The sequence below is a fragment of the Indicator indicator genome, chromosome 11 (genome assembly GCF_027791375.1).
Source record: "Indicator indicator isolate 239-I01 chromosome 11, UM_Iind_1.1, whole genome shotgun sequence".
Taxonomy (NCBI): domain Eukaryota; kingdom Metazoa; phylum Chordata; class Aves; order Piciformes; family Indicatoridae; genus Indicator; species Indicator indicator.
Genome location: NC_072020.1, coordinates 17,963,311 through 18,034,964, shown reverse-complemented (window position 1 = coordinate 18,034,964; position 71,654 = coordinate 17,963,311). Strand labels below are relative to the sequence as shown.

At 44.6% G+C, this 71,654-nt stretch overlaps 1 protein-coding gene across 1 annotated transcript; it reads left to right on the top strand.

Annotated features, from left to right (window-relative positions):
- Positions 1–27,468: 27,468 nt before the first annotated feature.
- CALCR (calcitonin receptor) lies at positions 27,469–71,454 on the top strand. The gene is made up of 12 exons (XM_054385029.1): positions 27,469–27,516; positions 36,401–36,554; positions 39,803–39,913; positions 45,750–45,862; positions 48,008–48,099; positions 51,529–51,655; positions 56,840–56,993; positions 60,365–60,425; positions 60,528–60,594; positions 63,556–63,774; positions 66,982–67,023; positions 71,233–71,454. Exons 1-12 carry the CDS (start codon positions 27,469–27,471, stop codon positions 71,452–71,454), a joined length of 1,410 nt encoding a protein of 469 aa, XP_054241004.1.
- Positions 71,455–71,654: the final 200 nt, after the last annotated feature.

Here is a 71,654-nt window from a genome sequence, read left to right as displayed (position 1 = left end):
GCTTTTTTTGTAGGGAAATAATAGCATCACAGTTAAGAAAGTGATAACCTTGGACACGGAATCACTGTGGTTGGACAAGACCTTTAAGATATCAGTTCTAACCAATTCAACAGAAACAACAGCACATTGAACATTTGGAGCAGGTCCAGAAGAGGGCTGGCCCTGAAGGTGATCAGAGGGCTGGAGCACCTCCCCTATGGGGACAGGCAGAGAGAGATGGGGCTGTTCAGCCCGGAGAAGAGAAGGCTCTGGAGAGACCTTAGAGCAGCTTCCCAGTACCATGAAGGGGGCTACAAGAAGGCTGCAGAGGGACTTTTTACAAGAGCTTGTTGTGATAGGATGAGGAAGAACGCTTTAAGCTGGAGGAGAGGAGACGTATACTGGATATTGGGAAGAAACTCTTTACAATGATGGTGGTGAGACACTGGAACAGGTTGCCCAGGGAGGTTGTGGATGCCCCCTGCCTAAAGGTGTGGAAGGCCAGGCTGGACAAGGCCTTGAGCAAACTGGTCTAGTGGAAGGTGTCCCTGTCCATGGCAGGGGAGTTGGAAGGTTCCTTTAAGGTTCCTTTAAGGTCCCTTCCAACCGAAACCATTCTATAATTCTTTGATTCTATGAATTCTGTTCATGTGCCCAGCAGTGGATGTTTTCGTGTTGAATCCAATAACAAAAAGCATAAACCCAAATCTTTTTAGATGTCATGATGTCTGTCAGCTTTGCACTGGGATAAGACTCGTCTTTTTCTTCCCTAGATGCTGATTTTTTAGGTAGATACTGATTTTAGACATAAATTGTCTACATCACCACATTTGCTAATATTAGTAGATTTTACTGTCTTAAAACTTCTAAGGACACATTCCTATGCTCTTTCAAACTACCCTCTTAAGTATTTAAGTTGGATGAATTGGGTTAGTGGTTTAAAATTCATGTTTTGTGGTATGGGAATACAGCTCCTTTTCTTCAGGTGAATGAGAAAATGAAATTTTCTCTTTGGAGACTTCCTGAGTTATAACACATGTATGATGATATTCACCCTTTAATAATGCATATAATTTATTTCAATGACTGTGACAGTTGAGACATCCAAAATAACAATTCATAATGCATCAACTTAATTAGCACTTCCAGTCCCCTTTGTGAAAAGAACAATTCAACTGAGCTTGGAACAATAAGGTAATTCTAATTCCAGCAGCATGACCTGAAAGAAACCTGAAGAATGTTGAATTATGTCAGTAACACCCACAAAATTATGTTGTAAAACTTCAGCTTCAAAGCAATCAAGAGTCACACAACCACAGAATCACAGCTTAGTTGAGGATGGAGATGTCAGGAGGTGTCCTGTCCAACATCTTACTTAAATTAGTGACAGCTAGGAGATCAAGCCAGGTTGCTCGGGGCTTTCTTCAGCTGAGTCTTGAAAATCACAGAATATGTCTGGTTGGAAGAGACTTCAAAGATCATCCAGTCTGCAAGGATGGAGACTACAAATCTTTACAGGAGACCAGTAAAAAGCCTGGATCCTTTACAGTCACAGAATCATGGAAATGGTTTGGTTTGGAAGGGACATTTAAGATCATTTAGTTCCAACCCCCTGCCATGTGCAGGAAGACCTCCTACTCGATCAGTTTGCTCAAGGCCTCGTCCAGCCTGGCCTTGAACGCCTCCATGTGTGGAGCCTCCACAACTTCTCTGGGCAACCTGTTCCAACGTTTAACTGTCCTCATGGTGAAAAAGTTTGTCTTCTGTCCTGTCAGAAACTCTCTTGTTTCAGTTTATATGAACATAGTCTCTTCTCCTATCATCGTGGTGGCTCTCTGCTGAACTCCCTTCAGCTCATGAAGACCTATTTCTTTGGAAGAAACCTGAAACCATGCAATATTCCAGGTGTGATCTAGCAAGTGCCGAGTAGAAAAGCATTTTATTCAGCAGAGAACAAACTTCTTACCATTTGCCCCTCTTCTGGCATTTCTGTTTAATCTCATTCCTTGTCTGTACTCTTGCTTTCCACAATGATTGTGACAGCCATGAAAGGAAAATCATAGAATCACAGAATGGTCTGGGTTGGAAGGGACCTCCAAATGTCATCTACTCCAGCCCCCTCTGCAGTAAGCAGGGACATCCTGAACTAGATCAGGTTGCTCAGAGCCCCCTTGAGCCTGACCTTGAATATCTCTGGGGATGGGGCCTCAACTACCTTGGTGGGCAACCTGTTCCATTTGTAAACACTCCTTCCAAAATCTATCAATCACTCTAAACATTTTTTTCCTGTTTTTATAGCACTTCCACTGCTATGGACTCAAAATTTCCCAGCCTGGCATAAAACTACTGTGCTCCACCATTCTAAGGAAAATAGTTTGGAATCTTCCAGAGATGGAGAATCCACCAGTTCTCTGGGCAGCCTGCTACAGTGCTCTGTCACCCTCAAACTAAAGAAGTTCCTCTAAAAGTAAAGAATTTCTTTAAAGAATAAAACCCTTTCAGTCAGTAGTTAGGAAACACAAAAGGAAAGCAATAGGATGTGAAAACCAGCAAGTTCACCAGGAGGGGTTTGAAAGTCTCCAGAGATGGAGACTCCACAGCCTCCCTGGACAGCCTGTTCCAGTGCTCTGACACTCTTAAAGAAATTCCCCCCTCATGTTCAGATGAAGCTCCTCATGGTCAAGTTTGTGCCTGTTACCCCTTGTGCTGTTACTGGGCACCACTGAAAAAAGACTGGTCTCATCTTCCTGAACCCCTCCTTTTAAGTATTAATTAACATTGATGAGATCCCCCCTCAGTCTTCTCCAGACTAAAAAGCCCCAAGCCCCTCAATCTTTCCTCATCAGAGAGATGTTCCAGTCCCCTCAGAATCCTTGTAGCCTTTTGCTGTCCCTTCTCAAGCTGTTCCCTGTCCATCATGAACTGGGGAACTGTAGAATGTCAGTCAGTCAGCTATAGGCTGAAGTTTCAATTATTTACTGTTGGAGCTTACTCTAAACTAATTTCTTTTGAGTTAGAAGGACAGCAAAGAACTGGAACTATGATAGTAGCTTAAACAATTTCTGCTCAGCTGTGGAGCATTTTTTTACTTCTTCATTGTCTTCTGTTTTTCAAATCTAATCTTCTGTTAAAAAAACAAAGCTCCAGGTTTATTCCTCATGATTTTTTTTTTTTTAATTTCCTAATAATCACAGAATCACAGAATATTAGAGATTGGAAGGGACCTCCAGAGATCTGCCAAAAGCAGAATCACCCAGAATAGTCTGCACAAGAATGCATCCAGGCAGGTTTTGAAAGCCTTCAGTGAAGGAGACTCCACAGCCTCACTGGGCAGCCTGTTCCAGTGCTCTGTCACTTCACTGTAAAAAAGTTTCTTCTCATATTGAGGTGAAACCTTCTATGTTCAAGTTTATATCCATTGTTCCTTGTCTTATTACTGCACACCACTGAAAAGAGATTGGCCCCCTCCACTTCACACCCACCCCTCATGTATCTATAGACATTGATCAGATCACCTCTCAGCCTTCTTTCCTCCAGACTAAACAGCCCCAGGTGTCTCAGTCTCTCTTCGTAGGGGAGATTCTCAAGTCCCCTAATCATCCTCATCGCCCTCTGCTGGACTCTCTCCAGCAGATCCCTGTCTTTCTTGAACTGGACACACTATTCCAGGTGTGGTCTCTCCAGACAAAGTAGAGGGGGAGAAGAACCTCCATAGAGCTGCTGGACACACTTTTTTGTGATGCACCCCAGGATACCATTGGCCCTCTTGGCCACAAGGGCACATTGCTGTCTCATGGAGAACTTGCTGTCCACTAGGACTCCAAAGTGTTTCTCCATAGAGCTACTTTTCAGCAGGGCAACCCTTAACCTGTACTGGTTCTTTTAAAGATTTTAAAGCTTATAATCAAAGTGTTTAGGTTAGGTTTAGAAAAGATTATGAATCGTGTGCTTTTAAGTAATGGTTGGATAAAATGTCTCAAACAGTTTTTGATGGAACACTTCTCTGCTAAAAACATTTCACTTCCTTAGGATCAAAATCTTGAAGAAATGGTATTCTTTTGATAGAGTTAATTGGGAATTGCCAAACATCCTCAAAGTTTCAATCACTCTCATCCTCTAAATTTGTGTGGGTATGTGGACAGTGACTAATTTGGACTGGCCAATCCACAACCAATTTCTTGTGAAACTTGACCTCTCTCTTTATGGAAACTCTGCAGAGTGTTCTTCATGTAATTAAAAAATACTCAGCTGGAAATTATCTGTCAACACTTGAATTTACTACCTGGCTCAGGGATTTGCTTTTCAAACCCCAATATGTTCCAGAAGTTGTTTGGTTGGTTGGTTTTTAGCTTTGCTTGTTTTGTTTTGATCTGAGAAATATGTTCTTCTCTTCCTGGGAATAGAAAAACATGGATTAGAGTCTTCAAATTGCAGTGTGTGGAGCAACTCCAAATAACATGCAAATTTGCTTCCGAATGAAAGTGGCCTTGTTGACAACTGATTCGAATGCACTGGCATGGCAGTGCTCCACAACAAATTAAAGAGGAAAAAAAATAGAGTGTCTGTGACTCAGTGGGGGGATGGGGAGGAGTTTTTCAAATCACTGAAGGCTCTTCATTGCAGGTTTCAGGACAGTGCTTTAGGCAGGATTTCCATTTTCAATTGAGTGTGTGTTCCTGAGCTCTGCATCCGTGGCTGACATTAGTCAGCTGCCTACGTTTGTTGTCTAGAGACTGAGTCACTCCAAATCAGAAGTAATATCCTAAAACCCATGTTAAAAGTTTTAATTCTTTGCATGGAAAAACTCTGGGATTTTCACTTTTGCTTCCCCAGGGGCTGCCTGCCAGGAAGTAGCACTTCTCGTTCAGGTCAGTGCTCCATGGAAGGCATCAAGAATGGCTGAGATGAGTCATTCATCATTTTGTCCCTGTATTTGGCATTGGTGAGGCTTCACCTTGAATATTGTGTTTTGGGCCCTTCACCATAAGGAGGATGTTGAGGTGCTGGAGCGTGTCCAGAGAAAGGCAATGAAGCTGGTGAAGGGTCTGAAGGGCAAGTCCTGTGAGGAGTGGCTGAGGGAACTGGGGGTGTTTAGTCTGGAGAAAAGGAAGTTGAGAGGAGATCCCATTGCTCTCTACAGCTCCCTGAAAGGAGAAGTAGAATCATATCTGTTGGAAAAGACCTTTACGATCATCCAGTCCACCCACCTAACTCTACCAAGTGTGGTGCTCAATTGTGTCCCTCAGAACCACATATCTGCCTGTTTTAAACATGTTTTGGGAGTTCTTTGGACCGTGTGGAAAACAATGAGAAAGTTTTACTGTTTCCAGTGATCTGTCAGAACAATGCCAACGCAGTCGTTTTCTTCCTAAGAAACAAGAAAATTATTTGTACAGTTTTAATAAGAAGGTATCACTGAACACATCAAAAACAAGTGTATGGGGCAGGTAGGTTGCTCTCTTTTGACTGTATGAGCAATGACAGACTGCTTATTGTCACTCAGCCATGTGTGCCACAGCTGACGCTATCCCTAATGGACATAACTCCCTTCCCATGACAGGACCATGGGTGAACTGGCACATGTGGAGGTGTAAGTCTTGCAAGCAAAGCATGTTAGGTTGAGGATGTGATGTGGCATGAAAAATCTAGAAGCAGGTGATCATCTGTGCTCCTCCTTGTTCTCCACCTGATGAGAATGACAGCTTTTTCCTCCAGATTTTATTCACCCTTCTGATTTCAAAGTGCCAGCAAGTAGAAGGTATTAAAGCCATGCCCTTCACCTCCCTCCCTTCTTCCATGTGGACTCACTAATGTCCTTTAGCATTGATATTGGCTTCAGATTAAGTCAGTTTGAAGTTTTTAATGGACTTCATAGCTCCTCTTGTGGTTCAAGTGCTCTCAGCTGTGATAGAATCACACAAATGTCTGCAAGTGCTTTTGTCAACAACCATTCCTTCAGCCTCCTGGCATGTTTTAGCTCTTTCAAAATGTATCATTTATTACAGTACCATGGGCACTGAGTGTGTTGCACTTAAAGACAACTGATGTCCCTTTAGAAGAAAGCTTTCTTCATCAGTTAGCTTCAGCACTAATAAAAGCAAATATTTGTTTCTGGGCACATCCAAACCAAAATGACCCCAAATCTGTTTATTGTCTTTCTGATATATTGATGTCCCTGCTTCCTGCAGAGGGGGTTGGACTAAATGACCTTTGGAGGTCCCTTCCAACCCACACCATTTTATGATTCCACGATTCTGCAATATATATTTCTTTGGCTATAAATGTGGTTTTGGAGATACAAACCCCTCAGTGAGACCTTTGTGCACAACTTTACCATTTGGTAGTAGAAATAAAAATAATAAAGGAATATGAAAACAGAAATTAGAAAAATATCCTATAGCATGTGGCATTCATTGGACACTGTTCCTAGTTCACTCTCTGGCCCAGTAACCAACTGGGACAGAAAACCAACCAACTAAATGTGGAGGAAACATCTAAGTAGCACATAGAAGACCAAAATATTGCATTTAGTAGGCTGGTAAGAGGAATAAATATGAAAATGTGTGAGTTATTTTCTTGGAAGCAGGAGAGGTAGATCTTACCATGCCAGAATCACAGAATCATAGAATGGTCTGGGTTGGAAGAGACCTCCAAACGTCATCCAGTGCAACCCCCCTGCAGTGAACAGGGACATCCTCCACTAGAGCAGCTTGCTCAGAGCCTTGGCCAGCCTGACCTTGTATATGTCCAGAGATGGGGCCTCAACCACCTCCCTGGGCAACCTGTTATAGTGTTCCAGCACCCTCATGGTGCAGAACTTGTTCCTAACATCCAGTCTAAATCTCATCCAATGACAGGGGGCTTGAAACTAGATAATCTTCAAGGTCCCTTCCAACTTCTGTGAATCTATGAATAATACAAGGATATGAAAAACCTGGATCAAGAGCTGTACTTGAATCCTGTGCCTGAAGCTCTTTTTAATCACAATTTGAAAATATGAAATATTTTTCTGTCCCTTATAATCTTAATATCTCTAACTCTTGCCTTTTCCAGTTCATAAATGATGAGCATGGTCCTTTCCTCTTCCAACCAACTTCTCCCCTTTAGTAATGTTTTCCTTCTGTCTTCAACAGCTTTTCAGTAATCAACTGCAGCTGGAAAGGGAATATCCTTTCTTCCAGGAGTTGCAGACTTTCAGCTTCCATTGTGCTACAACTCCCTTTTCTCAGCCCCTGGCCATACCTTCTGTGCAAGGTGGGGCTGGAGCCCTGATCTCTGCAGAACTTTGTCAGTCTCTGGTGCAAACTTGCTGGTACCATGGGTACTGCCCACCTGCCCCAGCTCATTTCTCTGGCAGCTCAGAAGCTCAAGAAGGGTTTATTTCCTATTGTTGAGGCCACCATTCCTCCAGCCCCAGGAAGACCCTGGGTTCTTCCTGTAGCTGAAGATGTGGATGGGTGCAGCTGCTTTGAGTAACTGAATGCTACTCTGCAACACTGATTTGCCAGAGGCATCACTTCTGCTTCTTCCAGCTCTTTATATCATGGAATCATAGAATTGTTTAGGTTGGGAAAAACCTTTAAGACCATCCAGGCCAACCATTCTCAGTCTGCCAAGGCTGGGCTAAACCATGTCCCTCAGCACCACATCTCTGCCTCTTTGACGCACCTCCAGAGATGCGGATTCAGCCACCTCCCTGGGCAGCCTGTGCCAAGCTTTGAGAGACCTTTCAGGGAAGAATTTTCTTTTAATGTCCAAACTAAATCTCCCCGCATGCAACTTGGGACCATTTCCTCTTACCCTATCACTGGTTCCTAGGGAGAAGAGACCAAGCCACACCTGGCACCCCCCTTCTTTCAGGGAGTTTTAGACAGCAATGAGGACTCCTTTCAGCCTCCTTTCCTCCAGGATAAACCATCTCAGTTCCCCCAGCTGCTCCTCACCAGCCCTGTTCTCCAGACCTTTCACCAGCTTGATTGCCCCTTTTGGGACATGCTGCAGCACCTCAGTGTCTTTCTTGGAGTGGGGGCCCTATGGCTTCTGGTTACACTACATCAGTAATATGTGTGTAAGTGATGGAAGAGGGGATTGCAGTGGGTGCTGTGTTTTATTATCCTTTGGGTTTGTTTATATCAAATACCTCTCCGATTCCTAGAATTATTGCTGTCATATTTAGCAGGAAAATGACACACTGAGTGGTAGAGCAAGGCATTTTTACACTGCAAAAATCACAGGATACCAGACTTAGAAGACATCAATCTACATCTATTGAGCTGCAACATACTGCATTCCTTAAATGTTCCTGTTGGAATGGGACTGAATTGAAGCTGTGCTGGGCTTGGGGAATGGATGTATATCGGATCAGTGTATGGTGAAAGACAGGAGTCATGTAGCTGAAGGGATGGTTTGACCTGTGAAGATGGAGACATATTTCCTGCTGGCCTAGACTTTGTAAGTGCAAACTGAGAGAAATCAATGCAAAGCACCATTGACTTCAGTCAGCTAAGTTAGGAGGCCTGGCTCTGGAGAGAGGATTTCAGCATTTTAAGCATGAGCAGCCAGACTGATTGCTCCTATTTCACCTGTTTGTACCTATTTTGAGGGCTCTCATCCATCCCTTTTCCCTTGAAACCTCATCTTAACCTGCTGCTGAGACACTTGTCTTTGTTGTTGCATGAATGTTCATGTGCTGGGAAAAAGTCCTTAAGAAGCAGGATGTTTTCAAAATAGAAACTTCAGTGCTGAACTCTGGAGGCACAGATCAATAGCTGTTGAAAACTCTGCTCACTGCCATGTTTTGTTGATATTAGTCGTCTCTCTACAGGTTCTCACAAAGTTCTCTAAAGTGTTAAAAGGAGGGTAATATGCTAAGCAAATATAATTTGATTTCTCTGACCTCCTTCCCCTGTCTGCTCCAGTGCTCTTCTAGGGAGTAGGCTAAGTGATATCATCCTGGACTTTTTTTGGAAAGCAGCCTCAAAGAAAAGGATGGAAGGTCTGACACAAGGAAATGTTTTTCATCCTATTAGCCATTACTTTTATGAGATTGTTCCCTGGAACAGGTGACTCAGATCTGGATTTGGCTGTAGTTTTGGGACAAGGCATGAATTCTAATTTCTTATGAGGTAAGCTGAATGTGTGAATGCAAGGAAAGTATCTGGTGGGGCAATGCACACACTCACATTCAAGTGATGGTCTTCCAGGGGTCAGCAAATCCCTTTCTTCATACAGGGTTTGAGCCCCACAAAGCCCATCAGGAAGGGCTTCTCTCTCTGCAAACCACTCTGCCTTTCTTTAAGGTTTTGGAGAGTGTTCTTCCCATGTTGAATGCACCCAGCATATATCAGCTAGCTGAACTTATTTTGTTATTATATCTTGCTATGAGATTCAGCAAGGCCAAGTGCTGGGTCCTGCACTTGAGTCACAACAACCCTGTGAGTGCTCCAGGCTTGGGACAGCTGCCCAACAAAGAAAGAACTTGGGGGGTTGGTTGACAGCAGGCTGAAGATGAGCCAATGTGTGCCCAGGTGGCCGAGAAGGCCATCAGCATCCTGGCCTGGATCAGGAATAGTGTGGCTGGCAGGACCAAGGAAGTGATTGTGCCACTGGACTCAGCAGTGGGGAGGCCACACCTTGAGAGCTGTGTTCAGTTTTGAGACCCTCATTCCAAGGAAGACATTGAGGTGCTGGAGCAGGTCCAGAGAACAGCAACAAATCTGGAAGGGTCTATCTTCTCCAGACCCTTCACCAGCTTTGTTGCCCTTCTCTGGACCTGCTCCAGCAACTCAAATGTCTTTCTTGGAGAAAGGGCTCCAAAAATGAACAGGTTCTTTTTTTTCTACTGAATATTTATTTCTTTCATTAGACTTTCAAAAATATTTCACTCCTTCTGTAACCAAGAAAAAGTCACCTTTCTGAAGACTTTGTGTACAAAGGGAACATAGGTCACACATTATGTTAGAAACATAATCCAAAAGAGCCCATGCGCTGCTTCTGGCTTGTTCTGAATTCTTGTGATCATATTTCGCAGCATTCTATTTTTATGTCCCCTTTAGCAGCTCAAGGCTTTTTCAGTTAAAATAGGCAGGTTGAATTTATAAGCAAGACAAAAAAAAAGGTGGAGAAAAAACCCACAACCAAAAACCCACTCCAGCTAACTTGGGCGCAATCTCCACGACTATTCACCTTCCTAATATTGAATAGCAAAGTGCTCGCAGATCTGATGCCTACAAATGCTCCTGACTAAATTCTGTTCAGCCTTTACAGATTCCACTTAACTCCTGCTGAGATTTGCTTCAGGACTAAGTAAAGACATTAGGATTTGGCCCTTGTCTTGCAACCTTCTTTGTTGGAACACAAAGTGGCATTAGGAGTAGCTGCTTGCTGGTAATCAGAATGCAAAAGCTAGGGTAGGACTTCATTACAGCATTTGTTCTCCTGAAAAAAGCTGAGAATATTCCTGCAGAACACTTAGGATTGGAGGGCTCTCACTTCTGGCACAGGTTCATCTGTGATGTCAAGGACCCAGAACAGAGGTAGTCTTAATGAGAGGAACTCCTGTTGGCATTATCCACAAGAAATTTGTTATGCGCTGTTGGTAGAAGTGGCAGAGTTAGGGAATGGTTGGACTTGATCTTAAAGGTCTTTTCCAACAGAAAGTATTCTATGATTGTTTCTGATCTCTCATTTTCCCTGCTAGTGGAGCAGAGACTTGACCCCAGGCGTTCTCGGGCTGAGCCAAGCACTCTGCTGGTGTAGTTTAAGGCAACCTGGTCATGCAGTATCCCAAGCAGAGTCTGCAGGCTTCCTAACACTGCTTGGCACCCTGTGAGAGTGCAGGTGCAGAACAAGAGTGTTCTATTACAGTCTGTTAGCCACCAAGTGCTGCTGTTTAGTATCCCAACATATGTTCTCTTGTTTACTTCAAAATAAATATACCCAAGGCTGGGCTGCAGCAAGGGCTCCTAGGAGGACACTCGACTGATTCATGAAACGCAGCAGTTGATGCCAGCAGAAATGTTACTGTTCTCTGGAGTACAGCTGTCACTTAGCACTGTTTGCCTTTCACTCCTCACGTCTTCTTAACATCTGAAAGGCAGAGATTAGACTGCAAGAGAAAAAGAAAGACTAAGAAAATGAAAGAAGGTTAGAAGTGGCTTACTGATTTTGGGGGTGGTAGTTCAGCTTTGTGCACTCTTATTAGTAGGCAAAAAGAGAATTGCTTTGTCTTACTGAGTTCCTGTAATTCTCCTGAGATAGAGCCAATTACAGAGGAAACTACTGCTGATTTTTTTGCTCTAGAGGATTCTAATCTAGTGTTTCACCTAATTAAGTTCTAGCAGGACAAAAGCAAGCACTGCTCCCTGGAGATAAGGCTGGGGGCATATCTCTGATATCCATGTACACTATGCACCGATGACTCTAAGACAAAGCTTGAAGTAACCAAGTAGAAGTTCTGATAAACCTGTCTTCTCTCTGGGGATTCAAGAAGCCTTTTCTCTCTCTAAATTGTCTCACCTCTCTTGTTGTAACCTTCACTGTCCCAATGCCAGTGAAGAAGAATGAGTGATCAAAGTCAATAACCTGTGTAGAGCAGATGTCCCACAAATCTTATCCATCTGACACAAATGCAAATGAACAAGGAAGTTCCTAACTGGAAGCTAGCACCTTCGTCCTTCTTGAAATGTGGTTTGAGAGATTCACAGCTGATCCCACAAAGGACATTGTGTTGTGCTGCGTCATGCATGGCTCCCCAGGCATCTGTGGGAAAAAACTGGGAAGATGGAACTAGATTTCACTGAATGCTGAGATATGTGTCTTGGTGGGCAAATGCTAAGTTTTGCAGCCTAGCTTTGTGATAAAAGAAAAACTGATACTGATGGCTCCAGACTCATGGTCTTGAATGCTCCCTTGCTAGCAGGGGCTCACACCAGCTGTGTCTTGCAAAATCCTGCTCTTCATAGCCTTGCTCTGGCCGCAGAACATTCATCCACATTTGTCTTTGCCTAAGAGACAACTTTTCCATCGGGCTTCTGAGTGACATCTAGGTAAAGACAGCATCTTTGCAATGGTGCTAAAGTTGGGGCAGCCCAAACCTCTGTTCATACATGTTGGGCAGTGAGAACAAGCATCAGTTATAAATATATGAATCCAAAAAAGGAAATATGTGACTATTTCATATCCAAATGCAAAACATGGAGTTTGCCGTGTGTGTGGTAGCTTGTGGCACACAGCTTCTCTGTGTGTTTGTGTATCTACAGAGTCCTGTCTGTGAGTCAAATGTTACAAGTCTGTGAGTACCTATAGTACATGAGTATTGTGCTCAGTTTTGGGTCTAGGTTGGATATTAGAAGAAACTTCTTCTAACTGAAGATATTAGAAGAAACTTCTTCTAACTGAAAGGGTTCTCAAATCCTGGCACAGGCTGCCCAAGGAGGTGGTTGAATGCCCATCCATGGAGGTGTTTGAAAGAGGCAGAGATATGGTGCTGAGGGACACGGTTTAGCACCAGACATGGAAGGTTTAGATGATGGCAGGACTGAATGATCTTAAAGGTCTTTTCCAACTGCAGTAATTCTGTGGTTCTGCAAAGATCAGCCGTGTGCCCAAAACAATCCATATGCCTGGGAGACAATACACAGATGGTGCAGTTTTATTGCAGGGCTGTTTCACCACAAGTTAGGAGCAGAATCTTTATCTTTGCTCTTGATCTGATCTGGCAGAGTGAAAAGAGCTGTTCACAAACCATTCTTTTATTTACAGATATATCTCATAAGTGCACTTGAGAGGATGTCCTGTACTGCATGCCATGCACTTCCACCTGTCAAGCAGGAGACGAAAACAAACATTAAGGCTGCCAATATCTTTATGTACAACTATTTGAACAGCCACTGTTGTTCTGTCTTCTTCATCTGCAGCAAATAGAGCTTGAAACCAATACTCTGATTAAAAAAAAGAGCAGCCACAATTCTTTACAGTGAGGGTAGTGGAACACCTGCCCAGGGAGATTGTGGACTCCCTCTCCTTGAAGAAGTTCAAGGCCAGGTTGGATGAGGCTTTGGTCTAGTGGAAGGTGTCTCTCCCCATGTCCAGGAGATTGGAACTAGATGATCTTCAAGGTCCTTTCCAACCCAAATCATTCCATGATTCTGTGATGCTGATTGTCTTAGGTCCTGTCATTTTCACCCCTTTGCACATTTTGGTCTTCTGGGAAACTTAATGCTGTCATTCCCACTGTGCCCTGGGTTTAGTGTTATACATCCCACTCTTTCCACTAATGTGTTGAAAAGCTGAAAGTAGACCTATCCATGAAACAGGAGGTTAAACTCTGTCCCAAAGTGTTGAACTCTGTCCTGAGTGTTCAGTGACAAAGACTCATGGAATCACAGCAGAGCTTAGGTTGGAAGGGACCTCAGAGATCATCTGCTTCCCCCTCCCTGCCATGGGCAGGGACTCTCAACTAGACTCAGCTGCTCAAGGCCTCATCCAACCTGGCCTTGAACACCCCCAGGGAGGAGGCAGCCACAGCCTCTCTGGGCAAACTATTCCAGAGTCTCACCACCCTCCTACTGAAGAAATCTTCCTAAGATCCAGCCTAACCCTGCCTTCCTTCATCTTCAAACCATTCTCCCTTGTTGTGCCTCTAGACACCTTCATGAAAAATCTGTCTGCATCTTTCCTGTAGGATCCCTTCAGGTACTGGAAGGCAGCTCTAAAGTCCCCATGGAATATTCTTTTCTCCAGGGTGAACAACCCCAACTCCCTCAGCCTACCCTCACTGAGTAAGAACATTGCCAAGTCGAGTGTTTCTTTGCATTTATTGGAATTATCTGTAAAATATGGAAATAAGAGACCTTGTGAATTAATACTGAGAACTCTGGAGTGCTGCTTGCTTATTAGAACTTCTTGCCTGCAACACTCCTAAAAAATGTAATTGTAATGGAAATTATTTCCACTAGGAACGTAAGGGGCCAGGTGAAAGGAATAAAAAAAAGCTCAGTTCAAAATAGCTCTAAAGAGTATTGGAAATCTCTGATAGAAATACAGCTTCTGTGGTGGGGAGTCTTTTTAAAACATGAAAGGGGCATTTTTGCTGTAACCAACAAACAAATTATTGCCAGACCCTTTGACAATAGGCTGGTGGCACAATGCAATCATTTCTTTCATGTGGGATCCTACAGGTAGCACATTTGAGAGATTCAATCTCATAAAACTGCATTATAGTAAATTGCTCTGGTTTATTGGATGTATCCTAAGTAACTGTGGGTACGGGAGAACGTAAATGTATTGCAAGTGTGAATCAGGCATAGTTGATAATGAGCCATTCTAGCCTTTCTCATGTTGCCTGGTTTTTTTGTATCAAAATGTATTTTTCTGCCTCATTATTTTGCTGGGCAATGCCAATTTATTGAAATAAAACCCCTGCAAGGGCATACATGTTGCAATAATTTTCTTATATGGACGAGTTTATCAGGTTTACGGTGGACCATTTGCAACCAAACAGAAAAAGGTAGAAAACCCACATGTCTTTGTCAAGGCTGGGGAGAGGGGAGATTGAAAGGGTCTAATCTGAGTCAGACAAGGCACAGAATCACAATCACAGAGTCACGGAATGGTAGGGGCTGCAAAGGATCTCCAGAGATCATCCAGTTCAACCCCCCTGCCAAAGCAGGACTGCCTAGAGTAGGCTGCACAGGAATGCACCCAGGTGAGTTTTGAAAGTCTCCTGATAAGGAGACTACAGAGAAGAGCCCAAAGAAGTCACCTACACTTTATTGAGTGTGGAAACCTTCACCAATATTGGTTGGCCTGCTTGTACCTTTTAGAACTGGACAGGGATTGTGATTTTTCATCTCTATTGTCCCACCTCTATGAATCATCAAGATTTGTTCACTGCTTTTTGTCTGCTTATACAGGTCACTCACTGGTCCTACTCTCTTCAGGGGCTTCCCGTCATAGAATCAATCATAGAATCACAGAATTGTTCCAGCTGGAAAAAACCTTTAAGATCATTGAGTCCAACCATTATCTAACTCTACCAAGTCTGGGGCTATGCTATTTCAGGCACAGCCAGAATAATCAGATACTAGCAGGAGCAAAATTCCCTTCAATAAAACCCCTTCCCAGAAGTGGCCTGACATCACTGGTAAATGATATTGCAAGTAAATAAAGCAAGCTGCCTTCAATGAAATCATGAAGGGACTTCGAGAAGTCATCTAGTCCAATCCCCCTGCAGTGAGCCCAAACATCCCTAACTACAGCAGGTTACTCGTAGCCCCATCAAGCCTGACCTTGAATGTCTCCAGGGATGGGGCCTCCACCACCTTTCTGGGCATTCTGTTGCAGAGTTCCAGCACCTTCATTGTGAGGAACTTCCTCCTAATGTCCAACCTAAATCTACCCTGCTCTAGTTTAAAGCCATTGCCCCTTGTCCCGTTGCTATGTGTCCTTGTAAAAGGGGGATCTCTACGTGCAGTAGTAGCACTGGGATGTGTGGGGTTAGTTTCCACTTACCTACAATAAAGGCTGAGGGTCTGTCCCATTTTATTATAAATTCTTCATATCCTGTGTCTCCAAGGCAAATATTCTGTGTGGGGCTGCAGAGCAGTTACTTTATTAAAGGTTGTGGCACTGCTTGTGTAAAAAGGTTTTGGCACTGAACTGGGGTGGCTTCTGATCTACAGTTTGGTTGGGTAGCACTGGCAGGAAATTGAATCAAGCACATCAGTCAGTGCATTTCATAAACCCACTGGGGTATGATTTCTGTGCTGGCGATTCACTTTAGCCTGGATGTACAGAAAACAGAGTTACTCAATTCAGAGCTGTGCAACTGTGTTTCTAAACAAACTGATCTTGAGGGTCTGACAAATCAGAAACGTTAGGGAGAAGGAGCACAGATGTGTTTTACAGCTCAATAGGAAGTGAGTGCTTTGAGGAACTCTCTTTAGCTCTCTTGGATCTGCTGCCAGAAGGAAATCATATATCCATAGATTCATACAATGGTTTGGGTTAGAAGGGATCTTCAAGATCATTCAGTTCCAATGCCCCTGCCATGGGCAGAGATACTTCGCTCAAGGCCTCATCCATCCTGGCGTTGAACACCTCCAGGGAGAGGGCATCCACAACCTTTCTGGGCAACCTGTTCCAGTGTCTCCCCACCCTCACTGTCAAGAATTTCTTCCTAATCTCCAGTCTCAATCTCCCCTCCTCAAGCTTCAATCCATTCCCTTTCTTCCTGTCACTACAAGCCCCTGTAAAAAGTCCCTCTCCAGCTCTCCTATAGCCCACTTCAGGTATGGTAAGGCTGCTCCAAGGTCTCCCTGGAGCCTCTCTGGGCAACCTGTTGCAGTATTTCACTGCCCTTATTGTAAAGAACTTCTTCCTAATGTCCAAACTTCGTCCTAATGTCCAAACGTCCTCTTAATGTCCAAAGCTCCCTCCTAATGTCCAAGAATCAGTAATTCAGAACTTGCTGCCCTAGCTCAGAGCCATGTTTCCTCTAGTTTGATAGCTTGTCTGCAGCTTTTACCAGCAGCTGACATTTTGGAGGAAGCAATGGTTGTTGTCTTCCAGGAAGAGAGTTCAATATGGACCAGAGACATGCAGGAAACCTTGCACTGGTTTTGTTCACATTGTGTCCAAAAGAGCAGGAGTTTGCTAACTTCCATCCCTTGCCCTGCAACTTGTACCACAACTTGTATATGCAGAGTATCAGCTGGGTCCATTTCTTTCAGATGAGGCCCAAACCAATCTCTTTTTACAGCCTGTGCCTTCCCCAGCCTCAACAAACAAAAAATAATGTTTTGCATAGTATGAGAAAATGAAATCAAATTAGAAGAGTCAGCAGTCACCTAACTAAAGCCAATCTACATCATCAGAGAAGCATGACAGAAGAAGTTTTAATTTGAAGCATGGCTAACTGTGTGTAGCACTGTGAACACCTAACAGTTTGCAGATGGAAGGGGACTCACTTTTGACTGTGTTTTCAGTAGTCAGTTGAAAAATTGATCTAAAAAGTAAAAAAGAATCTGAAAACAGACTGAGAATTATTGATAGAAAAAGCAGGGGTTTATTTCTGGGAACTAAGCTCCTCTGATGGTACTTCCTTGGGTTCCATAGATGTACCTCCCTGTCCTCTGCTGATAACTTCTGCTGTTTAACACCTCCAGGGATGGGGACTTCATCACCTCCCTGGGCAGCCTGTTCCACTCTTTCAGTAGAGAAGTCTTTTCTAATCTCCAACCTAACCCTCCCCTGGCACAATTTCAGGCCATTTCCTCTCATTCTGTCACCTGATACTAGGGAGAAGACACCAAGTCCCAGCTGGCTCCATCCTTTCAGGGAGTTGTAGAGACCAACAGTAACATGTCTGTACAGAGATTTTGTGAAGGTCTGGAAGACTTCTAATGAAACAGGATAGTTAGCTTTTTTCCAAGCCCTCTTTATTAAATGTGATTCAAGCAAGGCATGTTTGGTTGTGCAGCCAGCGTTGTGTGCCCCAGCTCAGAACTGCTGTTACCAGGGAGGATGTTTTAATGAGGGTCGATGATGAGTAAAAGTGTTTTGTCTCTTTGTCATCTTTGTTCACCACAGGAGCCTGCCCTTCTCTTTCCAGCAGCATTCTTTTCCTCTCTCAGCTCCACACTTCTTTTCATCAAGATCAGTACCAAATGTTGGCTTGGTTTGGATGGCACCATTGGCCCAAAGTAAGGCCAAGGTTAAACCAGAAAAAGTATTTCTTACAACTTCAAAACTGATAGTAGTTAAAGAATTGTTACATTTCATGTACAACCATGGGGCCAGCTGATTATTCTTATTTCATCAGTGGTATGTTATAGGGTCAGAGAATTGTTTCAGTTGGAAAAGACCTTTAAGGTCATTCAGTACAACCGTCAACCCAACATCACCATGGCCATTGCAAATGTCCCAAAGTGCCATATCTGCACATTACTCGAACACCTCCAGGGATGGTGACTCCTCCCCTGGGCAGCCTGTTTCAATCCCTGGCCACTCTTTCAGTAGAGAAGTTTTTCCTAATCTCCAGCCTCACCCTCCTCTGGTGCAACTTGAGGCCACTTCTTCTTGTCCTGTCACCTGATACCAGGGAGAAGAGACCAACCCCCACCTGGCTCCAACCTCCTTTCATGTGCTTGCAGAGAGGGAAACATTTGAGCTGTCTGATGTGCAAAACCTGAGCTTACTACAAGAAACCAGAAGAGCCTTGCTGAAGGCAGCTATCGAAGTACAGTGCAGAAGATTCAAAATACAGCCATAATTAGAAAAAAATGGCTTGTTTGAGAAAAATTATTCCTTAGGTGCTTTCTAATTTGGTGGTGCATGAAAAACATGCATCACAGAAAGGTCAAGTGCTTCATCAGGGTGAACGCTTGGCAAGCTTTAGGCAAAAGCAGCAAGTTGCTTAATGGCAAATAAAAGCCTCAGCTGTTTGTATCATCTGAAGGCCACATCAATACCAGAAGAAGGGAAAAAAAAGCTCAAGATACAACCTCTATAGACACCACAAGTGCTAGGCTGTGTTCAGTTCCCCACATCTTGAGGTACTGGAGTACTGCATCCAGTTCTGGTGCCCTCAGTATAAGAGGCACTTGGAACTGCTGGAGCAGGTCCAGAGGAGGCCATGAAGATGATCAGAGGGCTGGAGAATCTCCCCTGTGGGGGCAGGCTGAGAGAGTTGGAGCTGTTCAGCCTGGAGAAGAGAAGGCTCTGGGGAGACCTTATAGTATCATTCCAGTAGCTGAAGGGGGCTACAAGAAAGCCAGGAAGACCTTTTTGCAAGGGCTTGTAGTGATAGGATGAGAGGGAATGGATTGAACCTTGAGGAAGGCAGATTGAGACTGGAGATTGGGAAGAAATTCTTGACAGTGAGGGTGGTGAGATACTGGAACAGGTTGCCTGGCGAGGTTGTGACTGACTCATCCTTGGAGGTGTTCAAAGTCAAGTTGGATGAGGCCTTGAGCAAGCTGAACTAGAGGAAGGTGTCCCTGCCCATGGCAAGGAGGTTGGAACTGGATGATCTTGAAGGTGCCTTCCAACCCAAACCATTCTGTGAATCTATGGATGTCTGAATTCCGCAGCTCTGCAGAAGCAGACACACACATTCAGGCGTGCACACACGCTTGGATTCAGTGAGACACTCAAGACGTCAAGCAAGGTCAGCCCTAGCTGCTGTTGACTAGACTGTGCTGACTTCTTCCCAAAGCCACTGGAAATCTTTTTTGAATCTCAGTGCTCATCCAAACAGGCTTCCCTCTTGTCCTCTAGCTGCTATAGAGAGTACTTTCCATACAAAGGCAATTTGTCTGGCTACAGAATTTATGGAAGAGACCGTCTATGGTTTTTGCACATGAAGCTTTTGATCAGGGATGGGTATTTAAAGTTATTAACAGCACAGAGAGGCTCAAGTTTCAGGTCTTTTTACTCATTGCCAGTGAAATAAATACTGAAGTTGGCAACTTCTAGTGTAATGGGAAAAGTCTTGCTGAGAATTAGACTAATTCCAGCTTTTTATTTTGAAAAGCCTTAGAAACAGGCTGCTGTGTTTTCTTTTCCTGTTTAACTTTCTCACTTCTGGGCCAGACTGTCCTTTGTCTCTGCAGCTGGATTTGGTCAGAAGATTTGGGGCAACCCTAAACCTAACAGTGACAGAATTGTCCAAGTTTTAGCTCTAAACTGAAGAACAACCCCATGACACCTTCATGGGTCTGGGCTTTGCTCAGAAAAACTAAACTAACTCTATGTAATATTCAGCTGACTCAAATCTTGGAGGCTTGTCCATATTAGTGACTTCAGCTGTCATTTTGGGCTTAGTTCTGAATTCCTGGGGTAATGGAACCAGAAATTCAGTTCATCAAAAATAAAACCCTGCCAAAGACAGGCTTTAGGGAACGTGTATCGAGATTTTACCAAAGGCAAACGTTGCTTTTCATAAGGAAGTGTTCAGAGTTAGTTTTGGCAGCCTTAAGAAATACATTATGTTAAAAGTGATCTTAAATGGACTTTAACTGGCTTGCTTAAGAATTGTGATGGCCCCAGAGGCTTTCAGTTCTAAGGATGGAGCAGGTGGGAGCCAGACCACTTGGTGTCCTACCTTCAGCATGGTAGAGGTGCTTCAGAGCCAGCCCTGCTCCCCCCAGCACAAAATTAGGCAATGTATTATCTGCCTGACTAGAATGTCACATGCGAAATAAGGCCTGAAAGGAGAGCAAAACTTGATAACTGAGTCTCAAATGAGTTTGGGAGAACTCATCACCCTCTACAACTACCTCAAAAGAGGCTGGAGAGAGGTGGGGAGGTCGGTCTCTTCTCACATGCAACAAGGGGCAGGACAAGAGGAAACAGCTTCAAGTTGTGCCAGAGGAGGTTCAGGTTGGATATTAGGGATTCTTCACAGAAAGAGTTCTCGGGCACTGGAACAGGCTGCCCAGGGAGGTGTTTAAAAGACAAATAAATGGGGTGCTTGGGGACGTGGTTCAGTGGCAGTGGCTTAGCAGTAGTCATGGAACTGCAAGCTCTATGAGCATGATAATCTTAAAAGGTTGTTTCCTCAACTCAGAACCTCAACAGTTCTACGGTTCTAGAATTCTATGAAATAATCACAGCATTAGCAAGCAGGCCAGAGACAATGTGAAGAGGCCAGTAAAAAAATCTGTACTGCTTGTATCAGATTCTGAGGAGCCAGCACTGGTGACCACAAATCATCCCCAAGCTACAACATTTTTGCTTTTCAAGGTGTATAGGGTAGCTTCCCAGTGCTGTCCCAGAGCTCCACCTGATACATGTAATGGAAGAAGGAAAACTCGGGGCTCACGAAAGGCAATTCTGCCACTTCATGTCCATGCTGCAGCTTCTGCTGAAGGCAGTGAGAACTTCGGAGCTTTGGAAGATGCAGGACTGAGTTTATCTCCAGCATAGAGGGCAGAAAGAGCAAAGTGTCTGCAGTCTGAGACAGCCCAGATTCTCATTGGTGTCCTCAGATTGCAGGATAGGAAGAGATCCTCAAGAAATGCAGCTTCATACAAGCAGAGCTTCGCTAACTCCAGCTAGTGAAGTCATTTTCCAGTTATTTTCCAGTGGTAATCCTGCTCCTGAGTTGTTTCTCTACACAAGTAGAGAAGTCATAAGTCACAAGTAACAAGTAATAGGGTGAGAGGAAATGGCCTCAAGTTGCACTAGGGGAGGTTTAGGTTAGATATTTGAAGAAACTTCTTGACTAAAAGCATTCTCAAAGCCTGGCAGAGGCTGCCCGGGGTGGTGGTTGAATTCCCATCCCTGGAGGTGTTTGAAGGAGGCAGAGACGGGATGCTGAGAGCCATGGTTTAGCCCCAGCCTTGGCAGAGTTAGGGAATGATTGGGCTGGATTATCTTGAAGGGCTTTCCCAACCAAAATGGTTCCATGATTCTATGACTGTTGAAGCATTGCTTTTTCTTCTCCTTGTAGCTCTGTGAACCATCAGTTGTAAAAATAGGATAAAATGCAATGGCAGCTGTGGGTCGCTTTTCTAGCTGTTGCAGTGTAGGTGTGGCAACAGAAATACCAGGTTTGTAGTAGTTACAACAGTGTAACAGAATGGATAAAGCAAGATTTATTATTGAAGTAGAACAGCTGCTGTATCTGCGAAGGTTATCCAAGACCTCAGACACACAAAGTCGTCTTCAGGGACTGTCACAGGTGGGCTTGCATGTCCCAAAGCTTGTCTGTCTCTGTTAGGACGTTAGATACAACCCTTCAAGATGGATTGTGCCATGTTCTCACTTCAAACCCTAATCAGAATTTCTGTTCAGTATTAGTGAGCTACTATAAAAGTAGAAGCAAAATCAGAAAAAAAAAAAGAAGTATTAGAATTTCAAAACAGCCTCATTTTTTTCAGGGCAGAAATGAAACCTACATCCAGCTGTAGTATGGCCTCTTCTGCTTCCAGACAGGAACAAAATGCGTTCAATGTGTGTTGAGTTTGTTTGATTTATAACAATCCACTCACAGGATTGTTCACACTTTGTATGATTGATAGAAAACCAGTGACAGAATAAGAAAGTATTTTATGTTGCTTGGATAAAATACTCACTTGATTCAAATAATCTATAGGAATGTATGATTACAAAACAAAAAAAAAGACCAGTGGGAGTTTGTCTGGAGAAGGATCAGATGGAAAGCTGAGAGGAAACTGGCCACAAATAAATATTAGATAACTATTTTTCTTTCCAGTATGTGCTACATTCGACAGAAAAATACTAACAAATATACAGAATTTCAATATACAGAATCAAAAAAAGTACTGAGCCAAAAAAAGTATTGCTCCAAGAGGGAAGAATGTAAGGTATGAGGTGGCATCTGTACAGTTAGGTGAAGATTCTTCCTGTGTGATGCAGAAGGAATTTGGGAGCTGGAAAAAGGAACGCCCTGATAGTCAACCTCCATCCTGCATTTTCCTCTTGCTGCTCCCTAACTCTTTATGTGTGCTTTCAAAGTTTACCCAGATCTGCTTTGTCATTATGTTCTTGTTCCACTGAGGTCAAATACTTGTTAGGATATTTTTTAATGCATTGCTGAGTATGTAGTGTCCATCAGAGTGAGGCCAGTTGGGATGCTGGCACAGGTCATGCAATCACAGAATCATGGTTTGGTTTGGATTCAAAGGGCCTTAGACATCATCTAGTTCCAACCACCCTTCCATTGGCAGGGACATCATCTAGTAGAGCAGCTTGCTCAAGGCCCCATCCAATCTGCCTTTCAATGCTTTCAGGCTTGGAGTCTCCACAGCATCGCTGGGAAGCCTACTCCAGTGCCTAGCCACCCTCATGAGCAAGAATTGCTTCCTAATGGCTGATCTCAATCCAGCTTCTTCAAGTTTGAAGCCATCACCCTTCATCCACAGGGCTTTCTGAGCTGAAAGTGCCCATTGCTGGCTCATGTTGAGCTTCTCATCCCACGACACCTCCACATTGTGTATTTATGCTTGGGATTCTGTATGTGTATATACAGAAATGTCTGCAGCTCCTTTGAAGTCTTTGCTCTACAGCAGGGTAATGTTCATCCCAACCTTCTGGATGGGTTCAAGCTGCAGTGTCACCAAGATCAGATAATTGCACACTTGCTCCTTTTTCAAGCACTGCTGCAAAGCCCTCCAAAACCAGTAAGTGCTTTCCAAAAGGCTTTTCACAACTGTGCCTGAAAAGCTAAATACTCTTGTTCTCTTGTGTGAGGTGTTAACCACAGCCTCACAGTGCAGCAAAACCACGTGGAAGCCTTCTGCTTTCAGGACATTCGGGGATGAATTTGACATTCCTGCAGCCTGCTTGCTTTCATCTCTGGCATGGCAGAGCTCTAGTGAAAGCTGTTTCATTTAATCCTGTTATTCCAGCCCTCCTAGAATAGCAGGAATGCTGTGCTGTAGATTTGACTCCTCTGCTTTGTTCCACAGCTGTATGCTGCTTTGTTAAAAATCATGGAATTGTTTCAGTTAGAAGAGACTGTGTAGGTCATTGAGTCCAAATTTCAACCTAAGAGCACCATGGCCATTAAACCATGTCCCCAAAGGGCCATGTCCACACGTTTCTTGAACTCCTTCAGGCATGGTGACTCCATCACCTCCCTGGGCAGCCTGTTCCAATGCCTGGACACTCTTTCAGGAAAGAAATTTTTCCTAATATTCAACCTAAACCTGCCCTGACACAATTTCAGGCCATTTCCTCTTGTTCTATCACCTGATACTAGGGAGAAGAGACCAACTCCCACCTCACTACATCCTCCTTGTTCAGTAGCTTGAAAACATTTGACTTTAACATGAGAACTTGTACTGCCATGTTGTAAATTTATTGCTGCTTTTATCTTTTTTCCATTACTGAAAGCAGAGCTAGTAAAACCTTGAGTGATACTTCAGAAATGCAAGATCAGTATTTAATGCTAGCTATGGAGGTTAACATTAGATATCAACACTAGGATGAGAGGAAGCAGCCTTCAAGTTGCACCAGGGAAGATTTAGATTGGGTACTAGAAACTTCTTCACTACTACGGCTTATAGTACCTGCAGTAAGCTCAGAGAGTTGCAGAGGCAGAAAACCTCATGCAGTCCAGAGCTCAGTTTCTGCTGAGGTAGCTGTCTGGGTGTTTTCATAGAGTCATCGAATAGTTTTGGTTGGAAAAAACCTTTAAGATTATCCAGCCCAACCATTCTCTAACTCTACCAAAGCTGGGGCTATACCATGGCCCTTAGCACCACACATCTGCCTCCTTCAAACGCCTCCAGGGATGGGGGTTCAACCACCTCCCTGGGCAGCCTCTGCCAGGCTTTGAGAATGCTTTTAGTCAAGAAGTTTCTTCAAATATCCAACCTAAACTTTCCTGGAGCAATTTGAGGTCATTTCTTCTTAACCTATCACTTGTTACTAGGGAGAAGAAACCGACTCCCACCTGGCTCCAGCCTCCTTTCAGGGAGTTGTAGAGCCAGGACGTCTCTCCTCATCCTCTTCTTCTCCAGACCAAACAACCTGAGTTTCTCAGCTGCTCCTCACCAGCCCTGTTCTCCAGACCCTTCACCACCTTCCTTGTATATGATAAAGGTAACAGCACCAGTGCCAGAACAGAGCCCCAAGGACTCATCACTTGTCTCCACTTAGACCTCAAGTGATTGAACGTCGCTGAAAGTGATCATCAAGCCTGTTCCTTATCCATTGAGTGGTCCACCCATCAAATCCATGTCTTTCCAATTCAGAGATCAGGGAGTCACAGGGAACTGTGTCAAACGCTTTGCACGGCTGCAGGTAGACAACTTTAGTTTCTCTTCCACTGTCTTTAAGCACTGTTAGCCCATCATAGGAGGCCACCAGATTTGTCAGGCACCATTTACCTCTGGTGAAGCCATGCTGGCTGCCAGCAGTCCCCTTGTTTTCAATGTGCCTTAGCAGAACTTCCAGGAGCAGTGATTTGGGCCTCAGGTGAATAATTGTCATTCAAAGCTCGTTTATCTTTTGTTTGTTTGTTTGTTTCATCTGTCACATGACCCAATCTAACAACTATGGTGTGTATCGTCCTGTTGGCTGCTCCCAGATTCAGTGTAGCAGCTTCTCAAATCTTTGTGGTCTCCTTAAAAGTAAACACAATTTTGTAGCTTCTTTCTGTTTCCTTCTAATTTTGCCCAGTTTATTGAGAAGAATTTTGTTAAAGGGAAGCCTGAGGTAAACCAACCCTTTCTTGCTGACTGGTTTTCAGTGGGAGAATGAATCATCTAACATTGCAGCTCCCACCTAACCCAAATGAATTGATTTATTGAATTTAAATGAATCCAAATGAAATGAGATTTATTTGGTCACTTGATCTGTGTAGCTCTCAAATTACCTATTTGCCACAGCTAATGGTTTCAATGTGTTAACACAGCACACATTCAGCTCTACAGGACACAGTTCACTGTCTCCACCAGGGAAGCTAATGGAAATTAATGGTGGTCTGCTTGAGTAACAATTGTGCATTTGCTTCCCTGAGAGTGAAATTATCTCCAAGATACTGTTCAAGTAGAGTAAAGTCACTTCTTAGTCAGGTGCTTTGTACTTTGATTGATAAAATGTTGTTGTTTGGTACTTGTTGAAATCATTGTCACTGGGAAAGACTCCTGTGAAAGCGGAAGGCAAAAGAGGAGCAGGATTTTCTGTAGCATGCCAGCCATGCCTGTGGTTAGAGCTGGCTAGAAGATCAAAGACTAGAAATGTCAAGGCTGTGTAAGATTTAGTGTAGGAAATAATTCTTACTGATATATAGCATCACATGGCAGAGTCATCACAGCTAATGGAGGGGAAAATAATGTGTTAAATATTTACAGATGGTGTTGTGGTTTTTTTTTTTTTTTTTAATGAGGAGGGCTGAGAGCAAGAAACTCCTTCAGTCACTCTTTCAGGACACTGTTACATGTTCACAACATCTGCTGAGGATAAGGTTCACCTCTAGTCCAGTATAGCCCAGCATAGTGCTGCAAGCACTCCCAGCACGGAGTACAGAAGAAGTAGATGTATCACAGCCAGCTTCAGCTGCTATTGATTTTGCTTATGCTTTCTACCTGACAATACTGGGTTGACCTCTGTGCCGTTTGTGGGAAGCAATGTGTATTTGAAACCTGTCAACAGTTTGCAAGACAAAGTCCTTCATAAAATCATGAATTGTTCTGGTTGGAAAAGCCCTTTAAGATCATCCAGTCCAACCATTATCCACTTCTACCAAGGCCAATGCAAAACCATGGCCCTCAGCACCACATCTCTGCCTCTTTAAAAATCCTCCAGGGACAGGGATTCAACCAGCTCCCTAGGGAGCCTGTTCCAGGCTTGGAGAATCCTTTCAGTCAAGGATTTTCTTCAAATATCCAACCTAAACCTCCCCCGGTGAAACTTGAGGCCATTTTTTCTCACCCTAGCTCTTGTTTCTAGGCAGAAGAGACCAACCCCCACCTGGCCCCAGCCTCCTTTCAGGGAGCTATAGAGAGCAAGAAGGTCTCCCCTCAGCCTCTTTTTCTGTAGGCTGAACAACCCCAGTTCCCTCAGCTGCTCCTCACCAGCCCTGTTCTCCAGAATGTTCACCATCTTCATTGCCCTTCTCTTAACCTATTCCAGCACCTCAATGTCTTCCTCTGCCCATTTTTTACCAACTCCCTATAGATGCAGCAGAAATAACGAGGCTAGCAAGAAGAATGGAGGCACTCAGCAGACTGGCTTTACATCCCACTAGAGAACACTTTACAGCACAGGGTGTGATTGTATGAACACCACAGGATCACAGAATCATTTCAATTAGAAAAGCCCTTTAAGATCATTGTGTCCAACCATTCTCTAACTCTCCCAAGGCTGGGACTAAATCATGTCCCTTATCACCAGATCTCTGCCTCTTTGAAACACCTCCAGCATACTCATGATCGTGTGCCTGCTCACAGCACAGCTGAGCAAGGCCCATTCTTTATTTTTTCCTGAATCTTGTTGGCAGTTCTGAACCCAACAGACAGTGCAGTGAATAGTCTGGGGAAGATGCAGACAATTGCAGGCATTTTCCTCTGATCTGGCTGTCCAATTTTTGCTTCAGTGGAGCTGTCTGCCATTGCTGATCAAATACAAATACATAGCTGTGAGTGTAATTACATCTTATTTCTGTGTCATTTGCCTGTCTCATTACCTCTGGCACACTAGAATGGTTCTGACAAGGCTCAGACAGTAATGTGGCTGCTTGTTATTAAAGGTAAATTTTCTGAACTCCCTTCTCCATCACTTCGGTTTTTATGTAATCTCAGTGGCACCACTGCAGCTCTCCTGTAAGTATCTGGCAGAGGATCCAAATCCTCTGTGCTGCCTTGCGCCTCAATATCTTTCTTGTAGTGAGTCTCAAAAGATGTTCATACATAAAGACAAGGAATTCATCTCAGCAGATCAAGTCTAATACTGCTTTTGGTTTTAATTCCCAGAAGGGTCAGCTCCAACGTGTGACTCCAGGAGGAATCCACAATGAAAAAAACCACCCATGGTTGCTTCCTACTGGTCATCCTTCTAATAGTAAGTATGAGAAAACTGAGTTGCTCATGACCCCTGCCAAATTTAACCTCTGCTGATGGTCAGGAAAATGAGGAGTGCCTGATATTTGTTACACTGAACAGGTGAAGAAATAAGTTCTCTAATTGATAAATCTCCAAAGTGAGGTTAATCAACTTCTAAATAAGAGAACTCCTAAAAGTTTGAACTTGAAACCATTGTTTCTTTGTGGGACAGAACTGCAAGTCTGAAGAAGTTGGTGCATGTGATTGATCCTTCCTGTGTTGTACAGGCCACAACATATCAGTGATGTGGAAATTGTGTGTTTGAAAACTTCCTTCATCTTATGTTTTTGAAGTAATTGTGGATTTGCACTGTTCATAGCTCTTAAGAAAGCAACTGAAAGAGAAAACAGTATAAAGCTTAATTATTTCAAATTCTATTCTGAACTGTTTAATATCAATATTAGAGTTATTCAATGTTTGCAGAGTGTCTGAGTAACTGCTGTTCTAAATATGTAGTAAATTCTGCCTGACTGAATACCTCTCATCAGAGTTGAATCTCTACTTGTGAAAACTCCAGTTATTAGCAATTGTAATAAAATCATAGACATCACAGGTAGTCTGAAGGAGAATATAGCCCAGAGCCTCAGTGACAATAGGGTCAGAATATGTCCAACTAATGCTGTTGGGAACAGGCCCCTCTCTGCCCTGGTGTGAGTAACTTACTTGCATGCTGGATTCCACCTTCCTCCCAAACCATTTATTCTTTGTACATGAAGAAAGCATTAGCTCTTATCCTTCTTCTGTTTTGTTGGTTAGTTCATCATGCCTCTCTGCTTCTCATCTTGCAACACCTGAACATGGAGCATTTGAGCCTATCTCCCCATCAATTCCTATCCTTTCTGGCTCTATGGACTTGTACATAGTTATAGAAACAGTTACAGAAACAGGGCTAGAAGACACTTTGGGAGAGAGACTGCTCTCCTTGGTTTGCTTGTTGGGTCATAGAATCATAGAAGGGTTGGAAGGGCCTTTAAAGGTCATCTAGTCCAACTCCTCTGTCAGCACGGACATCCCCAACTAGATCAGGTTTCTCAGAGCCCCATCAAGCTGGATCTTGAGTATCTCCAGGGATGGGGGCTCCACCACCTCCCTGGGCAATCTGTTCCAGTGTTCCACCACCCTCCTAGTAAAGAACATCTTCCTAATGTTCAGTCTAAATCTACCGTGCTCTAGTTTCAAACCATGTCCCTTGTCCTGTCATTCCAGGCCTTTGTAAACAGTCCCTCTCCAGATTTCCTGGAGGCCCCTTTCAGGTACTGGAAGGATGCTCTACCATCTCCTTGGAGCCTTCTCTTCTCCAATCTGAACGCCAACTCTCCCAGCCTGTCTTCATAGGAGACGTGCTCCAGCCCTCTGATCATTTTTGTGGCCCTCCTCTGGAGCTGCTCCATCAAGTCCATGTCCTTCTTGTGTTGGGGACCTCAGAGCTGCACACAGTGCTCCAGGTGAGGTCTCACCAGACCACAGTAGAGGGGCAGAATCACCTCTCTCCATCTGCTGGCCACACTTCCTTTTCTCTCAGCTTAGCATAACTTTCCCACAGTGCTGTTTACCACTTAAATTTGTATGGATAAAAAGGAGGGAAGGAAAATAAAGAAGCTCAAGAGAGTGCTTGACAGAAGGAAGTGAGATCATGGAGAACAGAGAAGAAGAGCAAAGAACACCCTCAGCCAAAGAGCTGGAGAGCAGAAGGAGCAGAGTTAATGCATTTTTGCTAACTTGGTCTCAAAACAAATTGTCCAGAGCAGTTAATGTTTTGAGGCATCATCCCTGTGCTTGGCAGAAGTCTTCTGCCTTGAGGTATTTTAGAGTGTTCTGGTATTTGTGACCTTTTGTGACACTCTACAGAGCCCTGCAAGGGATGCACATAACAATGCACTGGCTGGGCAATTGCCCATGGTCAGACATCTCTCTAACAAGTCAGCCTGACAGAGACCAGCTTTCTTCTGGGTGTGAGTCCCAGATGATCTGCAGAGGCTGACAGGACCCTTGGCAAAGAGCAGCAACTATTCCTGCAACAAACTGACTGAAGGAGCAGTTCCAGCTGATTTTAATTCTCCAGTCAAGTGACAGGACTGTAAATGTTCTGATAACTAAAAATGTCATCAGCATTTCTGAGCATTCACTGCTCTGGCCTACAGCATGGATTTGCAGGTCAGCCTAGAAGGACTTGGCTGATCTTTGCCCTGCTGTCTACAAACCTTTGAACTCTTCCACTCCTGATATCATGTGTGTCAGCTCTGATCATTCCTGCAGGATTCCAGGAGCAGGATTTCTTTAGCAAATTCTGCAGTAAGATCTGCACCCCCTTCCTTCTTGGTATCTTTTGCACCAGAGTGCTCTCCAACTTCTGCCCTCAGTGCTTAAGCACAAATTGCTTCACACTGTCACTGTTTCAGTCTCTGGATCCCTTCCTTCCCTACTGCAGTGGCTGTACTGGGACCTACTTAGACCCTTCTGAGATTAATTTGTCTTCTGGTAAGGGTTAAGCCATGGTCATGGAAGTAGACAATGAACAGGCTCAGGTTTCTTGATGGCACCTGGTATCAGTCATTTTTCCAAGAGTTTTCCCACCTGTAGCTGGTGGAAAACTTCCATTTTTGTTCATTTTATTTGTGAATTGGAACAAGGAAAGAGTGTCTTTCTTTCTCTTCCAAAAGGACTGATGCCCCTCTGTTGGTTCTTCTAATCATTCCTTGATTCCCAGAGCCATGAGCCCCTAGGACTTTGTGTCAGCCAGTGTCTGAGATTGGAGACAGTAGAGTAATTAATGTGATTTGTGACACAGGGCTGATGTTCCATTCCTGTAATCCACCCACCCCACAAACCAGCCTCCAGATCTTTCTCCTTTGATGTCTTTGATGGTTTGTTGTCATCTTCTCATCTCTCTCTTCCACTCCCAGCTGGTGACTGCAAGCTGTTGCAAAATGACACAACCTATTGAGGTCCTTGCTTTCTCCTCTGGGCTTCAGGCTCTCTGCTTGTGCCATTTGTCCCACTGCAGGTGCCAGTAGTGGCGGTCACCACTACTGAGAAGGGCATGGGTTTTGCCTGACATCTCTTTTCTTGGGGTAGCTGTGATTCCCTAACACACTCTCAGTGCTGGAGCACTCTCTGCCCTGTATGGAGTGTCAGTGCTTTGCAGAAGACTTAGAGTTTGCGGACATGGCACTTCAGGACATAGTTTAATGGCCATGGTGGTCTTAGGTTGATGACTGGACTCAATGATCTTAGAAGGCTTTTCCAACCAAGTCAATTCTATGATTCTATGATTTTGGTTGGAAAAGACCTTTAAGATCATGGAGTCACTTCCTCAGAGTCATTCCTTCCAGGGACGGCGACTCCACCACCTCCCTGGGCAGCCCAATCACTTTTTCTGTGAAGAATTTCTCCCTAAGATCCAGCCTGAACCTTCCCTGGTGCAGCTTGAGACTGTGACTGATGCCTTCTGATAGAAAACACCTCTTTTGTGACAGCTCCATAATAACTCACCTTCACCAAACAAAAAACAAAGCACCAGTTGCACCAAAACCTCATTTAGAAATAAAATGAATGCCTTACTGTCTTTCTCTTTGATGGCTTCCCTTGCTTGTGGATGCATCACCAGATAGTCCTCTGTTATTAAAAGTGAATTCCATTAGAAAATTTTAGCTCTTCATCATTTCTTAGTTCACTTTACTCCTGGTACTCTCTAGTTGTTCAGCAACAGAATGTGACTGAGATTTGTTTCCTCCAATACATGAGGCCCTGGGTGCTGGAGCAATTAATTAATCTCCTAAGTGCACATTTCTCTCCCCAAGAAAGATGGAGCATCAGCACACTGTGTCCAGGGGCAACAAGCTACAGAGGAGGAGGAGGAAGAAACAAGCTTGAGTCTCTTTCCTGTGTGAACAATCAATTTTGCAGGACATTGAGAAAAAAGAGTTCTCTGCATGATTTTGTCGGGTAGCAACTCTCATCTAGTGCCTACAAGGGGAGTTTGATCTTATCCTGTAAATGAGGATAGATGGAGCAGCATTTCTCACGCTTCCAATTTTGTTGTCCTGCGTCAACCATGAAGTGCACACTGAAGGCAAAAGGGATGCTCCAGCTGAGGACGACACTGTTACTCAATTAGGTCCATTAGATCAAGACTGCATTTTAAAATGAATTCATTTTGAGTGAAAAAACCCCAAATTGTACAAGTTCATTGAGTCCTGATCTGTCAAATTGTTACCAAGCCTCAGCCACTAAGCTGTAAAGAATGTGCTACCTGGTGTCAGCTCCATTCACAAAACATGGAGGAATAGTTCTGTGAAAGCCTAAATTGAATTCTCATTATCTGCACAAACTGGGCTGTTCTGCAGCACAGCAGTGGTAGGTTTAAGTCTCCAGAAGCCAATTAGTAAAATGTTTTCCACTGTGATCCACCATTTGAGCATCCATTGGACACTTCCCATCATTTGATCCTTCCAGCTGGGAGCAGAATATGAACTGGTGGGGTGGGGTGGCTGTGGGGCCCCTTGGGCTCCTGCCACCCTCCCAGCTCAGCAGCTTTCAGTGTGAGTCTCCAAACCTGTGTCTGTAAGCACAAGCCTTTTCCTGCTTAGATAGCATCTCTTCCAGCATCTGGTCCAGAGCAGCTCCCCACCTTCAGTGAGCCAAAAAAGCTGCTGAAGATCTGTCCCAGCCTCCTTTGTTGTGCTTTGTCAAGAGCCTTGGCTGCTATCTGGCACCACTGGGAGCCCCGGGGCTTCCCAAGCCTTGGGTGATGAGATCACCCTGGGTCTTATCACCTGAGATGATGCCTTTGAAAGCTGTTGTTCTGAAGTACACATTTCCCTTTGTAGGTGTGGCTTGCTTCAAGATGTAAGGAAATGGGCTTGCAAGTTCTCACCTAAGGAAATCTCGGGGAGACAAGCTGCTGCTGATTGAAGGTGGTGAGAATTAGTGTGAGAACTTGAGACTCAGGGGAGGAATGCTGCATTCTGATCTGTTCACTCAGTTTCAGGGGTGGTCAGGACTTTCTGTCTCTCTCTTTGCTTTTTAAAGAATAAGAGTGTTGCTATGCAGTGGATTTGCTAAAGAGGCCTCTTGCAAGATGATAATCAGAGCTGCAGGCAAAAATCCATGAGGTGTTCTGCAGCTTTCCTTGAAGCCTGCAGTTTGCTTCAGGCTGCTCTGGGAGTAAAGCTTCATCCTGTGAGCAAATCCTGCAGGAGTGTTAAAGTGTGAGATTCACACACTGCTTTCCATCACACATGCCTTGTCTTCATCTGCTGTGGCTGATAATCTCATGCTTGTTTCAAAAACTGCCAAAGCCTACCATCTAAGTCATATGGGATCATAGAATCATTAAGGCTGGAAAAGACCTCTGAGATCAAGTCCAACCATCAGCCCTGCACCACCATGGCCACTAAAGCGTGTTCTGAAGTGATCTCACTGTGAGATAATTTCCATCTTGCTTCAACAGCAGTTGAGCATAGGAAGATTTGAACATTCTGTGGTTAAGTAAAACATGTCCTGGGGAGGTATTTCTCCAAATAAATTATCCATTGCTTCCTAAAACACTTACGGTGGGTAAGAAGTTATTGTTGCTTCTTGATTATTATGCACACGGAGCATCCTAAGACATCACAGTGATTTTTCTCTCTGTTCTAACACAAAAAGCTGTGCAAAGTAGTTCCAATGTAGGTGAAGTATTATAAGAGGATCTCTGCAGCCAGACTAAATCATGCTGAGGTCTCACTCAGAAACGTGATGTAGTAAAGGACAGGAGTTTAGTGACCCACAAAGTGGTAAGTACACACAGCACTTTTAAGAGGATTGTGCTGAATGAATATTGTGCTGAATGAAATCAATAACAAGCAGTTAGAGCATCCAGAAATTGAATACATTTTGACTGAGCTCAACAATAAATGTTGCAGAATTACTGTATGCAGTGGAAGGAGGAAAAAATGAAAAGGAAAGAAAGGTCCAAATGCCTTCTTTTTCTCATGGATGACTATACTTCAAGCTTCTTGATGGTGGAAGAAAAATACTTGGGGATGTTGGTTCATCATGTCCAATATTTTGTAGAAAACCCAATAAAAAGAAATTATTTTATGCTTGTTTATCTGGATTCTCTCTTGCAGAAATGGGCAGAGTTGATAGCTGGTGTTTGTCTGGCAGAGTGCAGGGCATGACTTGTTCATTTTCATGCAGTTTAATAATGAAGCAAAGTTGCTTCCTCTGGATTCTTCTGTTAATTCTAGGTATAAAATGAACTTCAGCTTTCCTAGCAGCCTGTTGGTTTGTTTTGTTTGTTGTTTGAGGTTTGTTTTCTCTTTGCAAAGATAATTAATTTTCTTATCACAGTCATTTGTCAGGTGGTGGCTTGGTGGTCGTATGTATGACGTCATTTACTTGGACTTTTAGGAGTGACATCATATGTACGGCTGCTAAACTGCTGCATGAGACATCACTTAAACACTTTGCTTCTGAGGAAATCATGCCAGTCCTTTTTCAGGCTGTGAACACACCCTGGTGATTAAGCTGTGGATGATTTATTTCTCTGTAATAAAGAATATTTATAAATGAGTGAGGCATTCCTTTATTGTACCCATACTGTTTCTGTTTCCATCTGAAGTAACGGATGGATGGGTGGATGGATGGATGGGTGGGTGGATGGATGGACGGACAGATGGGAAGGGTTTTTAACGTGCAGTGATGGGCTCTGAACATTTGAACTTTGCTCAATACCAGAGGTAGTAACCAGGTGGAAATTATGTCATCTTGGCTTTTTCATGGTGAAAATATGTGGTTTATAACCTAATTCCTAAAATATCTGGATACAATCATTATATCATAGTAGCAGAGGTGATTCCTAATGCATGATTCCATGAGAATACACACACAGACGTACAGAGCCTCCTGGGACATTCCCAGTGTCTCCCATTACCGCAATGCATGCTAAGCCTTCCCCCTCTTGTTGCCATCATAGAGTCATCATCATAGAATGGCTTGAGTTGGAAGGGACCTGAAGGATCATCTAGTTCCAACCCCCTGCCATGGGTAGGGACACCTTCTACTAGGCCAGCTTGCTCAAAGCCTAATCCATCCTGCTCTTAAACATTTCCAGGGATGAGGCATCTGTCTGACTGAGCCCCAGGAATCATCAGCCCACTGGGCTGACTTTGGGGAAGTCAGGCTTCAGGCTCCAAGTCCAGGAGAACTACACATGGTAGTATTCCAGTTCTGGCTGTCTAGGTGCTTAGTTACTCACTTGGCTGGCCAGATGAAACATTCCAGATGACTTCACTGTCCAAGTATATCTTTAGGTGTATGCCTATACATATATAAAAATTAAATAATTAATTAAACCACATCTTTACATTAAATGTAATTAATTAATTTAGCTAAATTAATTACTTGTATAAAGTTATTTCTGCCAGAAGATATCTTCCTTCTTAATTCCTCCCAATTTATTTCAATTACCTATTTGACTGCAACAAGATAAAACGCCTTCACTGTCCTCCAGCCTTCAGGTGGTAGCTGTATACAGTTGAAAATTATAATGTTTGGATCAAAAGAGATTGAGAACAAACAATTTCTTTGGCTATAAGAGTATAAAAAAGATTAAACTGAGATGGTTTAACACAGAGTTATCAGGAGAAGGTAATTTTTTGGGTTGGGTTTTTTCAGCCAAGTCAAACATACTCTGGTTTTACTGTGGAATTTACCAAGGTGTTTTAGTCATGCAAATGGGAATAAATAATGTATTAATGAGCTACAACTGCTTTTGATGTGCCAAAAAAAAAAAAAAGAAGCAGAATGTAACTTCCAAACCTGTTGCGTTTTCAGTTTGAACAGCTACAAATGCTTGATTGAAGGTCCGTGTGCTAGTATTTGCTGCTTGTGTGTTTGTGAGAGTCCTAAGTTTGGAAGCAGCCTGTAAATGACTCTTGTGATGTAAGGTTTCAGCATGGTGTAGCACAGGGAAAAAGAGAGGGTCATACAGGGAAAGTGCCACAGCAACACTGCATATTGACGTGGGGAAGCTGAGGAACTAATCTTCTCCTATCACCACCATGCAGAGAAGTGTCCTGATACAGGATTAAGGCAGAAGAGAATTAACTCTCATTGCCACCCTGGCTCACAGACCTGGGCTTTGCTACAGGGGGATGAATGAATGGGAAAAAGCAAAACAATCCAAAACAAAAGCTTAACTGACCTCTCTACCTGAGATATTTTTTTTCTTCCAGAGGCAAAAATCCTTCCCTTTGCCCTGCAGGCAGCTCAAAGTGAGAGAAGTCAGAAGATGCCACTTGATTTTCAAAGAGGACCTTGTTCAGACTCTTTGCTTATGTGCTTAACTAGGAGCAAGGGCCAGACAGTGAGGTTTAAACTCTCTACCCTGTGTCTCTATGACCTTAGCAGTTGGAGGAGCTCAAAGCAGGTGACATAAAAGATAAAATAATCAGTTTGGAGGCTGTGGCACTGTGGCAAATGTTTTGCCTGGACAACGTGGAAAGAAATCAGCACAAGTGAGCTGAAATACACAGGTGGAACTTTGGGCAGACACTAGATTTTTTTGCAGATCACTAAGCAAAATTAAAAGCTTTTGAAGACTTTATCAAGTATTTAATGGTCCTCTGTTTTGCCAAGAAAAAGAGGGTTTGGTTAAAATCTTGCATTTATAGTGAGTCAAACTAGTGAAACATCAGCATTTCCTTGGCAAGCAGTGGAAGTTCTACCAGAATGCTAAACACAGGTGCAAATAAAAGGCTTTTGAAGCATGGATAATGGTGATTTCTGACCCTCACTTTGTCATTTTATACCCCTGGTTTATTTACTTCTACTAACAGCTTTTCCTTTCTGTACAGAGAATGGTTCCAAGTCTATCTTCTACTGTAAATTACACTGATACTACCTTAGAGCCTCTAGTAACCGAGAATTCAGTCATACGGCAGAAGATCATAGATTCGCAGTTCAAATGCTATGAGAGGATGAACAGAGCTCCTCCATATAAGAAAAAAGGTAAAAAAGCTCTAAAAAAATACCTGTGTATTGCCATACATGAGTATATGGCTATAAATGTTTTGTCATGGAATCAGATCATAGAATGACTCAGGTTGGAAGGGACCTAAGAGATCATCTACTCCAGCTTCTGCCCCTCTGGTCAGGGAAACCTCTCCAACTAGACTCAGCTGCTCAAGGCCTCATCCAACCTGGCCTTGAACACCCCAAGGAAGGAGGCATCCACAGCCTCCCTGGGCAACCTATTCCAGAGTCTCAACACCCTCCTACTGAAGAACTTCTTCCTCAGATCCAGCCTAACCCTGCTCTGCCTCAGCTTCAAACCATTCCCCCTTGTCCTGTCTCTAGACACCCACAGGAAAAGTCCCTCTGCAGCCTTCCTGTAGGATCCCTTCAGGTATTGGACTGTAAGGTCCACCTGGAGCCTTCTCTTCTCCAGGCTGAACCACCCCAGCTCCCTCAGCCTGTCCTCACAGCAGAGGTTCTCCAGCCCTTGGATCTTTGTGGCCTCCTCTGGACTCACTCCAACAGCTCTGTGTCCTTCTTCTGCTGGGGACACCAGAAGTGGAGGCAGGATTGGAGGTGGGGTCTCAGCAGAGCAGAGCCAAGGGGCAGAATCCCCTCTCTTGCCCTGCTGCCCACACTCCTCTGGATGCAGCCCAGCACACAGCTGCCTTCTGGGCTGCATCAGGGCACTGCTGGCTCATGTGGAGATGCTCAGCAACCAACACCTCCAAGTCTTTTTTCAGAGCTGCTCTCAACCCACTCTGCACCCAGCCTGGATTTGTGCCTGGGATTGGCCCAACCCAGTTGCAGGACCTTGCACTTTGTCTTGTTTTCTTCAGTTTACATAACTCACAGTTCTTCCTTGGAGTGCATCCTCCTCCCTGTAAGCAATTGTCAAATTGACACTGACTTGGCATCCTAAGTGCTAAGAAAGAAAAAGAGCCTGGAATGATCCCAGGGCATCATAGAATCATAGGATGCACTGGGTTGGAAGGGACCTTTGAAGGCCACCCAGTCCCAGCCCTTCCTCCCCACACAGGCAGTGCATTGGTCATTGATGTTTCTGCCTCAGTGCTTTGCTATTTGAATATCTCCTGTGCTTGCTTAGGGATTGTCATTCTCCAGGTCCTTCCAGCAAGCTCACACAAAGACCTGGTTGTGGACAGTGATCTCTTAAATATAAATGTCATTCTGTTTGCATTGCTCTGCCATCTTTCTCTGACTCCTGTATTGAAACAAACTGCCCAGGGAGATGGTGGAATCACCACCCCTGGAGGTGTTCAAGAAATGTGTGGACAGGGCACTTCAGGACGTGGTTTAGTGGCCATGGTGGTGTTGTGTTGACAATTGGACTTGATGATCTTGGAGGTCTTTTCCAACCTTAATGATTCTGCTCTTTGATTCTATGATATTACAAAATGATTCCTAAAAGTATTTCAGATGCATCTCCAAACTACAGAAGAACATGAGAATGCCTGAAAGAAAGAGAACAAGCTGCTGATATGATGGCTGGTTAATTATGTGGATAATTAGCATTAGCTACATTTAACTTGGCTGGGGAAAAAATAAATGTGCATAAAATCTTAGCTAATGAAGGAAAAGGGTTCATAAAAATATCTTTTTTATTAGACATGCAGTCTGGAAAAAATTAATTTGGAACATTCTATGCTTTCAGTTTTTAATCCTCAAATTTTTTTGACTTTACAAAATTCTTGGTGCAAACTGGAACAATTCAGATGGATTTTTGCAGCTTTCTTGCTTTTGGATAAAGCTTATCTGTGGATAATTTCAAAAGCACCAGAAGCAATTAGCTGCCCATATTTTAGTAACTTTCAGTGATCATTAGGTTCTTTCCATATGATACTTTCAAAACCAACCTGTATGGTCATAGCAGCCATTGTGAAAGTCCCTTGGGACCAAAGCAAAAAAAGGCAACGTGTATCTTAAGAGTCACAGAATCATTGTGGTTGGAGAAGACCTTTAAGATCATTGAGTCCAAGCATTCTCTAACTCTACCAAGTCTGGTGCTAAACCATGTCCCTCAGCACCACATCTTCTCACTGCTTTTCCCTTTAACCTGATGGTTATGAAGGTAAATACTGATTTTAAAATAGAAAATAACTAAGAAGTAGAGAGGTTTTTTTAATATATTATTTGACTAAATCCACAGGACAAGGTGTTCCAGCAAGCTGCTCTATGGCAGTTTCTGTGGACCATAGCATGTCACAACTCTGTAATGGGAATCAGGAGTGAGCCGTGTTCTGCCCTCCTGCTGGGACCATCATTTCTGGGGCTGGGAACAGTCCTTGCAGGGAGCACAGCCTCAGCAGTACTACCTTCCCAAAAGGGGCATGATGAAGACAGGGTCACAGCATGTCTGCCCAGGCAGCATCAGCAGGCAAAGCTCACCTGTTACAAATTGATCTTTCACCTGCTTCACTGGATCTGCAGTTAGTTACCAACTTCTGGTGTTGAGCAATGCAGCAACCTTACAGGGAACTGTTTCTGCAGATGCTGCTTTGAGCTGGGATATCCCTGCAAGCCCTTCCTGGCTCTACATTTCAAGGATTTGATTTTCAGACCTGCTGTCCAGCAGAAGGTGAAACGAAAATGGGGTGTCTATAGTGTATTTGGGTGCCACTAGTGCACATGGGTATGGCTAAGGATGGGAGGATGATCAAAATGAGGCATTTGTAGGATCAGACCCTCCATTCAAAGCTGAACAGGCTTTGGAACATTACTTTCCAGTAAAATGAACACAGAATCACAGAACTGCCTAGACTGGAAAACCTCTTCAAGATCACTGAGTCAATCATTAGCCTAACACTGACAAATCCTGGACTAAACCACATCTCTAAGCACTACATCTACATGACTCCTAAATACCTCCAAGGAGGGGGACTCCACCACTGCTCTGGGCAGCTTCTTAACCCTTTAAATAAAGAAATTCTTCCTAATATCTAACCTAAACTTCCTTTGGTGCCATTTCCCCTTGTTCAATCACTTGTTACTTGGTTGAACAGACCAACCTCCACCTCTCTAATACCTCTTACCACCACCACTAACATCAGGTCAGCAAAAGTACCTACCTTGGAGCACCTGAATGCCACTGAAAGGGTTTATACTGCAAAAAGAAAAGATGATTGTCTGTAGACAGCAATATTCCTTGAGAGGCTTCAGCAGAGCAGGGTCAGGAGGGATTCTGTGTTGACTTAACTACTGCATTCCTCTTAAATCTCCAGGTCTGTTCTGCAACCGAACATGGGATGGCTGGTTGTGCTGGGATGACACCCCTGCTGGAAGAACCACTGCTCAGAACTGTCCAGATTATTTCCCAGACTTTGATCCTACTGGTATTGTGTTTCTTTTTGTCATCTTATCATCATATACCATCTTATCATCATATACCTGGAATATTGCATCCAGTTCTGGGCTCCCCAGTTCAAGAGGGTCAGGGGTCTACTTGATAGAATCTAAAGGAGGGCTATAAGGATGATTAAGGGACTGCAGCACTGCCTTATGAGGAAAAGCTGAGAGACCTGGGGCTGTTCAGTCTGGAGAAGAGAAGACTGAGAGGGGATCTAATAAATGTCTATAAATATCTGAGGGCTGGGTGTCAGGAAGGAAGGGACAGACTCTGCTCACTTGCACCCCGGGATAGGACAAGGGGCAACGGATGTAAACTACAGCACAGGAAGTTCCACCTCAATGTGAGGAAGAACTTCTTTACTGTAAGGGTCACAGAGCACTGGAACTGGCTCCCCAGAGAGGTTGTGGAGTCTCCTTCTCTAGAGACTTTCAAGATGTGGATGTGTTCCTGTGTGACCTGTGCTAGATTATGTGATCCTGCTCTGGCATGGGGGTTGGACTCAAAGCTCTCCAGAGGTCCCTTCCAACCCCTAACATCCTGTGATCCTGTGATCTTCTCTCTTGTAGAAAGATGGTCATAGTACTGTTAGGACTTCATGATCTCAGAGGTCTTTTCCAACCAAAACAGTTGTATGGTTCTGTGAAAGTCTTCAGACTATGAATGACATGGGATGGAAGCATGTTTCCAGTGGCATTTTTGCAGCATTGTGAAATCTCAGACAGTTTGGCTGAAATTAAAATAAATCAACCTTTTGGGTTGCCTATTTTATCTGTTTTCCTTTATCAAATATATTCTACGTATTTCTATATCTGTAAATGCAACCCACGGGTTTATGGAACCAACTTCATGAAAATATAAACTACTTAATTATCATATCAAAACATTTTTACCACCTCATTCTCAGTTTTTGTAAGGAAGATAAAATACTTACGTGCATGAAATATGCATCAGCATGTTCTTTGTTCATTTTGTTAATGGAAAAATGTCATTTTATGGAAGAGGAGCAGAATAATGCTCTTTCAGTCTCCAAGTTTCAGCTGTTCATTGAAGTCCTCATGCAAATGCCAGCATCCATGCAGACTAGGAGAAGTAAATCAAGAATGTTTTAGAGGACAAATAGAAGGAGAAATCAAGGAGAGAAATACTGCTAAATAGACCCAAGGAAATATTAGACACAAGTGTAACTCCATGGAGAATATTGTTTGAAGAAAAATACAGTTCATAGATTCATAAAGTGATTTGGGTTAGAAGGAACCTTGAAGATCATCCAGCTCCAACCCCCCTCCCATGGGCAGGGACACCTCCCACTAGCCCAGCTTGCTCAAGGCCTCATCCAGCCTGGCCTTGAACACCTCCACGGAGGAAGCATCCACAACCTCCCTGGGCAACCTGTTCCAGTGTCTCACCATCCTCACTGTCAAGAAATTCTTCGTAATCTCTAGTCTAACTCTGCCCTCCTCAAGCTTCAATTCATTCCTTCTCATCCTGTCACATGGAGTTGTGTGCCTCATGCTGAGGTCATGTTGCTTATAGGTGATTCTTGATGCCACAGTGTGCTGAATTCATCATGGACCCAGACTGCCATAGAACCATAGAATTATTTGGTTGGAAATTACCTTTAAGATGACTGAGTCAAACCATTCTCTAACTGCCAAGGCTGGTGCTAAACCATGACCCTCAGCACTGTATCTCCTCCTCTTTGAAACACCTCCAATGATGGGCATTCAGCCACCTTCCTGGTGAGCCTGTTCCAGTGTTTGAGAACCTTCCAGTCAATTTTCTTCTAATGTCCAACCTACACCTGCCCTGGTGCTCCTTGAGGTCATTTTCTCTCATTCTACCACTTATTAGGAGGGAGAAGAGACCCATGTCCATTTTCCCTGACTCAGCAGCAGATCAGCATCACCTGGTTGAGCCAGAGCCACTTCCCTAGAGTAGCTGTTGAGTTCCCTAGCTGTAGCATCAAACAAGCAGGTCACCAGCCTCTGCTTTACACAGGTGGCTGATTGTCATACCAGGAAATTATCTTTAGTCTGTATTAAGACAAAGTAGGAGGGAGACAGAAATGGTGAGGGTGACTTCAGAAGCCTTACAGCTGCTAATGGAAGTGGCTGCCACTTACAGGGGGCTGAAAGCACAGGTTCGGCTGTCCTGTCAGATTTTGTCACAAGTTGTTATTTTCTTCAGTAACTTCTGCCTGCTAAACATGATACAGGCAGATTTACTGCTGGGAAACAGAAAAGTCATCTGAAAGGGGATGCTTAACACCATGAAAAATTCAGAGCCTGTCCAGTTTCCTTCTGCAATGTTAAACGAGCAGATATTTTAGGCATGCAGTTATCTCAATGGACTTCTCAGGTGAGGATGTCATGTTGTGCTGCTTTGGGCTTGCACTGAGATCTGCAGAACCACTGTGTACCAGCTCACTGATGGCTAAGTTACTTTTACTTGAGGTCATGTATAGTTTTGAGTCCTGGAATAAAGTTACGTCAGTCACAGAATAGAAGCATAGAATTGTTTCAGATGGAAAAGGCCTCAAAGAACAGCATGGGGAGGGCCAGGCTTTGGGAGGACTGGGCCTGGCACAGCCCTTCTCTTGCTTCCACACAGATTTCGTGACTGCTTAAAAAAGTCAGCTCTGTATGTCACAGAATCAGAGAATGATGGGGGTTGGAAGGGTCCTCTGAAGGTCATCTAGTCCAACCCCCCTGCTAAAGCAGGGTCATCTAGGTCAGGTTGCACAGGAACATGCCTGCATGCGTTTAGAATCTCTCCAGAGGAGATTCCACAACCTCTCTGGGCAGCCTGCTCCAGGGCTCCAGCACCCTCATAGGAAAGAATTTTTTCCTCAGTGTTTTTAAGTGAAGCCTCCTGGTTTCCATCTTGTGCCTGTTGCCTCTTGTCCTGTCACTGGGCACCACTGAAAAGACCTCAGCTCCATCCTCTTGCCCCACACCCTTTAGCTTTTGCTTGAGCATTGATCAGACCCCCTCTCAGGCTGCTCTTCTCCAGGCTAAACAGCCTCAGGGCTCTCAGCCTCCCCTCATCAGAGAGATGCTCCATTACCCTCAGCATCTTCATGACCTCTCCTGGACTCTTCTGCAGGTCCTATTTTCCTGTCTTGAAGCGATACCATTTCAACAGCAATGAATAAACTGACCTCTTTGTCCAGCTGCTTCTTTTCTTCCTCCCCTTTTGTATACTTCTATCCTGCTTCTTAGCAGGCTTGACAGCTGTGTTTTAAAAATCAGTCCTTATCCCCATGGTGACCAAATGACTTTATTCTACTGATCCCATTTCTGCTGACTTAGGCACTCTGATGATGGTGATAATTCTTCTCTTCTTAGGACACTGGAAATGTTTTCTAGGGTGTCCATGGTATTATAGTAGGGGAATGTTTGAAAAATGAATTTTTCATTTTTCAAACATTTTCTTCTAGAAGTCAGTCAGATGTTGCTGCATCAGCTGGTCCCTCACCTTCAAAACCAAGTGCTACACAACTATACCAAACAGTTCCTCCCAAAAGTGAGGAACCCAGTATGTGGTGTGTGCTGAGCACAGACTGCAACACAGCAGTTTATAACTCAGAAATAAATGGAAAACAGGAGGCTGTGCTGCCAGTCAGTGAGGTCTGGGCAGACTGGAGAGTAGGGCAAGAGGAACCCAGTGAAGTTCAACAAGAACGAGTTTAGAGTCCTACACCTGGGCAAGAATGACCCCTTACATCAGTACAGGTTAGGGGTTGACCTGCTGGAAAGCAGCTCCATGGAGAAGTCCTGGTGGGCAGTAAGGTGACCATGAAAGAGAAATTTGCCTTTGTGCACAAGATGGCAAATGATATCCCAAGGTGCATGAAGAAGGGCATGACCAGCAGGTCAAAGGAGGTTCTCCTCCAACTCTAGTTTGCACCAGTGAAGCAGCATCTGGAGTACTGTGTCCAGTTCTGGGATTCCTGGTTTAAGAGAGACAGGAAAATATTGGAGAGAGTCCAGGGGAGGCCATGAAGATGCTGAGGGGACTGGAGCGTCTCTCTGCGGAGGAGAAGCTGAGAGACCTGGGGCTGTTTAGCCTGGAGAAGAGAAGGCTGAGAGGGCAGTCTTACTAATGTTTATAAATACCTGAAGGGTGGGTGTCAAGAGGAGGGGGCCTGGCTCTTTTCAGTGGTGGCCAGTGATGGGATGAGAGGAGATGGACACAAACTGGAACACAGGACAGAGACAGGCTCTTTTCAGTGATGTCCCATGATAGGAACAAGCTGGAAGAGAGGAGCTTCCACCTCAACATGAGGAGAAACTTCTTTACTGTGAAGGTGACAGAGCCCTGGAACAGGCTGCCCAGAGAGGTTGTGGAGTCTCCACTGGAGACTTGAAAGACCCATCTGGATGTGTTCCTGTGAAGTCTGCCCTAAGTGATCCTGCTCTGGCAGGGCATTTGGACTCCCTAGAGGTCTTTTCCAGCTCCTACCATTCTGTGATTCTGTGTTTGAGACCCTTCTCCCCAAGTCCCATCTTCTGACAACATCACAGCAAGAAATCTGGTCTGTGGCTGCTTCCAGAACAAAATCAGTTGTGTTTGTCTGGCTTTATTGAGAAGGATGAGGTGAGAGGGTTTGTCCCTAACCTACAGAGACCACATTAAACTTGACCAGGGTACTCAGCTGCTAGGTAGTAAAGCAGAGAGACACAGATGGTAGATAAATGATGGGTGGTAGATAGATGGTAGATGATACCCACAGCATTCTCTCCAGCACATGAACCAAACCTGCCTACTTTGCAGAGTGCATGGAATAGCAGGTACAATATTTGTACACTGTATTCTGTGGTAGTATAACCATTAATCTTTTATCTGTGACTGAAGACGTTTTCCATCTTTAGATAATACCTGGCAAAGAGTACAAGAAGAACATTGCTGCACGGGTCGGCTGAGATGATCTGCAAGTTGCAGTGATGGAAGGCTGGGATAACATGTACTGTTCTTCTTGGTGCTGTTGATGCAAAGATTGATTTTCAATAAGTCTCTCAAAACAGTGATTTGAAGCTCCCAGGAATTTTGGAACTGTGCTGTGCTCTGGAGGATTGCAGTGGCACTATATAAAGTATATATTTAGTCAGAGAAAGGTAGCTCAGGCTATACAAACCCTCTCTTACCAAGGTGATTGATTGCTTTTCTCAGGCTCTGTGGAGGGAATATGAACGTTCCAAATTAACCAAATCATTAATCACCAGAGTTAAGGAAAAGAAATACAACTGTTAAACACAAATGTTGAAGATGGGTGTGTTCAAATGGGCATGGGCTCTGTGAGAGTGTATTGACTGTGGTGGGCTTCGTAGAGGAGGGTTAATGGTTGGACCTCAAAGGTCCTTTCCAACCTGAATGGTTCTGTGATTCTATGACTGGAAATGCTGATAATCAGGATATAAAGCCAATAAAATTACAAAGCTAGAATAGGCAAAGGGAAGTCAAGAGAGACTTGAGTTTTAAACCTTATTTTTAAAGCTTTTAGCCTATTTTAGATTATTTAATGAAACTATTCTAAAAGTCAGACTTGAAAGGACTGTTTTCCATAAATAGAGCTGTGTCTTAATCTAAGGAATCTGGATTGTGTTACACAGAATTTTTAATTCCAGATATAGAAATTAATGGCACTTTGGGACATGGTGTAACGGCCATGGTGGTGTTAGGTTGATGGTTGGACTAGATGATCTTAGAGGCCTTTTTCCAACTGAAACGAGTCTATGATTCTGTGATTCTTTTTAATTGATTTTTCAGTGTGTAATGTGCCTATGCTACAATAAATTATTACTGCAATTTCTCATCAGAAAGGGCCTCAAAATACTGTGATGAGACTGGGAACTGGTTCCGCCACCCTGAGAGCAACCGAACTTGGTCCAACTATACCCTGTGCAACTCTTTCACCTCTGAAAAGCTGAAGGTATGCTACCAGTTTAAAAAAGGCAGTGATTGGTTGGGAATGGTTTTGGGCTGGGCTGGCAGTAAGACACAAAAAAAGGAAGTCAGAATAATCCTTATCTTTCAGCTTTATTTGTTGCACAAGAATTTAATAGCATTGTTCTTAGGATTTCAGCTTATTAAAATTATTTGATGGGTGCTCAAGCCTAAGTATAGGTTTGCTGCAAGGTGAATAATTCAGTAGCAATTCATGTGACAAGCTTTGCACTATTTTTCAAATGCATTTTTTAATTCCTATGATTTTCCCTGATTGCCCAAGAGTTATAAAACGATCCTTTAGAAATTCCATTTAGCTTTCTGTAATAAGGATCTTCCAGGTTGTTGATGTCTTCCCTGCAGGGATAGAAATATGAACGTGGTCAAGTTATTTTTCTTAAGGAAAAGTGTATCACCCTGTGCTTTGAAAAGAAACATGTCTGAAGGTACCACCAACCCAAAGAACATCACCCTGTGCTCACTCCCTTTGGAAAGAAACATGTCTGAAGGTACCACCAACCCAAAGACTATCACCCTGTGCTCACTGCCTTTGAAAAGAAACATACCTGAAGGTACCAAGCAAATTCTACAAGCCTGACCACATTGTTAAATGTGGTCAAAGTCACCGAGAGTGTTTATAAAAGTGAGTTAAGCATTTGCATCAATATTTCCAAAATCAAGTTGCTAGGTTGAAAGAGGAGAGCTAAATATAAAAGCACCAAAAGAAACAAAGAGAAATCTCAGAAAAGCTTAAAAAAACCAAAATCAAGTTAGAGAAGCTCATGAAAATAAATATTTCTCAAATGCATGTGGAGCTCCAGGAAAATCTGGTTACAGGTTTGTGACAGAATAATTTGTGACTGTTTGGAACTGTGGAAAGAAAAGAGTCCAAAAAAGAGTTATTTGATTTGGGCTTTGCGTTGGAGGTTCTTTTTTTATGCAGCCAAAAAAACCAGTATGTGGTTGTACTTTAGAAATGATCCAGCCCAAAAGGCCATGGAAAATTCTACTGGACTAGGAGGGGGGTGAATTCTAAAAGTTGATGGAGCATGGGAAAATGGGGCTCACCTATGTGACAAGAGAGAGTAAGAGTAGCAGATCTGACTTCACATTAAATGGAAGCACCATAAAAATATAATGTTTCCAGATGTTGGCCCATGTCAGGAGGCAAAAAATGTACTTCTGTTCCTTATTATCCACGCCTTGCAGAAGAACAATTCTGAACATGGTTCAAGCAAAGAATACAGAGGAAAATCCTATGTACCTTGAGCTTCTACTGAAACAAAAAAGAGTGGAAAATACAGAAAGAAACTGTCTACAGAAATGCCAAGTTAGGTTCTGACCTTTAATCCAAACTCTGGTGAGGCCCCACCTGGATATTGCATCCACTTTTGGAGCCCTCAACACAAGAAGGACATTGACCTGTTAGAGGAGGTCCAAGATGATCCAAGGGCTGAAGCATCTCTGCTGTGGAGACAGGCTGAGAGAGTTGGAGTTGTTCAGCCTGGAGAAAAGATGACTGTAAGCAGACCTTAGAGCTACATTTCTGCTGAAGGGGGCCTCCAGAACAGCTGGAGAAGGACTTTTGACAAAGGCATGGAGTGGGACGATGAGGAGTAATGGCTTCAAACTGAGAGAAGCTGGATTTACATTAGACATGGGAAGCAATTCTTGCCCCTGAGGGTGGTGAGGCACTGGAACAGGTTGCCAAAGAGCAGTTATGGAGGCTCCAAGCCTAGAAGTGTTCAAAGGCAGGTTGTATGGGGTGTTGAGCAAGCTGGGCTAGTGGGAGGTGTCCCTGCCCATTGCATGGGCGTTGAAACTAGACAGTCTTGAAGGTCCCTTCTAACCCAACCCATTCAGTGATGCTATAATTCATTTGTATCCTGTTTCCATGTACCTGTGGATAATGTAATTGAAATAGGAGATGAATTCATGTCAGAAACGCTCATGAGTTGAGGCCATGAGTCCTGCTATTTAATGGTTGTTGATATTAAAGGTGTATTGGATTTGAATGAAAAATACAAAATGGGAGGTTGACTTTGTAGATCCTTCTTCTATGAGGAAAAAAAAAACAATCTGTATGCCTGCAAGCTGCTGACATTTATCTTTTCTCTCTGTTCACTTGCAGATGGCGTTCATCCTTTATTACATGGCAATCATTGGCCATGCCATGTCTATCACATCGCTCTTGATCTCCTTGGCAATCTTCTTCTATTTCAAGTAAGTCTTTCTTATGGACGCTCTCTGTTCTTCCTGTGAAGGATCTCAAGTGGCAAACAAAGAAAAAGCTTGGAAGGGGTCATGGCAGGGAGAAGCAGCTCTTCTGAGTGCCTTTTTATAGAACCAGAGAATGCACTGGACTGGAAGGGACCTCTAGATGTCATCTAGTCCAACCTCCCTGTAGTGATCATAGACATCCCCAACTATATCAGGTTGCTTAGAGCCCCATCAAGTTTGACCTTAAATGTCTCTCAGGGATGGGGCCTCAACCACATCCCTGGGCAACCTGTTTCAGTGTTCCACCACTCTCATTGTGTAGAACTTCCTCCTAATGTCCAACCTAAATCTGCCCTGCTCCAATTTCAAACCATTTCCCCTCATCCTATCACTACAGGTCCTTCTAAATAGTCCCCCCCTACCTTCCTGTGGATTCCTCTTCAGATATTGGGAAGAGAAAACTGGGAAGACCACAACTGAATCTGATTTGGAATCCTAACCCCAGGCTCCAGAATCCTTTGAGACAGTAAAGACAAGATCTGGTTAAATTGGCTACTCATGTGGTCCAGGAAGGTGATTCCTTGCAGTGAGCGAGGTGGGATCAGGCTGACTCACTCTTAGCTCTGAGTCATGGGCAATGCACGATCCTGACCAGTCCCAGGTCATGCTGAAAGACTCATCCTTTGCAGCAGCCTTCCAGATAGTAACACACCTCCTCCTTGCTTTCCTCCTCCGCTTCTCCTTCACCTTCCATGACTAATCCGTGACACAAAGGTTAGAGGAAGAAGCAGAGAAAGGAATTAAAACAAAGTGCTGCAAAACAGGACACAGAAGAGAGTGAGGACAAAGCTGTGTGGGAGCAGGGTTCATGTTACATTCTGTCATCTGGCTATGACAGCAATATATTATTTGACCTTCAGCAGAAGACAAGCTGTCCATCAGCCAGTCAGTCAGCTAGGAAGGGATGATTTGGAGAATGTAGAATAGCCTTTGGCTGTAGAGGCAGCAAGAAGCAGCCTGCAGAGTTTGCTGTTTGTCACACGTAAGTCTTCCTTGGCAGATGTCTTTTCCTTTCAGCTTGAGGTATCAAGATTCATGACAACCTGGCATCACAGATACTGCAGTACTTTTGGAGGGGGATATTGGATCAGTGGTGATGAGCATCAGCAAGCAATAGTGACAACAGGAGACAGAGTATTTGTGGAGTATCGAGCAGTTACAGGCATCATCACATTATTGCAGTATTTTTATAGTATCTCATATGACAAAGCACAGAAGCAAAAAGGGACACCTAGCTCTAAATCACTTCCAACAGAATCAGTAAAACAAAAGCATTTGTAGAAAGGCAGATGGGGAGTACAAGAAGAACATAAGTGTGTTGTGTGCACCTGCAGTCTCGTTGCTGCCAAGGCTTCTAAAGGGAGTTGGAGAAGGATAATGGGTGGAAGGATAATTATAAAACCATAGAATGCATCAGTTTGGAAGGGACCCTCCAGGGTCATCTTGTTCAACCCCCCCCCTGCAGTCAGCAGGGACACCTCTGACTAGATCAGGTTGCTCAGAGCCCTGTCAAGTTTGACCTTGAATGTCTCATTGGATGGGGCTTCCACCACATCTCTGGGCAACCTGTTTCAGTGTTCCACCACCCTCACTGTGAAGAACTTCCTCCTGATGACCAACCTAAATCTACCCTGCCTTAGTTTAAAATCATTGTCCCTTGTCCTATCCCCACAGGCCCTTCTAAACATTCCCTCCCCAGCCTTCCTGTAGGTCCCCTTCAGATATTGAAATTCAGCTCTAAGGTCCCTCCCAAGCCTTCTCTTCTTCAGGCTGAACAACCCCAACTCTCTCAACCTGTCTTTCTAGAAGAGGTTCTTCAGTCTTCTGATCATTGTCATGGCCCTCCTCTGAACCTGCTTCAGCAGGACCATGTCCTTCTTGTGTTGGGGACTCCATAACTGGACTCAGTACTGCAGGTGAGGTCTCACCAGGGAAGAGTGGCAGAATCATTAGTGGAAGTTTGTTGGGGATTGTCCCCAGGGTGTAAGGTTCATACTGCAAATCTAGGAAGAAAACAGTGCTAACAGCTCCTTGGAAGCCAAAGCAGCCCAGATGAAAGGATGGTTAGATTAGCTGTGAGTTTTTGAAGGAACTGCATCCTGCGTTGACCTCCACATGCACAGATCAGAAACTCACAGCTTGTGCTCCTTTCCAGACTGGAAAAGGGGTTTGCCTTCTGGGTTTGCCTGCTTGATCCCAGTGATCACTGCATACAGACAGCATACTTCAGGGTTGCCTTTTTGCGGTCACCTCCTGCCATCCTCAGGCAGTGCCCCAGAGCATGAAGCTCTGGATGATGTTGTCCCTGTGTCAGGAATAGCTGGGGATGTGCCATGAGGATTTGGGCATAATTTAGAGAGGGGAGATGGTGAAGGCCTGAAACTGCAGCCATGGTTTGGTGTCATAAGAATGCTTCGAACTTTGCTCTTTTACAAGGGATCGTAGTGACAGGATGAGAGGGATGGATTGAAGCTTGAGGAGGGCAGATTTAGACTGGAGATTAGGAAGAAATTCTTGACAGTGGGGGTGATGAGACACTGGAACAGGTTGCCCAGCGAGGTTGTCTATGCCCCCTTCCTGGATGTGTTCAAAGTCAGACTGTATGAGGCCTTGAGCAAGCTGGGCTGGTGGGAGGGGCGTTGGAGCTGGATGATGTTCAAGGTCCCTTCCAACCCAAACCGTTCTATAATTCTATGAAATTTTTGTCCTCACAACATCAGAAATCCTACCCCCTCCAAAATCAGTCATTCAGAAGAGATTGCTGCTCCATCTGAGCAGGAAAACAACCTCTCCTGCTTTGGGATCTCAGCTGGAGTTAGAAAAGGGCAGGATACCAACCCAAATCCCGCTGTAATTCCAGGAGATTCCTGTCCAAAGTTCCCATCCTGTCTCACAGCTAATTCCTAAATTAGCAAATCGTTTTCATCTGAGTAGTTGAGAAATTGAGTCTCTAGGGAACAAGTTCCTTACCCAGTAGTATTCCTGATGTCCAGCACTTGTAGCATCCACATCTCCTAATTCTCAGGGTTCTGCTTCACCACTCCACATCTCAATCACCGTGAAATGACAAAAGGCATCAAGGACTGAGAATGCAAGCACTTCATATCTCAATTAGCATGAAATAACGAAAAGCATCAAGGGCTGAGAATGTGGCAGGATGGCTTCTTACAACATGGTCTAAACAGCGTGTGGTGCTAAACAGGTGTCAAAACAACCCCCCAGATTTGGCAGAAATTAGGGCTGCAAAGCAAGGCATGGATTTTCCAACCATGCCTTGCCAAAAGGCATTCCAGAGACTGCTGCCAGAGAGAACTTGTTCAAGTGACAGCAGAAGAGCAATCCTGATTTATGATGTGTGCTGCATGTTTTCAGGAGCCTCAGCTGCCAGAGGATAACTCTGCACAAGAATTTGTTCTTTTCTTATGTGCTGAACTCTGTCTTCACCATTGCCCACCTCATCGCCATTGTGCCCAACCCAGGCTTGGTGAAAAGGGATCCTGTAAGTACTGCATGAGTCCTCTCTACATACTGCATGAGTCCTCTTCATCTCAACACCTGAGTGAAGCCACTACAGTCATGCTGATACCACGCAGCCCCACTCACCAGGTAATGGTGGTCATCTGGTAGAACAGGCATGGAGGGTGCACATGCTGAGAATCTCCCTCAAGCTTGCTCAGTTATTTCACAAGCAATAAAAACCTTTGAACCTGGTCCAAGAAAGAGAAGCCTCAGACTTACTCCAGACAGACCATCCATATACATGTCAGATCCTCACTGCTTGTGTCAGATCCTCACTGCTGTGATGCCAGATCCTTAACCACTCTTGTGTCAGATTCTCACCACTCTTGTGCCAGTTCTCCACCACTCTCAGCACTACCTACCTGCCGTTTCCCAACAAAGTCTCTGAAGGGACAGAGTGGAGGGGCAAGGATGAAGATACAGAACCATAAAACCATTAAAATTGGAAAAGCCTTCTAAGATCATGAAGTCCCACTGTCAATCCAACACCACCATGGCCATTAAACTATGTCCCAAATTGCCATGGCAACCCATTTCTTGAACACCTCCAGGGATGGTGACTCCACCACCTCCCTGGGCAGCCTGTGCCAGTGCCTGACCACTCCTTCAGTAAAGCAATTTTTCCTAATATTCAATCAGGTCCTGGGGCTTATTCCCAGGTTTTCAGGCTGCATCATTTCTGCTCAGGTGAGGAAGACCTGCACTCTGAGCCACAGCAAGGTTGGAGGATGAATGCCCACCACACAGAGCAAACAGCAGATTTAACCATCTCTGAAAAGCCTGGTTTAACCCATCCTTGGTGAATCTGCACCATCTCTGGACTCTCAGTCTCTGCCATTGTGGCAGTGAGAAGTGAACCCTCCTAGGACAGCTGTTTACAAAGCGAGCAAAACCTCAGCACCCTTGGTCATGGTTGTCATCAACTGCAGCTCTCCCATTTGGCCACAGTGGTTGTTTGTAACCACTGGAATTTTCTTCTGAGGCTGCCATAGCAAACCAACACTGGTTGTAAGTGCAAAATGAGAGAATCCACTCCAGATTTGCTGAAATTCATGCCCTGCCTCTAGAAGTGCTGCTCAAGTCAGGTGGTCTTATTTTATCCTCAGAACTGAGCTGCAGCAGTCCCTAGAAGGCTGTTGGTCTTCCAGGGTCTGGAGTTGTCCCTCAGTTCTGACACCAATTCAATTCTCCGTGCTTTACGAAGGCTTTTTAGTGTTTTTTTTTCCCTTTGATTTTCCTCAAGGGACAGGACAGGTTTGTAGCTACAAAGTGAACATGACCTGAAAGCATAGAGTGGGACCTCGGTGACCATAAATTTCTGTGAATTGCAGAGTCTCCTCTGCAGCGGAGAGATTGAAAGGTAAACGGAGGAAATGTCATTAGCCCCTAAAAACACAGGTATGGAAAAATGTCACCTGGTGACTTTTTAAATGTCAGAGCCACAAGTACAAATGCTAACAGTTGCCTTTTTGGAGGCTTTTGTGCCATGCTCTATGGATGTGCTGTCCTCTAATGAACTCCTGCTCCTGTGCATTCTCCATCAGGCTTCCCACATGAAGAGAGCATTAAAGCACCTGCAGTTTGGATATTTCCTAGGGAGTATAAAACAGCTTATGTTTAGAAACCTGGCTGTTGGAGAAGTACTGACTTAGAATCATAGAATCATTTTGGTTGGAAAAGACATCTTATCTTAGAGGTCTTTTCCAACAAAAACAATCTCATGATTCTATAAGAAACCACCATTGATTGAACCCTCAACCCAACACCATGTCCTCAAGTGCCAGGTCTACACTTTTTTTAACATCTCCAGGGATGGTGACTTCAGCTTCCCAGGCAGCCTGTTCCAATGCCTGACCACTCTTGCAGGAAAGATTTTTTTCTTAATATCCCTAGTACCAAGTACTCTACCAGGGCTGGGGTTAAACCATGTCCCTCAGTACTACATCTCTGCCTCCTGGAAACACCTCCAGGGATGGGGATTCAACCACATCCCTGTGCAGCGTGTCCCAGGATTCAAGAACCCTTTCAGTGAAGAAGCTTCTTCTCCTGTCCAAACTAAACCCCCCCTGGTACAACTTGAGGCCATTTCCTCTTGTTCTATCACTTGTTCCTAGGGAGAAGAGACCAACCCCCACCTGGCTCCAGCCTCCTTTCAGGGAGTTGTAGAGAGCAGCGAGGTCTCTCCTCTTCTCCACACTCAACACCCCAGTTCCCTCAGCTGCTCTTCACCAGTCCTGTTTGCCAGACCCTCACCAGCTTTGTGGTGCTTCTCTGGACTCCAGCACCTCACTGTCCTTGAAGTGAAGTCCCCACAACTGATCCCAGCATTCCTGTCCAGTGTGCCTGATTCTGGGCTGGCTGCTTTGCTGCAGTGTCTGCATGGGCACAGATGCTGTTAAAATCATCCCCCCCTTGTTTAATTCCATCTTTTGCTTTCCTGTAACATAGACCTGGGATCCCTCTGAGCACCTGTGTACATTCTGTTCTGTAAATGGGTTAAAAGTATATTAAAACATTAATCTCAGCCCAAGCCCCTGTGGGCCAGCCTTCTAACTGGAGCACAGTTTAATGGATGACTCATAGAGGATCTATTGTAAAGCAGTGTGAGGTTCTGACAGGCAGTGATTTACAGCTACAATCCTGCCTTGCTTTGGAAAATTCTTTTATTTCTTCTTTGTGCAACATTGGAATGCTTGGAATTTAAAATGATATTTTTGTAGAGTAGCCGCCTAATAGCTGGGAGGAGCCAAACAAACAAACATGTATGGCAGAGCAGTAATCAGACTCAAGGTATTGCTTTGAAAAGCAAAGTGAAGGATGTCTGAGAACAGATTTTATTGCCAAGCAGGTGAATTTTAAGTCTGGAATCCATGACAAGCACTAAAAACTCTCCTTGAGGGGAGGGTTCTTTTATGCTGTGCAGTAGGGAGGTTCACAGAGGTGAAGGAAGAGAAGGCTGAGGGGAGGCTCTCTACAATTACCTGAAAGGAGGCTGTAGTGAAGTGGTGGTTGGTCTCTCCTCTAGTATCAGGTGATAGAATGAGAGAAAATGGCCTCAGGTTGTGCCAGGGGACATTTAGGTTGGAGATTAGGAAAAATTTCTTTGTTTCTTTACTGACAAGTGGTCAGGCATAGGAACAGGCTGCCCAGGGAGGTGGTAGAGTCACCATTCCTGGCAAAAATTGTGTGGACATGGCACTTTGGGACATGGTTTCATGGCCACGGTGCTGTTGATTTGATGGTGAGCACGTTGCACAAGACCTTGAGCAAGCTGGGCTAGTAGGAGGTGTCACTGCCCATGGTGGGAGGGTTGGAACTAGATGATCTTTAAGGTCCCTTCCAAACCATTCTGTGGTTGGACTTGATGATCTTAGAGGTCTTTTCCAACCAAAATGATTCAATGATTCTATCAACTAACTCTTGTGGCTTTAAAAATTAAATCATAGCAGGGAGGTTGGAACTGGATGATCTTTAAGAGTCCTTCCAACCCAACCCATTCTATGAATCTGTGATAGAAGATGGGGCTGTCTGCTCTGCCCTGTGTGATGAGCAGAAAAAACAAATCACCAGAAATAAAGATCAGACTTTGAAGGTAATCCTGTCAGAATCCATCATTCCAGCATGTCAATACTCCTATATTTTCATGAGCACCAAGCTGCACTGCAAATATTGAAAGAGATCTGAACACACATGTTTGGTCAGGCACTGTGGGAGTGTTTTCCAGCAGCAGAAGGTGCTGCAGTGCATGGCTAAAAAGCTTTTCTGGTCCAAAGGGGCAGTCCAGACAGATGGAGAACATGAAGTCCTATACCTGCTGAACTGTCTCTTTAAAGAGACAAGAAATCCTGAAGGCATCTTACTGTCCTGGTATTCAGCTTGGAAAAATTCTGCAGAAGTTAAGGAGGATTTTCCTGCAGCCACAGACGATGGCTGTTGCTTTGCCATCATTGCTGTGACCTCAGATTTCTGAGTAGCATGTGGTGCTTCCCCAGGAGCAGTGGGTCTCTGCTGGCACAGCAATGCCCTTCCACTCCTCCTGGCTCTCCTTGCTGCTGGTGGCATGGAAGCCCACGTGGGACCTCACTGCCTTCTCCAAGGGGGTGGATGGACATGAGATCTTCTCAGAAGGTGAACAGCATTGTCCCTCATCAGCTGGCACCCCGGTAGTGGACACAACTGCCTGTTGTCACCAGCTGCCTGCCTCTTCCCAGTGTCTCAAAGCCACAGACTTTTGTCAAGGTCTATGTCTGCAACCTGATCTGAACCACTGAGAACCCCTTCACGGCTTTGCCAACTCCCTTTAGTTCCACATCTCACATTGTTATTTGGACAAAATAAACTAAAGCTGTCTTCTCACAAAGAGGTATCTCTGGCACCTGACCACAACCATCTCCGCTTCCAGCAGCCCTTGTCCTCCATGGAGGAGAGAGTTCAGAGTTTAAAGAAGCAGATGGGACAGCTGAGCAAGCCTTAGGAGAGTTTCATCAAAAGTGAAATAAATCACCTAAATAGAACCCTGAGTTACTGTCTTTTCCACAGCCTGTCCTGTACATAGAACCATAGAGCTGTTGAGGTTGGAAGAGACCTTTGAGATCAGTAAGTCCAACCACTCACCTAGATCTCACAGTCCCACAACTGCTGCTGAGCTATTGCCTCTAAACCACGTCCCTCAACACCACATTCACATGCCTTTGAAATCCTTCCAGGGATGGTGACTCCACCACCATGTCCCTGGGCAGCCTGGGACAGTACCTGAGAACCCTTTCTGGAAAGAAATTGTTCCTAATATCCAACCTGAACCTCCCCTGGCATAACTTGAGGTCATTTCCTCTTCTCCTTTCACCAACCCCACCTCACTTCACCCTGCATCTAGAACAAGTTGTTTCAGTTCTAACACCTGCTGACTGGCTTTGAGAGGAGTTTTTTTCTTACACAGTACTTTTTGGAGTGTTGTTATCACGTTTCTTCTATTTTCTGAAGGCTCTTTGTTCCTTCCATCTCATTTATGAAAGTTTTAAGTCCTTGTCACTGCTAGGTGCTGAACAAACCCAACGAGCTGGAGAGCTTTTCTTCCACTTCACTTTCTTGCATCCTAGAGTAATTGTCTCTCCTTGAATGCAAAGTGCTGCTCAAGTGTGTGGCATCATCTCATTTGTCTTAACAGGTGAGCTGCAAAGTGCTACAATTCTTTCATCAGTACATGCTGGGCTGCAACTACTTCTGGATGCTATGTGAAGGCATTTATCTTCACACCCTGATCGTGGTGGCAGTCTTTGCTGAGGAGCAGCGTTTGCACTGGTATTACCTGCTGGGCTGGGGTATGTATCTTCTGATTAGTAGCAAGATGGACAATTGTTTCAGATGTTTGAATTCTTCTAGCACTTGGTACACAGAATGCTGGGGGCTAGAAGGGACTTTTGGAGTCCAACCCTGCTGATAGAACAGGTTCACCTAGAGCATGGAACATGTCCAGGTGGGTTTTGGAAGTCTCCAGAGAAGGAGACCCCACAACCTGGGCAGCCTGCTCCAGGGCTCCAGCACCCTCACAGCAAAGAAGTTCTTCCTTAAGTTCAAGTGAAACTTCTTGTGTTCCAGTTTGTTCCCACTGCCCCTTGTCCTAGCACTGGGAACCACTGGAAAGAGTCCAGCCCCATCCTCCTGACCCTGTAGATATTTATATGCATTTATATCACTAGATCATAGCTTAAAACTGATTTCTTGGGTCCTAAAATGAATGCATTTAGTTGGATGGACCTAGAGACTTAGAAAACTCAGCAGGAGTCTGTATATTTGCTTTGCCTTGGGATTGTCCTATTACTTCAGAAAAGAGACCAACACCCACCTAAGTCCAACCTCCTTTCAGGGAGTTGTAGAGAGCAATGAGGTCTCCTCTCAGCCTTCTCTGCTCCAGACTGAACATGTCTTGCCATACAAACCTTCTCAAAAGAGTGTCATTCCACATCCCGTTATGCAAGAGGCAAGCAGTCATAAATACGTGGTGTTTAGGTGACAGTCCATTTAGGCAGTGCAATGGAATGCAACTGGGACAGTTGGCCTGCAGAGAAAGCTTGTGAACAGCTCAAACGGTGCTGATTTTGTCATGCTGAGTAGTTATCTGATAAGATACTAATCAGCACCTGCAGCACTGCCCAAAAGTAAATAGGGTGGGGGCATGATGGTATCTTGAGGAGGAAAAGGTTAATAAACCTGGCCACAGCTCCTGACTCTGAAATCTGCAGCCTTTTTAGGGAAACTAGAGGAAGGCTTGCACAAAAAAAATCTTCAGCACCTCCTAACTTAGGCAGAAATTAACAGCAGAATGATCTAACTGGGACCATCTGATCACCTTGCATAAATCAGTGGTATTAAACTGATTCCTGAAGCTGACTTTAAATAGTCAGTCAGGTTAAGCCGTTGTGCTCTGTCTCTGCATTAGAATTCTGATTGTGCTCTGTTTTAGAATTCTGCATTGTGCTCTGAATTAAAATTCTGCATTGTGTTTGGCTTTAGAATTCTGAACTCTGTTCTGGTTTAGAATTCTGCATTGTGCCCTGAATTTGAGTTCTGAACTCTGCTCTGCTTTAAAAATGTGCTCTGAATTAAAATTCAAAAGATCAAGGTAAAGGTACAACAGAAGATAAAGTCAGTCATTATTTATTTCTATAACCAATCCCTCTGCAAGAAGCTCTAGATTATTTTATTTGGCAAAATCGTTGCTGACATTGTTACAAAGCTGTTTAACAAAAAACCTGAGCAACTGTAAATGACTTCTGTGAAAGGTTGGCTAAATGGCTAAATGGAATCTGACATGGACAGATGTTCTGCAAGGCTGATGCCTTCAGGTGACCCCTTCTCTGGGAACTGCTGCTGGGGATGCCATTTCTCACTTGTTGCTGCCCTAGGTCAGGAACTTGCTGTCATCCAGGGCAAGGAAGGAGTTTCAGATGTGTTTACCCAGCTACAGTCCAGTCTGGCTGGCTGCTTCAGGCAGCTTCATCCACATAAGAGGTGCAAAGGGAGTCATCTTTTTGGACAGTGTGAAACAGTGACTTTAGTTGGAAATACGACTAAACATAACTGCCAGTCTGTGCCAGAAAAGACCTGGCATGACCTCAAGGGCTATGCAATGCCTTTTCCTGGGTGGCTGGGGTGAGACCTTTGCTACCTTGCCCACTGCTCACCACGTGTTGGTGGGGACACAATGTGGAGTGACCCATGTTGTACCACCAAGATCCAACAAGCCTTGCTGCTCCACTTCTTTCCTTTGGTCCTTCACAAGAGAAGAGCAACATCTAGCCCCAGGAGAACCTGCAGCTGGAAACTGGAGCTGTAGACAGCCATGAGCTCCTTACCCTCTGACTAATGAAAACTTTCTGTTGTATCCATAAGATTTGCCTGGGAGTTTGTTGAGCCAAATATTCTAGGCTAATGCATCTAGCAGAAGAAAATTAGATCCTTTGGCATCATGTGGAGCTCTCTACTCATGATGCTCCAGGCCAGAGCTTTCAGATGAAGATTTTTTGCTGTTACAGAAAGGCCCCCCAAAAATTTCCCTTCAATCTGTCAACAAAACTGGCCCAGGCTCGCTCTGGTTCTAAATCAGAAGGATTTTCTCAAGCTGTCAGTTTCAAAAGCTCACCCTGAGGTTGGAAGTTTCTTTCTTCCTGCTCAGAGCTTTTTTGTTGTTCTACTATGCATCATCACCCCCCACCCCCCGACAAAAAAAAAAGACGTTCTGCAGCCAGAGTCCAAGTAATCATTTTCTAACAATATATAAAGGAGAAGACAATCCAGGTTATTGTCCCACAGCTGCATTTCCTCCCAAGCTGACCTGCAATAAAAACTTTTTTGGCTGTTGGTTAAAGACCTCAGAATATTCTATTTTCATCAGGTTTTAACCTTATTCTCACTCCAGCATTGGCTGGCCTCTGCTCTGAGGTAAGGCTTCTCCAGAACTTGGCTAAGGGTTCTCTGTCTCTTCCAGAAGTGTTGATGGAGTCACCAAGACCAAAAGAAACAAGGAGCCAAGTCCTTCCCTCTGTGACTGATCATGGGATCAGCACATGTTTTATTGATGGTTAAAGAATATCCAAAGCTCAGAAGAAATGTCAGTGGCTTATAGGGAACAGGCAGCAGTAACACCAAAGGTATCCATGAAGCTCTCTGCTCAGAACACACAGGGCAGTAGATTAGCTCCCCACTGGACAGCTGTCTGTATCTACAAGCTGGGGGTCAGTATTTTAGTGCAGAGTTCTCAGGTCCAGGTTTATAGCCTATTAGACAAGGACACAAGAGGTCCTTGTAGGTGATGAGACTTCATCTGGAGTATTGAGTCCAGTTCTGGGCTCCCTAGTTCAAGAGGTTAGGGAAATGCTTGAGTGGAACACAGGAGGTGTCACTTGAACTTAAAGAAAAGGCTCATTGCTGTGAGGGTGCTGGAGCCCTGGAACAGGCTGTCTAAAGAGGTTGTGGAGTCTCCTTCTCTGGAAGCTTTCAAAACCTGCCTGGACACATTCCTGTGCAAATTGATGCAAGTGAACCTGCTTTGGCAGAGGGGTTGGACTCAATGATCTCTGGTGGTCCCTTCCAACTGCTACCCTTCTGTTCTGTGATTCTGTGAGTAGTGTGTGTGACATGAAACTCAAGCTAACAAAATACCAAGCCTGATCTCTAACTTTGGTTATTCCAGGATTCCCTTTAGTGCCAGCATCTATCCATGCTGTTGCCAGAGCCAGATACTTCAATGACAAGTGAGTAGCACATCTGGTTTGGAAGGCACTTGCCCTTCTTCAACTGTGGGACACGTTTTCTTTCAGTTGTTAACCATCTGTAATGGTTTATTTCCCCTCCAGCTGCTGGATGAGTGTTGACACTCACTTGCTCTACATTGTTCATGGACCTGTAATGGCAGCTTTACTGGTAAGAATATTATTTGCTATTAATAATTAGTTCAGAAATGCTGCTAAGCTGTACATAAGTTTCTGGATTTTTAAGGAGAATCATAGAATCATTTCTGGTGGAAAAGACTTTCATGGTTATTGAGATCAACCATTCCTCTGGTCAAAAGTCTGGAGCAGCTGAAGGTTTTCTCTACTCAGTTACAGTGCCAGGTTCTCAATGCTTCTCAGAAAGGAGTCCTGTAAAGAAACCTCCCAATAAAGAACCAGAATTTTGTGGCAAACAAATCACTGACAGCTTTGGAGAATCAGGATGGTCACTCTCTCTCAGAATAATTTCTTTGTACAGAGAACACAATCATAGGATGGTTTGGGTTGGAAGAGACCTTAAAGATCATCTACTCCTACCAGACCAGCTTGCTCAAGGCCCCAGCCAATCTGCCTTTCAACACTGCCAGGCTTGGAGCCTCCACAACTTCTCTGGGCAACCTGTTCCAGTGCCTCACTACCCTCATGGGCAAGAGTTGCTTCCTAATGTCTCATTTCAATCCAGATTATCCCAGTTTGAAGCCATCACCCCTTGTCCTGTCCAGGATAAATCTTGAAAGACGGGAGTGCTGGTGGACAGCAAGTTCTCCATGGAACAACAATATGCCCTTGGGGCCAAGAAAGCCAACGGTATCCTGGGATGCATCACAAAAGGTGTGTCCAGCAGGTCGAGGGAAGTTCTTCTACCTCTCTACTCTGCCCTGCTGAGACCACACCTGGAATACTGTGTCCAGTTTTGGGCTCCCCAGTTCAAGAGAGACAGAGACCTGCTGGAGAGAATCCAACGGAGAACTATGACAATGATTAGGGGACTTGAGCATCTCCCCTGTGAAGAGAGACTGAGATCCCTGGGGCTGTTTAGTCTGGAGAAGACTGAGAGGGGATCTGATCAATGTGTGTAAGTATCTGAGGGGTGGGTGTCAAGTGGAGGGGGCCAGGCTCTTTTGGGTGGTTCACAGTGATAAGACAAGGAACAATGGGTTCAAACTTGAACAGAGAAGATTTCACCTCAACATGAGGAGAAACTTCTTTACAGTGAGAGTGACAGAGCACTGGAACAGGCTGCCCAGGGGGGTTGTGGAGTCTCCTTCTCTGGAAACTGTCAAAACCCACCTGGATGCATTCCTGTGTGGACTACCCTAAGTGATCCTGTTCTGGCAGGGGGGTTGGACCCAATGATCTCTTGAGGTCCCTTCCAACCTCATATACTGTGATACTGTGATCTTTAAAGTCTCTAGAGAAGGAGACTCCACAACCTCTTTAGGCATTATGCTCTGGGGCTCCAGCACCCTCACAGCAACGAACTTTTTCCAGTTGTTGAGGTGGAACCTCCTGTGTTGCAGTTTGTATCCATTGCCTTTTGTCCTATCACAGGACACTACCGAAAAGAGGCTGACACCAGCTTCTTGACAGCCACCCTTCAGATATTTACAAACATTGATCAGATCCCCTTTCAGCCCCCTTCAGACTGAACAACCCCAGGTCTCAGCCTTTCCTCCTCAGACAGATGTTCCTCTGCTGTTCCCATACCATCACATCTATGATGGGTTCTCTGCTTCAGTCTTGATCGCTTCTGTTGTTGTAGTGCCAACTAACTTGTAGAAGAGGATCCAATCTATATTTTTATCACCATGCTCCGAGTCTCTGCATCTTAGCCACAAAGGAAAAGGGGGGGACCTGTGTTTTATGGAAGAAGAGCAATCTTTACCTTCTTTCCAAGCAAGACAGTCTCATTTCAGTCTTGCACTCATGCCTTCCAGTTCTATTTTTCATGTGAAAATGTCAATGTTTACAAAATATCCTGCATGATTTACTCTCAACCCCCCAGTGACAGACTGACTCAGAAGAGCTGAGGAGTTTCACCTCTGCAAAGCCTTTTTCCCACTTTTCTCAGTTACTTTCAGAAATTCTGAAAGTGGAGGTTAAGCAGAGTGAGTGAAGTCAGAGCAGACTAGAGAACAAGGTTTGGATTTAATGCAGAATGGGATCTCAGAAGTCATTTATTATTCCTTTTTATTTTCCAGCAAAGCACAAATGTAAAGTTGAAAGGTCTCTGAGTAGTTAAGAAGTGCTGAAATGATTTGCTGAAGCTTATTGAGACAGATTTAAGTGTTCTGAGAGGTCCATCTGAAATTTCCCTCATAACTCTGGAATTTTCATTATTAAAATCTCTATGTAAGGTGTGCAACTTACATACTTCTTCCAGAAAATCATCTGAGAAATGAATCCATTGAAGCTCCAAAGCATTTGGTGCTTGATAGTCCAGTAACAGAGGAGGAAAGAGTGAGCTGGGCACACTGGAGAGAGAGCAGCTCTGTCATAGCTTGGGTTGGGTCCCTCACTACAAGGAGGACATTCAGATGCCCTTCCAGAGAAGGGCAGTGAAGCTGGCAAAAGATCTGGAGAATAGGTCTGGTGAGAAGCAACTGAGGGACTGGGGATTGTTTAGTGCGGAGAAGAGGAGGCTGAGGGGAGACCTTCTGGCTCTTTACAAGTCCCTGAAAGGAGGTTGGAGCCAGGTGGGGGTTGGTCTCTTTTCCTTAGTGTCAGGTGATAGGCATGAAGAAATGGCCTCAAGTTGCACCAGGGCAGGGTTAGGTTGGATATTAGGAAAAATTCCTTTGTTGCACACTGGTCAGGGATTGGCACAGGCTGCCCAGGGAGGTGGTGGAGTCCCCATCCCTGGAGGTGTTTCAGAAATGTGTGGCCGTGGCACTTGGGAACATGGTTTAATAGCCATGGTGGTGTTGGGTCAATGGTTGGACTCAATGATCTTAAGGATCTTTTCCAATCGAAGCCATTCTGTGATTCAGTGATATTTTGAGCTAAAATAAAGCTGGCAAGTCACTCTGAGGAAGACATTGATGCCCTCTGTATTATTTTGGATGCCTGTTGAATCTGATTGCTTTCACCCATAGCAGCTTTGCTTTTGCAGGTCAATTTTTTCTTTCTTCTTAACATCGTGCGAGTGTTGGTGACGAAGCTGAGAGACACCCACCGTGCTGAGTCCAACATGTATATGAAAGCTGTCAGAGCCACTCTAATCCTGGTGCCCTTGCTAGGAATTCAGTTTGTTATCATACCCTGGAGACCAGAAAACAGACTTGCTGGAGAGATCTATGATTACATCATGCATATATTAATGCATTACCAGGTATGTTGTGAACCAGCAACTGCAGCTTTGGTGAGCTGCTTGTTGTTAATTTAGCCAAAGATGCTGTGGCCACTTGTTTTATCCTAAAACTGGAACAGGTTGCCTGTAGATGCAGTTGAGGCCCCATCCCTGGAGACATTCAAGGTCAGACTTGATGGAGCCCTGAGCAACCTGGTCTAGTTGGAGATCATAGAATCATAGAATGGTTTGGCTTGGAAGGGACCTTGTAGATCACAGATTCACAGGATGGTAGGGGTTGGAAGGGACCTCCAGACATCATCCAGTTCAATCCCCCTGCCAAAGCAGGGTCACCTAGGGCAGGTCACACAGGAAGGCATCCAGATGGGTCTTGAAAGTCTCCAGAGAAGGAGACTCCACAACCTCTCTGGGCAGCCTGCTCCAGTGCTCCAAGCATCCTCACTGTAAAGCAGTATCTAGTTCCAATCTCCCCACCCTGGGCAGGGACACCTTCCACTAGACCAGGCTGCTCAAGGCCCTGTCCAACCCAGCCTTGAACACCTTGTCCAGGTAGATGACATCAATTGTTCTTCTCTTATCCACGCTCACTGCATGGGGTGGGTTGGCCAAGATGACCTGTGGAGGGTCCCTTCCAACCCAGGGCACCCAGGGCACTCTGTGATCTGTGAAAACTGAGCGTGACTATGGTTGTGCAGCTCTTTTCCCACCACTTTCACATCATTTGCTTAGCTGCCTTTGCATGAGGAGTGCTACTGCCTGAAGAGCAGCCACAAGATAGGGGAAAGAATGAAAAATGTGGCAAAACTGATCAAATTTCTAAATTAAGGAGGGAAAACTGAGACCACAGAGGGGTTTCGTGGTCCAACAGAGTTTCTGATGAAGTGCTCCAATCAACTGCAGCTGGTGCTGGGAGTTTAATAATAAGAAGAAGCTGTGTAGGCAAACTGTTGTAGAGAGGGAACGTCAACACGTGGAGGAGAAGGATGAGATAATGAAGCTTCATCTAGAAATTAAAATTCCATTATTAGGCAGTTTAAATGAAAATAGAAAACTGACATTTTTATCTCAGACAGAAGCTAAATGCTGAAATTAATTTAATGTTGTATAGAATCACAGAATGGCTTTGGTTGGAAAAGACCCTTAGGATCATGGAGCCCAACCATTGACCGAACACCACCAGGGCCACCAAACCATGCCCATAAGTTTCTGGAACACCTCCAGGGATGGTGACTCCACCACCTCCCTGGGCAGCCTGTTCCAATGCTGACCACTGTTGCAGCAAAGGAATTTTTCCTAATATCCAACCTGCCCTGGTGCAACTTGAGGCCATTTCCTCTTCTCCTATCACTTGTTACCAGGGAGAAAAGACCAACCCCCACTTCACTCCAACATCCTTTAGGGACTTGTAGAGAGCCAGAAGGTCTCCCGTCAGCCTCCTTTTCTCCAGACTAACCAACCCCAGTTCCCTCAGCTGCTCCTCACCAGACCTGTTCTCCAAACCCTTCACCAGCTTCATTGCCCTTTTCGGGACCTGCTCCAGCACCTCAATGTTTTTCTTGGAGCGAGGGCATTAAAACTGAACCTGGAACTCAAGGTGTTGCTTCATCAGTTCTGAGTACCAGAGGATGATTCCTTCCCTGGTCCTGCTGGCCACACTATTCCTCATCCAGACCAGGATGCTCTTAGCCTTCTTGACCACACTGGTCCAATGTCATCCCCACCAGTATATCAATTTGGTCCTTGCAGGAGGATTGTGAAGTTGTCCTGCTCACTGCAGCCCACTGTGATGCTTCTTTTTCTACTCAGAGCAGATTTTTAGTCCTTAGCTTTCTTAATGCTTTCCCAGACACTTCTTCTATGCATACTTGAGGCAGCCAGCTCCAGCTGTTTAAGCACTCCTCTGGTGCTCATTTTCTTCTAGGGCTGATAATGCAATTAGCTGATGTTCTATTAGCTTCTGTCATGGCTCTATTTTCCCACCAGCTACTGTGCAGCACAGATTGAATCTCCAGCAAGTAGCAGCAGCCTGTTAGGTTTTGCATCCCAGGGCATGTCCATCATGTACAAGCAGGCATCTTGGGTGCAATTATGGTTTGGGTTTTTGGTGGGTTTTTTGTTGTTGTTTGTGTGGTTTCTGGCAGGAAATAAAATACGTTATCCGTTCCTGCCAAAATTAAAGGATTCATTTTTTCATGCATCTTCTAGAACTGAAGCTGCTGTAAATGAGCATCATGGTTTGCTGTGTGAGTTACACCATCTATGTACACAGAAAAGGTGCAAACAAGCACTGCAGTCCACTGTGAACAACAGAGGCTTGAAGATGCTGAGTAAGCTCCCACACAGAGCTGTCTGGTGGTTATTTCCCCTTTGTAAAGCAACTCTTTGAGATGCTACTGGGAAATTTTCCTCTGCTTGACGTCATTTTTCAATAGCAGAAGCCAGTTTGCTGTAGAATTGTCCTGCTCTTTTTGCACTATGAGGCCCTGAGTGACCTGGTCCAGTGGGAGGTGTCCCTACCTGTGGCAGGGGGGGTGGAACTGGAAGATCTGCAGGGTGTCTTCCAACCCAAACCATTCTATGAATCTATGAATCATAGAATCATTTTGGTGGAAAAGACCCTTAATCCTCAAGTCCAACCATTAACCCAACACTACCAAGTGCATTTTAAGCAGAAGTATTTATTTGAGTTACTTAGGCTGGAAAAGACCTTCAAGATCATCAAGTCCAACCACTATCTAACTCTACTAACCTTTTAGATCATCATTTAATGATTTGGGGGCTACTTCTCCACCACACCAAGTGGACCTCCATGGCATAGCAACAGAGGCATTTTACAGCTCTGCAGACCTGGCTGGGTTGGAGTGAGCTGGGGGTTGTTCTCTTCTCCCTAGTGACAAGTGATAGGATGACAGAAAATGGCCTCAGGTTACATCAGGGGAGGTCTAGGTTGGACATTAGAATAAAATTCTTGGCTGAAAGAGTTCTCAAAGCCTGGCACAGGCTGCCCAGGACAGTGGTTGAATCCCCATCCCTGGAGGTGTTTCAAAGAGGCATTGATGTGGTGCTGAGGGACATGGTTTAGCACCAGACTTGGTCAAGTTAGATAATGGTTGGGCTCAATGATCTTAAAGATCTTTTCCAACCAAAATAATTCCATGATATCCATCAAGTCCAAATTTCCAATCAATTTGTATATTCTGATCTCTAAACTTTTTTCCTTTCTCTTAGGGCTTGCTTGTGGCAACTATATTCTGCTTCTTCAATGGTGAGGTGAGTACCTGAAATGGAGCAAAGGAAGAGGACCTGACGAGTAGTCACTCTGCTGGTCACTAGTGCAGAAACAGAGTGCTGTGCTGCAGGCTTTGCAACCACACCAGCTCACTTCTCTACATAAAAGCAGCAGTGTCCGTTTCTGAAAGCTCTGTACAGGTGAATCAGGAGTGTTGCCATTACAAAGCAGATCACAGAATGGAAAGGGTTCTTCTCTGGAGGGATCTCCTCCAGAGATCATCCAGTCCAATGCCCCAGCCAGAGCAGGATCACCTAGGGCAGGTCACACAGGAACACATCCAGGTGGGTCTTGATAGTCTCTGCAGGAGACTCCACAAGCTCTCTAGGCAGCCTGCTCCAGTGTTCTGCCACCCTCACAGTTAAGAAGTGTCTCCTCTTGTTGAGGTGGAGCCTCCTGTGTTCCAGCTTGTCCTATTACTGGGCACCACTGAAAAGAGCCTGGTACCTGCATCTTGGCACCCACCCCTCAGATATTTGTAGACATTGATCAGATCCCCTCTCAGCCTTCTCCGTTCTAAACAGCCCCAGGGCTCTCAGTCTTCATAGTAGAGTTGTTTCAGTCCCCCAGTCATCCTCTTATCCTCTGTTGCACTTTCTCCAGCAGATCCCTGTCTCACGTGGCTGGAAAAGCTTTTAAGATCATCCAGTCCAAGGCTGGTGCTCAACCATGTCTCTCAGCACCTGCATCTTTTATGGTGTCATGTGTCCAATTAATTGATGTTGGAGAGATGTCCAAGTTTCTTTTCCTACTACATTTCTCTCCCTGGGATCTGCAGGCTACCACCACCTTTCTCTATCTCCCTTATTGTCATCAAGTTCCAACAAAGTCCAATCTCCATTGCCCAGAAACTCAGAATTCTAACTTTTGATTCTCCCTGGTTGGGAGAACCTTGGTGGGTTTGGCTGCTCAAAAGATCTAAGCTGAGATAACTTTTCCCAGTCTTCCTGTGTGTGGTAGGATGTAGACCAAAGCCACAGTCTGGTCTTTAATCATGGTAGGACATTGTTTCCAAGCTGCTGTATACATCTGCTTCCATGGAGCTCCAAAATTTATTTCTCATTAGAAAAATTCAGTGTGGGGCGAGCAGATTAATTTTAGTACCACAAGAGGTTGGATACTCTGGGATTTACTTTTTCTTGCTGGAATATTAACTTGAAGGCTGAAATCCATGAAGTTTAGCCAGGACAAACAGGTTAGTCCCAGCAGGCAGTGGTTTATGTTGCATTTGTCACCTACTGCCTCACCACCATCACTGCAGAACCATGAGCCCATCTAGAGAGACAGATGTAAAAAGATAGACCTGCTCTGTTTTCATATAGAACTTCAGTGGAACCTCTGGCCAGCAACAACAGTCTTGTACAGATGGTATAAGGTCTCTGCCATAGCCTACTCACCAGACCATGTTTCCAGGATTGAGGTTTCTTCTAGACTGCAAGACTGGCCAACAGACTGGAAAGTCTGTTTGGAAAAGAATCAGTCAGCTCTCTTGTGTGCCAAGGAGGTGTGAATGGCTGACAGAGAACAGGAAAACTGGAAATCCTGGAGAGCAGAGTAAACAACCTCAAGCTCTTCATCTCTTTGGCCTTTCTTCTATCTGCTGTCACAGCAGAAAGCGTGACAGGCATCGCCCTACCTCTCCTGGTCCTCAGGAACCTCCTTGGCCATTAAGACCTTGTGATTGTGCATGGGATTGTCAGCAGTGCTGCTTGCACAGTTCAGATATATGCCTGAGGAGTTTTATTTGGCACTGGCCTGTGATCATCTGAGATCCTTGGCATCATGGCAGAAGTCTAGGTCAGCACCTTGCTTCACTCAAGTGCAGTAGCTTCTGCCATCCATCATCCCTTTGTGGCTGGGTTCTGTACAGGCCAGCAGTTCAGTGAAGAATGAAAACACAGTTGCTTCAACCTCCTGCTCTCACTGCTCCATGGAGCCTTCTAAACCTGACTAATGGCACTTCTAACCACGGGCTAAACTGGGAGGTTGTGCCTGTTGTCTCACTGACCATACAGACAATTCAAGTGTCACTATCTTCTGAGAAGAATCACAGAATGATTTGCATTGGAAGGGGCCTTACAGATTATCTCGTTCCAACCCCCTGCCATGGGTAGGGACACCTCCTTCTGGACCAGCTTGCTCAAAGCTTCATCCAGTCTGGTCTGAAACACTTCCAGGTATGAGGCCTCCACAACTCATTTCAGTGTCTCACCAGTTCTTCCTAATGTCTCAATCTACGTGCTCTAGTTTAAAAGAAAACTGTAAGCTCTTCAATGAAGCTTTTGTAAGGCTCAGGGACATTATTCCTCCCTCTGCAGTTAACCATGTTATCATCTCCAGACTTGTGGTTGCCTTGGTGGCCCATCAGACTCCAGTTCAACTGAGAGTAGTTTGAGAGCTTAGTAGGAGCTCATCACCTTCACAGGAGATGCAAGAGCAGACCTGGTAGAGATAGAGAATGTTTGGACTCAATGATCTTAAATGGTTTTTCCAACCTAAAGGACTTTGTGATTCTATCCCAGCATGAAGCTGTTTGATTTTTACATCTCAATATTGACATCACGAGCTTTGCTCACAGCCCCAGTAAGGAAACCTTTGCTGTAACCAGGTGCCTTTTCTGTGCTTGGTACCCAATGAGCCTACCCTCAGCCATGTTTTTTCCTTTTCTTTATGGGTTAAAAGGTGACTAGGAAAAGAACTCTTTACTTTGTCTGGAGCTAAACAATAGCAAAAAAAGAGCTACTGATGGGAAAAGGGCATGGACATCATTTTGAGTTAGTTTCAAAGGCCTAGTCCAGCCAAGGTTTGTTTATTCAAGGCAGCAGTCATACCAAAGGCAGTGCAGCTACTTGCATGAATAAGGATTTATAGGATCAACCCTCAAACCTTGGCTTGCATCTTGCATTAAAAACAAAAGGCCAAGGCCATTGAAATATCCACTCCTGGCACGCTGCATGGACCTGCTGAACACTGAGCATCTCAGGTTCATAGCAGCTCCTTGCAGAGCTTTGTCCTTAAGTGACATGAAGCAGTTTTCCTGCAGGCAGCTGTGGGTGGGGAGTAGATATCATTTTGCTCCATACCTATCAAGAGTGATTTGAGCTGCAGAGACTTGGTAAAAATGAGTCTTGCTGGTTCATCTGCAGGAGTCAAAGACATTGTGCTGCACAGGGCCTGGAGAGTGATTTCAGGCTGGTCCTTGGGTGAAAGTCAGAGAATTTTAGAAGGGGAGGGTTGGAAGGGACCTCTGGAGATCAACTAATCCAACCCCTCTGCTAAAGCAGGTTTGCCTAGAGCAGGTCACACAGGAATGTGTCCAGGCAGATTTTGAAAGTCTCTAGAGGACACCACAACCTCTGTGGGCAGCCTGCTCCAGGGCTGTGTCACCCTCACAACAAAGAAGTTTTTCCTTAAGTTGAACCCCTCTCAGGCTGCTCTTTTCCAGGCTGAAATGCCCCATGTCTCTCTAATCAGAGAGATGCTCCAGTCCCCTCAGCATCTTCATGGCCTTCCATTGGCCTCTCTCCAGTAGTTCCCTGTCCCTCTTGAACCAGCAGCCCAGAATTGAAACAGTACTCCCTCCAGGTGCAGCCTCACCAGGATAGAGCAGACGGGGAGGACAGCCTCCCTAACCTGCAGACCACACTCTTCTTCATACGTCACGGGACACTATTGTCCTTGATCACAAGGGGACATTGCTGCCTCATGGGGAACTTGTTCCTTTTCCTTTTTTGTTTCCTTCTTTGTCTTCTGTCTTTTTATTTTCTATTGTTGCTCATTTTGCTTTTTTTTTCTTTTCCTTTCCTTGCCCTCCTCCCCTCTTTTCCTTGCCCTCCTCCCTCTTTTCCTTGCCCTCCTCCCCTCTTTTCCTTGCCCTCCTCCCCTCTTTTCCTTGCCCTCCTCCCCTCTTTTCCTTGCCCTCCTCCCCTCTTTTCCTTGCCCTCCTCCCCTCTTTTCCTTGCCCTCCTCCCCTCTTTTCCTTGCCCTCCTCCCCTCTTTTCCTTGCCCTCCTCCCCTCTTTTCCTTGCCCTCCTCCCCTCTTTTCCTTGCCCTCCTCCCCTCTTTTCCTTGCCCTCCTCCCCTCTTTTCCTTGCCCTCTTCCCCTTTCTTATGTTGTTCTATTTCTCACAGCATATTTTCAAACGGCTGTGATGATCCTGCCTCAGCCCACCTCTGTGTGTCTTTCCCAGGTACAAGGAGCTCTGAAGAGGCAATGGACACAGTACAAAACCCAGTGGGGCCAAAGGCGCCGAGAGCACTGTTCCACGCGATCTACCTCCTGCACTGCCACATCCATCTCAGAGGTCCCAGTTTATCTCTACCACCATGACTCCAACAATGACCAGTTCAATGGGAGATACACAGAGGACTCTGAACTTGCTGCACTAAAATCTGGAGAGACATCTGCCTAGCTCAGCACCAGTCACTGTAAACACACCATTTCACGTTCTGCTTATGAACAAAGTGGGGAGAAGGGCAGGAGTGGAAATCCAAGCCACATGGGAGAGAGCAAGACCAGCTGAAGGGCACACCTTACTCAAACCATATCAGCCTCTGCAAGCAATGACCTGCAAACAGCATTTCTTCCTGTGCTGTGCAGCAGGGAAGAAAC

Bases quoted from the DNA above. Each gene is read 5' to 3' on its own strand.
- CALCR (XM_054385029.1), top strand. From the start codon at position 27,469: ATGAAAAAAACCACCCATGGTTGCTTCCTACTGGTCATCCTTCTAATA. The intron at 27,517-36,400 runs GTAAGTATGAGA...CTTTCTGTACAG, and splicing joins TACTGGTCATCCTTCTAATA to AGAATGGTTCCAAGTCTATC. The intron at 48,100-51,528 runs GTAAGTCTTTCT...GCATGTTTTCAG, and splicing joins GCAATCTTCTTCTATTTCAA to GAGCCTCAGCTGCCAGAGGA.